Genomic DNA, 72089 nt, shown 5'->3' with positions numbered 1-72089 from the left:
CTCCTCTTCTTGGGCATAAATTTTGCCCATAAAATAATTGCAACACTTAGCCAATTCATATCCTTTATTCTTGAGCTCTTGCTCCCAATTAACGACTTCTTTATTTGTACTTCTAATGGCCTTGTTTTGCGACTCTTTAGCTTGGCATCTTGTTAAAGTCCTCTTTGAGATTCCAAAGCTTTATCGTTATCCTTGAATAGAATTGAGCTTCATAGGAGGCTATCTCTCCACACACACACACATAATATTTCAGATTTTAATATTTTAAATTTTGTGGAGGTAAGATTGAAGTTAATACGGAAAAAAAATTCTCTCATTAAATTGAATAGTATATTTTACCTTCTTATCAATTCTATTGTTCTTCCTCTATGCATGGTCTTTTCATGTTTCTCGCAATTTTTACTTTCTAATTTTAATTCAGATTCTTTAAATTAGTTATTTTTTTTTTGTCATATTTGATTGATACATATATTACAAACTCAGTTCTTTTGTGTCTCATCCTTTTTATTAATGAAACCCCAGCGAAAAATGTTGCAAGGTTCAAAACTTGATGAATAATCGGTTTACTCTTTTATCATTTTTTACTTAATATCATAATTTTGTACATGAGAGATTTCATTACCATGGCGTGCGCCTAATCCACGCGTCATGTGTGCATTCTCCCACAAGATCAAAGTCATGTAGGTTTTTTTGTGTCCCATTATTATATCAATTTATAAAAGAAGTTTAAGGTTCTTTTAATATATTTTGATTTTAGGCTACCAGTTTCGTCTAGACCACTGCCCCACGAACATGTTGTCAAACCAACGTTATTCACATTTGATAACTAAATGACATACTCACTGCCTTTAATGTTCTTGTCGTATTTGTTTTATCTTAATTGAGACTCTATATAATCTGATTGAGAATGTCATGGATGAACCGGTGGCTCAAGGGAGAGTCTAGTAAAACCTTGATTTAGTACCTTGAGATATTGAAGCCCAAAGATTTTTAATAGAGAATTTTATAATTTTATTTTTATTTAGATAATATTAAACTTTGTAGAAAAATAAATAAGCATAGAAAAATTGTAAAAATGACATAAAAAAGATTGTCTATTCTTTAACAGTAAAAATACTTCAGAACTTTGAACTAAACTACTTAAATTTTCATATTAGTAAATACAATTTTTTACAGTAATATCAAAGGAAATATATTATAAATATATGCCTAATATCTTTTTATTTAATTATCCCTTACTAATATAAATAATAGTATTATTATATAAAATTAACATCTTTATGTCATTTAAGAATATTACAATATAAACAACAAGTACGAGAAAAAAAATAACACTTACTTTTTGCATATGTATGTATATCATATACGAATTCTAATATAAAAAAGTATAAGACCTCTTATTAAAATTTGTCTTTAGGCCACTATTTTTATTGAAACGCCTTTGTGAATCGTCTCTTGAGCTGCCTCTTGCTGTGTCGACAAATTTTTGTTTAGGGTTTTGGGAGAACCAATGGTGCAAGTTTAAAAGGCGAAGCGCTAGAATGGTTAAATTATGTTATGCAATAGTACTTTATTCGGAAAAGGGTCTGATTAGTCCCTCTACTATGATAAATTGTTTAAAGTTGTCCCCCATTATACTATTAGGCCATAAAAATTCCTATCATCTTACTATCCTAACAAATCTATCCTTAATTAGACGGAGCTGACATGTGGCACTCATGTATGCCTTTTATACATCTGGTCACACAGTAAACGACCCGCTCCACGAAATCCCCATACCCATAACCCGTAAACCCTTGATTTAAAATACAAAATAAACCCCAACCTTAATTTTTATACTCCTACAACCATTTCCATCAAACCCTCTATGCTCTATGCTCCATCAAGATAGCCAATTGCAACAAATTTCATCATGAAGTTCTTTTTCTATTGGTGGTGGTAAAAATGGGTCAAATGTCGGAGTCTAGTGCTACATCAAAGAGGAGGAGCCATGGTCAAGTGATTGCCAACTGTTGATACCCAATTTTGCCCTCATATTTTTCAAGTAGTATATATCCTTTCAAAACATCAATTTTGCATCATTATTTAATTTACAAAATTTATGCAAGCATTTTTTTACAATTTGTCATAATTTTTAGAGCTTTAAAATTAATTTTATTATATTTAAATATTCATTAATTATTATTTAAATTATTTTGTGATGACTTAGTTGCCTAAAATAATTATTTGCATCTATAGTATTTGTTTCAAATATTTTTGTTCTATTTCTATAATTACATTAGTAATTGTTAGGCTATTTATCTAATTTTGCAATAATGGCCTATATTCATATATAAAATCTCTTTATTCTATATTATTAGCAAATTTATATTGTTATAATACAAATTTATTATTTTAAGTATTTCAGTGTATAAATAACTTTTTTAATAGCATTTTTTATAAATTATTTTAATAAATTTTGGGTATTTAAATAATAGCCTAATTTCTTACTTATTTTAGGACCTAAAACTACCTACACCTCAGCCCAATTACCCCAAACCTTAGCCCAATAACCCCCTATCCAAATCATGCCCAAACCATACCCAACCCAGTCGGACCCCTGTTAAGTAATCCGCCTCACTCCCTCTTTGATCCTGGCTGTTGATTTGAAATGATCAACGATCCATAATAAACCAACCCATCTCCTTATATCTCCATAACCCAAACCCTAACCCATTCCTCCTAAATAGCCATCCCTAAACTCTCTCAGCCTTCCCTTCATTTCCCAAACCTAAACCTTAGCCGACCATGGAGATTTTTACCTATTCCTTCCTTATACGCGTCCATACGCGGATTTACTTGCCTTTTCTTGTTACCATTACTCGTTTTATGGTAACTTTCATTACCACTTCGCTTATGACAAGCCAGATTTGGTTTTGATTCTTGGTTATGGGTACAAGTGTGGTTATACACACTTAATAAGAGAAATTTCTCTTGTATATGGTATATTTCCAATGATTCTGCCGTGATTGAGGCTTGTGGACGATTTACCCTAAATCCGACTCCAATTAGGGTTTGCTTGACTTCTCCTAAAATTGATTCTAAATCAATTTCGCATGCTATTTTTTCCCTTTTTATGATTGATTGACTGTTTTTCCTTGCTTGTGCGTTTAATTTCGCTACTATATAAACCCCTCCCCATTTCCCTTTGAGCCGGACTTTAATCACTAAATTTCCATAAAAAATCTAAAAGATCTTCACTTTGTTGTTCGCTTATTCTCTTGTTCTACTTTGGCTCTTGGCCAGCTGAAAGCCAAGGCCACCGGGATTCCTATGACCTTCCTTGGCTGTGAGCACTACCCTGGGTTCCTCGAAGCCCTTTGGGAACTTGACGCATCTAAAGTCCTGGGTTATACTGCTTTGTTAACGTTCAAAGTGATTATGTTTTTTCTTGTTTGTCTACTTGTCAATCAGTAACTGGTGAATTCTTTAGCCTTTGCAATGTTCATTCTCTCATGCTCCTGATTAGCATATTCATGCCTCTGAAATTGCATAACTTAATGTGTTTCTAGACTATCGTTATGTGTAACTCTGCATATAATATGAACCTCTCTAGCATTTGCTCATGCCTAAATTGTCAGTTCTAAAATGTATTTGTGTTTAACTTGAGCAATTTAGACTGTTTGAAGTTCGTTTAGCTTAATATATCAGTACTTTGAATGTTTACATTGGTTATATGACATCGGTTTGTTTTCTACCTTGTCCTGAATTTCTATAGTGATTGATTTGTATATGTGATACGCTCCAATCCATGTTAAAACCCTCATTCTAGCTATGATTTGCTCCTATGATCACTTTATCACTTAATATGTCCTTACCCTGCCCAACTCTGTACTCCCTAGCAACTAGTTGGAACCTTTTAGAATAGCTTCTTAACTTGTGTTCCCTGTAACATTTGATTCTGTTTGCCTTATTGGTGTGAGTTGCACTGTTCAACCCCTGGTGTTTAGCATAATTTGACCCTTAGGCTTGAACTTGTTAAGTTAATGTTCTGTTGTTTGTCTTATTTGGCATACTGCCTTGCTTATTAATTTCGTAATCCCAGAAGCCATAATCCCCTTGCTTACTTACAAATGTTCTTTGCCTCAATGTGCTAGGTGTGGACTTATGATATTAGCATGTCTGTTGAGTTTGCTTACCCTCTGTGTGGATATGTCCATTGTGTGATCACCTTTGCAATGCCTGTTTCTAAAAATCCAAATGCACTTCTTCAAACTCTTCTAGTTGACTACTATTTTCACTCTCATTGATTACTCACCCTATTCTGAACCTATAATTCTTGGTTGGCTGAAAGCCAAGGCCACTAAAGCTTTCTCTATTAACCTTCCTAGTTTGAGCACTGCTCGAAGTCCATCTTAAGACTCTTGTGAACTCTGACACACTAGGGCCTGAGGTTCTTTGGTCATTTTCCTTACTACTCAATTTTGTCCCTCTTTCTGCGTATTGAATGTACAAATTGACTTGTATAAGTGATTGTTTTCTAGATCCTTTGATAAAACCATGGTTGTTGGGTTTGGTTCGAGTTCTCCTATGGTTTTTGGGTGATGTTGAGAATTGTGTGTACTAAATGGTAGAGAAAGAGCTCAGTTGAAGGCATGGCAGTGCTAAGTATCTTTTGGTCCTGTCTTGGTCCTATTGTTATTTCTTGTACTACTTTGTAATTTATTCATTATTGGGTCTGTAATAATTCTGTAATAACAATTGGGGTGATAGTGAAATTGGGAAGTGGGTATCTTCTAATACTTGTGTGAAAAAGGGTAGAAAGCATGTTTATAGGATTTGTGTGATCTATTTTCTATCCGACCTGTTATATTAGAAATCATGTCATTAGGGAATCACACACTCACATAATTAGTATGTTGTCAATGTATAAGTATTCTATCTATTCTTGTGTCTACCGCTATGTGTTGCTAGATAACATGCCTATAGAAAATAATTGCTAATGACTTCTCCTTAGTCTGCTCAATAGATATCATGCCTATAGGATTTTTAACTAATTAATTCGCTATTGCAATCTCATCGTCCATCTAGAAAGCATGCCTATAGGAGCTAATTGTATGAGAATTAGTTCCAATCGCCAAGCTTTAGAAAGCATGCCTATAGGAGCTAATTGTATGAGAATCAGTTTCAATCACCAAGCTTTAGAAATCATGCCTATAGGACATCACTACTCGCTTTTCAAATGTTGTTTTGTTGTTCATCCACGAGATTATTAGGAAGCGTAATAATTTTGAGCACTTCTAATGAGTTTCACTGTTCCTTATTGTATAAATCACTTAGAGATCGTGCCTATAATTTGTCAACTGGTAATCTGTAATAAGCGGCTTAGCAGCACCTGGAACTTACCAACTGGTAATTTAGAAATCCTAGGTCTAAAAATGGTTGGCGCATATGAATCATATCATCTAGAAACCATGCCTATAGAGTTTAACAACTGCAATCCCTTCAATTTTGAAACTGCCTAATGCCAAATGCAAAATTTGTTTGCGTGCATTTGTTTGCCTAATTGTGGAGGTTAATTTGAGCCTTTAATTGGATTTAATTGTAGTCCTATTTATTTTGAATTGTCGCCTAGTTTTAACATTTCTGAGCAGCCTAAGTCAAGTCTAGAACCACCCAAAAATAGAGGTCCAAATGCCTCCTGGACCATAGGCATGGGACGAGTAGTGCACGCATAAGGCACGATTTAGAATCAACTAGTATGCTTTAGGTAATAACTTAAAGATAGTAATCAGGTAGCATGAGATGATAGTATGTGCCCGCTGAATAATACGAGTAACACCCCATCTTGAAGGAGTTATGAAGTATTATTTATGTTACACGGGGTGATCCTTTAGGCTAAAAAACTTAGGACCCTCCCTCCCTTCCCCCCATTTTATCTTTGAATCAAGTCTTTGTATTTATTCAAAGTCTTTTGATAATCAAACTTCCCAAACTTCTTGTTTCTCTCTATCTTTGTTTATCTAACTAATTCATATAGTTCAAGTTCGGTCGGGACCCACAGTTGTGGACCTCAAAGAGTTCCTAACACCTTCTCTTTGACGTAATTTCGAGCCCTTACCCAATCTTTGGTGATGCAAACTAGTCAAACCTGAGTCATATGCAAATAGGTGCCCTAACACTTCTTAAACCATCAGGTGGCGACTCTCCTCTTTTAATACCTCCTTAAAAGAGTTGTCATATATCGAAGCCCGATTTCGCGAGAAAAAAGGGGCGCTACACCAACCACTTCCAATTAACCACACCTCAAAATTTTAGAAGGAGATTCTATAAATGTGCTAAACCTGAAGTAAGTTGAACTTTTCCATATGTTTAGTTTGTTATTGTTGGAATTGTGCAAGTTAGAAAGGGACAAATTGTTGGAAAAATTGAAGATTTGGAGGTTGCAAAAAATGTTGAAGTGAACAAAGCAAGGAAAATCGAAGATAAAGTGGTTAACAGGAAGATTTTATTTAGATTTCAGTTGCACTTTTTGTTGGATTTGTTGCGGTAATGTGGATAAAGTAAATTCTATAAAAGAAAGATGGCATATGCTCCATATTTCACTTCCTAGTTCTTGTAATACTTAGACGTTTCTAGGCTCTTATCTACTGTCTTTTTAGCTAGTGTAAAACAATGATATCAATTGTTAATGTATGTTCTAAGTACTAGCGTTTTGATGTTCTATCTATTGTCCCTTTTTAATGCTCATATCTATTAACTTGTACTAGTTTCAATTGTTTAATTACTTTGCTAAAGCTGTATATTCTGGTTAGGCTACATATTCTACTTCTCTTTGGCTCTGAAATGTTCATGTGTAAAACGGCCACTGTAAGAGCATCAATAAAACCAGAGTCTTCACCTTAAGGCATATTAGAAGAACTACCAGATGTTAAAGTTGAACCAAAGTCATCACTGAGAGAGCTAAAGGCTAAGTTTCTTCTCTCTTGTTCTATCCTAGTAGTAGCAGACAACTTGCTTTTGATTGGTTTTACATGGTTCTTCAATGTGGGTTCTGTGCAAAATAAAATCCGTGGATACCCTGTACATAAAGAAAAATGGTATCATGAAATTTAGAGTCGGACATCACAAAGCAATGCAATCAGACAGGAAAAAGATTTAGACATTTATACCATTTTGGTTGTCAAGACTTTGATGAGATGTCATCATTCTTATAAACAGTGTGGAAAACAAAGATAACCACAATAACCCCTTGAAACAGAGACACCTGAAGACAAATGTTTACAATATTTAAACTACAACTTAGACTTTAAGACTAACAACTTACAATATTGAACTCCAATATGGAAACTTACAACTTCGAAACAGTTAGATTAATATCGCATCCCATTTCAGTAATTACATCACCAAAAATGTACACTTCTTCACAGTAACCCCAGCAATTACATCGCCAAAAAACATACACCAAAAAACTATAATTACAGTAATTATATCAGAACTAATCATTAATCACAGAATACTAAATGGGAGATAACTGTTTATAAGTTTGCAGTAAATACATCCAACACACAACAAAAAAATTCTAGCTTTGTCTTCATTTTTTTCTCCTTGATTTTAGCTTCCCAATTCTTTCTTGCCCTTGTTTTTCCAACTGATTTGCAGTTACAGTAGCCTTCCCCTTCCACTGTAATGTTGGGGATGAATATGGTAGATCTGTTGGCATACTAACACCACTGTGATCACCAGTGAAGTTGATTGACCTTATTCCAGCTGGTATTTATAACTATTGTCTCATCCTGAGCCTTGTAGTTATTTATGATATAACTCTTGGCCGAAGCACAACATCTTCTTCATGTCTAACTCTTGACCTAAGCATTCTTCCAGGTGTAGGCATGAACCTAAGCCCACTATCCTGACTTGGTTGAGTGGCTTGAGGTGCTGAACAGTTGATATCATTTTCAACTTGAGATGCCGAACAATTGATATCATTTTCAACTTGAGGTGCCGAACTGTCTTGACTTGGTTCAGTTTCATAATCTATCAAACAACTTGGCCTCTTCCTCTACTGCTTTCCTTTTGAATTTTTTGCACCAGGTGCTGAACTAGTGGCAGCCTGCTCAATTGTTGCAGCAGGTGCTTAACTAGTGGCAGCTTGCTCAAATCTTCCACTCTTATTTTGGTTCTTTCCCTGGTAAAGATAGTTAAAAGATAAGTTAGAAAATATTCTTCATGTCTAGTATTAAATACTTTGAAGTTCACGTAAAACAATTATCTAACCACAAGTCCTTGCATTATGAGCAGTTTCCCCATACTTGGTACAAGTCATGATTCTTCCGTTTCTGGACTGTGACCACACTCCTTGTCTTTTAGTTGCCTCATCCTTCTGCCTATCTCTCTTAAAATTAGGTCTTCCAGCCAATTTCACAAACTCTAGTGGCTCCATTGCTTGAGATGGTTCGATCTTCCAAACGTTTCTCCCTTGACAGGCTATATCTTGTGCTTATAAGTCAGGAAAAATACCTCCTTGCTATAACACCAGTTGATTTATGTTATTGGATCACCGGAGTCATGAAGTATAGCTCTAATAGCATGTGACATGGGATTCTTGTAAGGTCCCATGACCTGCAAGTGCATTTCTTCACAGCCAAATTGACACAATGCTTGTCAGATCCTTCTGTAACTTCATAGGCGTTTTGACCATTTGCATTTACTTTACGGGGTGTTTGAGCAATTTGCAGGTACTCATTGTATAAGTCCATATTGGAATGAAATCATGTCTCCAACTCCTAACTGCTTCTTCATGTTCTCTTAATAGGTTCATGATCTTGATTTTGATGTCCTCTAATATCTTGATATAGGCTTATGCCTTGCATCCACAATCCACTTGTTGAAGGATTCTGTCAAGTTATTATCAACCAACTGATTTTTACATACTGTGTCCATATATGATCTACATCAGGCCTGAGGTGGGTACCTCAATAAAGCCTCTGCAACATCTTTGTTCAAGCCCCCTAATTTTTGTAGTTGATCTTTGAGATCTTCTACATATGTGCACCATATACACCACCATAAAAACTTCTTGTTTTCCCCAGTGTTGTACTGTTTGCACTAGTTAGACTCAATATATCTAACACAATACATGTGATGTGCCTAGGGAAGGATTGTTTTGACTGCATCAAGTAGTCCCTGCAATGGTTATCCAAAACATACAAAGATGGTCAGAAACATATATCAAGTAAAAAGCAAATAGAATATTGAATAAAAGTAGATGGAATTGTTCAGAAACTTCACCATTTGCATATCTAATATGAAGGTGATTCCTTCCCCTTCCTAGTCCAAAGAAGATTGAAGAAACTGCAAGAATCAATTCCAAGTATTTTTTGTCTCCTTACCAACAACTGCTGATGCCAAAGGGTAAAAATAATTCTGTGAATCCTGTCCAACTGCCACTAATAGTTGGCCTTTGGCTTTGCCCTTCAAAAAAGTACCATCTAGACCAATAAAAGGTCTCAATCCTAGATTGAAACCCATCTTCAAAGTATGTAAATGCACATACATCCTCAAAAAACTTCTTCTTCCTTCTTCAAGTGTATTCTTTGAAAGTGTAACGATCACATCACTACCGGGGTTACTTTCCCTCAATTCATTGGCATAAGCCTCAAGTTTATTATACTTATCTGAAAAACTACCATCTAGTGACTTCAATACCATCCTCTTTTCCCTCTTGAACTTCCCATGACTAACATTTAGCTCAAAGATTCTCTTCAAATCTAACATCATCTTCCTAACCTTGTACTTAGGATTATCCTGTAACATCTTCTTGAAATATTGTGCAATGGTACTAAAATCAATAGTTTTGTTATCAAATGCAATGCCACAATCATGTTCAACATTTAAAGTCTTGATTTTAACTCCACCAAACTTTTCTTTTGATATCAAACAAACAAAGGGACAACCAACAATATCACAATTATACCTAAGCCTTTCTAGGTCACTCTTATCCAATTTCAATCTTTTCTTGTTAGCTAGAGAACATAACTTCATACACTTTCTAGCTTCTGGTATGTCCTTAAAGGACATACCTTTGTATAACTCTTTGTAGTCACCAAGTTTTTCAGTTATTTCCCTTTTCTTTTGTGCTTTAAGTACTTCTAATTCTTCAGAATTATATCCTTCAGAATCAGTACTAGAATCAGATCCTACATCACTTAAGCTATAATCAGTACCAACATCATCCACACTTTTATTAGATTCTTCTTCATATTGTACAATATTGGGAATAGAGTAAATAGGGAGCTCACATTCATCTACACCAAATAGGTTTACTACATTGAATTCATTGCATATTAACTTTTGTAAATGTCTAATACCATTATCCCCTTCAATCACATAAAATTTACCAGATAGGGCAGCAACTATAAGTTGTTGAACCCCCTAAAATTCCTAGCTAACCTGTCCAAGTCTTCACCAATTTTCCTATGTAGACAATGATAATAGGCTAAATTGTTTAATATAGCCTATGTTTTAGCTCAACTTAAGGATGATTTACTATTGTAAATGTTCAAATAATGCAAAAATTGGCTCTAATCATGACTTTAATGTCTCACAGGAGTTCAATAAACAAATGAGGATTTATGATGGTAATCAAGTGAAAAATGGAGTCAAATGACGAAAAGTTGAGCAGCAACATCTCAACAAGAGAAAACCCCACTAGCGCGGGTTGTGCGCTGGTCATGCGCTCTCGTGCTAGTTCAGTGATTTGGACAGAAAGAAACTCGATATGCGCGAGATGTGTGCTGGTCATGCGCTCCCGCGCTAGTCCTGTCCGGGAAATCAATTATTTGGGGGCAAAATGGAAAATCTGAGAGGATCCACTCAATTTACATAAAGTAAAGCTCCATTATTGAGAGGGGGGATCAGATTTTGAGGGAGAAAAAAGCCATAGAAGAAGGAGGAGCTTCATCTTGGAGCTAAGAAAGGAGAAGAAGAACAACATCTTGGAGCAAGGATTCAAAGATTTCTTCTAAACTTTCTTCTATTTGTTTGTTTATATTATGTTTAAGACTTTTATTGTTGCTTTTTATGTGAATATGAGTAGCTAAAAACTCTAGTATTCTTGGGTCATGGATGTTAGATAATTATGTTATTTGAAGCTTAGATTGAAGATATTGAATTTATTGTTATGGGTTGTTTATTTGATTCTGCTTCTAATTATTTTACTGCGTAGCTAACAGTGAAATATTATTTACGAATCTTGAATTAAACTTGACAAAGAAAATTTTTGGTTGCATGTCGAATCAAAATGAACAAGTTTTGAATCTCGGACATCGGGTGAAGAATTCGCAATTAAGATAGACATATACTTAATTGCCTTGTTTGGTTGAAAAATAGGAGTTGTAAATGCATTCTTGCTAATATTAATACCATAGACATATAGGTATTAGTTTAACTTGAATAGATGCATAAGAACTCGAAAGATTCTTATGAATATTATTAACCCTATAATCAATAACCCGGATAATTCAATAAATCCATTTTAAGCTAAAATAGTAGCATAATTTCTAGCAAGTCCATGACCCGGGAATATATTTATCCAAATTGTTATAAACATATTGTATAAGTGGTGTAGTAATTCTGTGTTGAATTAGTGTGCAATTATTAAGTAAGTTGTAAATTGGTTCTTTAAATATTTTGTAATAATATAGCATAAATTGATAATTGTTTGAGTCTACATCAGTCGATAAGTTGATCACAATTCCTCGTGGGAACAATACTTTACTTACTACTATATTACTTGTCGATCGCGTACACTTGCATGAGTGTTTTGGTCGCAACAAATTTTTGGCACCGTTGCAGGGGAATTAGACGTTAACTATTCTTCTGGGTTAGACTTTTATTATTATATTTACAAGTTTATTTTCTTTTCTTTTTGTAAATATGTTATTTTTATAACTATTTGATTTTTCTCTTAGTATGTTTCTAGTTCTCTCAGGATGACATCTGAGGATGAAATATACAGAGGTAAGGTTAATGATGAAGATGCTTGGTTAATCAAAGATTTTTATGGCCCGTATTTTTTTGTTAGTCATGACCTCACCTCTTGGACATCTGAATTTGAATATGGGAGTAAGGGTTGGTATTGGGACGGATATTCTCGATTAGTGGATTTTGCGAAACGACGTTGTTTACTAACAACGGTGATGAAAGATTGGTCTAAGGAGAGAGATGAACTTGCACAAAAAAGTGATAATTTTGGCTTGGTTGTGCATAACTTGGATTCAGATTTGAGTGCAAAGGTTGATGCGTGTAACGCCCAACAATTTAATGATGAGTTGTATGAATCTGAAAAAAATCTTCTAGACCAAATAGAGGAGCTAAAACAAGAATACCAATCATTAGATCATATTTTTCTTGAGGATGTCCATGTTAAGAAGAGTGCTCTAGAGTCATGTGAGGGAGTAGATAACATTACTTTAGAAGAATTGAGTGTTTGTATAAATGAGAATGTAAATAGTAGTAAAATTCATGAGTTATGGCGCATTAGACCTCATTCCAATCATTTTTCCACATTGTGTTTAGATAGTAAGATAGTAATCGAGCCACCTGACCCTATGGGGAAGTCAAAGAGTGAGGATGAAAGTGTCTATATTCTTGAATTTATTGTGCCAAAAAGCAAAAATTACATTCCTCATCCAAAGGCCGAGAAGTGTCGAGTGAAAAATTTATTACTTGGCCTGGTTATCTTTGTAGCCCCACCAAAGAAGCATAGCGACAGACTTGATGCCTTGTTAGGGGTACAATTCATAAGTTCAAGGTGGAAGCAAAAAGTGGTTCACATTGTATATTGTCTATGTAGGATTTGTATATACGCCTGTGTAGTATATTTTGTATAATAATTTTGAATTTTGTAAAATAGACTAATTTCTTTTTATGTTTATTGTTTATATTTTCAGCTTAGTTTGTAATTTTTATTTTTATGTACAATTGTAGTAAGTATCTCTAATATTAGGTAGACCGATAAACATTATATCATTCTAATTGAAGAACAGGGTAGTCTGAATCCCTGTTATACATACTAAGTGTCAACATGATATTAACAAAAGTGTAGGGTATTTACTCCACCTGCTCTTAAAATGATTTTTTTTAGCTAATATATCATATTGTGCAGATAAAATGTCTAGGCGCCCGAGCAAAAGATCAAACATTGGACTACCTGAGGTTGCATCTAGTAGCCGACAAGGATGGGGATGGGGACAATGTTCCCTCAGAAGACGAGGAATATCTGCGCACATTTGAAGAAGAAGATGCTTAGGCCAATGGCCTCAGGGAGTATTTTTTCTGATCTATTTTGTTTTTATTTTGCATTAGGGACAATGCAAGTTTTTAAGTATGGGGTGGTTTGCCCCTATTATAATGTATTTACTTTGTCAAATTGCTCTTTGTTTGATTGAGTTTAATTATTTTTTTTGATTTTATTTAGTGTGTTAAAGTTGTTTTTAGTTTGTTTTGTTAAATTACAGTATTGATAGATAGTAGTCCTAATTTCGAAATATTGCTACTAGATTTTCTTGATTTAGTCGAAAAAAAAACGAAAAAAAAAATTCAGAATTAATTCGAAAAAAAATAATAACATATTTTTGTTTATTTTATTTTTCAGTTTAATGTACGCTAGTTTTGGTTTAATTTAAATAATTCTCCTTGGTTTTTCTTTATGCCATGGTTCTTTTCCAAGGGTGTATTTGAACCGGGTATAGTAATTTTTTTCTCCTTTATGTCAATTGAATAAAAAGTTCCTAAATTAAAGAGTTAATTCTTCTCAAATGCACATGTTTGAAAAGTGATATATGCCTTATTTGTGATGTTCAAATCTCAATTCTTGATTCTAAAGTAAGTGCCTTAAATTGTATAGTTATGACTATGCTTAACTGCTTTGACTAGAGAGTCGAGAAAGATCCAAACTTGAGTGAATTGTGTGCCAATGTGTGAGTAAGGATTGCTGGAATATTCTGTGTATAATAGTTGATGTCTAGAACTTGCCCCCAAGTGTTTTGCAAAGCGAAATAGTAGCATTATTCAGTTTAGGAGATGATATAGACATTTCTTTGTTGAACCAGTTTGATAATTATTTCCACCTAATTGTATATATCTTAGTCAAACCTTTTGAGCCGTTAATCCTATTTCTTTGGTACCCACGTTATAAACCTTACCAATTTATGTAATATATTAGTTGTTTGCACCTCTATCTCTCACGAGCACTTAATGTTGTTTTAATGTTGAAGAAGTTGAGAAGAGATTGGTTGGTTTATTTGAAAAAAAAATCAAAAAAAAAGAGGGAAGAATAATTCATATATGTATATATGTATATACATAGGGGATGAATTTTCAGTAGTAACATTCCCTAACATAAGGTGCTTGAAGAGAATGGAATTTGTTGTTAGTATGTAAAATCTCAAAAAGGTTGGAGATGGTTTAACATAGGAATGATGCTGAATTTTTGAAATATGTTGTATGTATGGAAGTGTTCAAAGAGGTGTAGTTACTACATTCTATATTTTTCACACCTTTTTTTCTAGCCTACATTACAACCAATAAAAGTCCTACTAGATCCTTGACTGAATAAGTTCAATTAGTAGAGTATTATACTAGGGGCAAACATATGGTATGTCATCTGTTGCACATGAATTTCTATTCTGAAAGTGAGTTAATTCTTCCTATTTTGAGTTCCTGAATATTCTTGATTATTATTTTGAGAGGAACTAGTCTATATTATTTGTGGGAGGGCACATGATTTTTAAAGGCAAGGAGAATTTTTGACCTTTGTGTTAGAGCAAGTAATCAAGTTATGAAAATGCGTGGCACTTGTGAGTCATGTCTTGAGGTTGAATTAGTATGAATTGGTACCTAAGTGTCAACATGTGTTATTACAAGAAATTGTTTATAAAAAGATCGTCCTTATATGAAGTGTATGTTAATTGCTCGAGGACGAGCAATGATTTAAGTGTGGGGTGTTGATAATAGGCTAAATTGTTTAATATAGCCTATGTTTTAGCTCAACTTAAGGATGATTTATTATTGTAAATGTTCAAATAATGCAAAAATTGGCTCTAATCATGACTTTAATGTCTCACAGGAGTTCAATAAACAAATGAGGATTTATGATGGTAATCAAGTGAAAAATGGAGTCAAATGATGAAAAGTTGAGCAGCAACATCTCAACAAGAGAAAACCCCACTAGCGCGGGTTGTGCGTTGGTCATGCGCTCCCGCGCTAGTTCAGTGATTTGGACAGAAAGAAACTCGATATGCGCGGGATGTGCGCAGGTCATGCGCTCCCGCGCTAGTCCTGTCCGGGAAATCAATTATTTGGGGGCAAAATAGAAAATCTGAGAGGATCCACTCAACTTACATAAAGTAAAGCGCCATTATTGAGAGGGGGGATCAGATTTTGAGGGAGAAAAAAGTCATAGAAGAAGGAGGAGCTTCAACTTGGAGCTAAGAAAGGAGAAGAAGAACAACATCTTGGAGCAAGGATTCAAAGAGTTCTTCTAAACTTTCTTCTATTTGTTTGTTTATATTATGTTTAAGACTTTTATTGTTGATTTTTATGTGAATATGAGTAGCTAAAAACTCTAGTATTCTTGGATCATGGATGTTAGATAATTATGTTATTTGAAGCTTAGATTGAAGATATTGAATTTATTGTTATGGGTTGTTTATTTGATTCTGCTTCTAATTATTTTACTGCGTAGCTAACAGTGAAATATTATTTACGAATCTTGAATTAAACTTGACAAAGAAAATTTTTGGTTGCATGTCGAATCAAAATGAACAAGTTTTGAATCTCGGACATCGGGTGAAGAATTCGCAATTAAGATAGACATATACTTAATTGCCTTGTTTGGTTGAAAAATAGGAGTTGTAAATGCATTCTTGCTAATATTAATACCATAGACATATAGGTATTAGTTTAACTTGAATAGATGCATAAGAACTCGAAAGATTCTTATGAATATTATTAACCCTATAATCAATAACCCGGATAATTCAATAAATCCATTTTAAGCTAAAATAGTAGCATAATTTCTAGCAAGTCCATGACCCGGGAATATATTTATCCAAATTGTTATAAACATATTGTATAAGTGGTGTAGTAATTCTGTGTTGAATTAGTGTGCAATTATTAAGTAAGTTGTAAATTGGTTCTTTAAATATTTTGTAATAATATAGCATAAATTGATAATTATTTGAGTCTACATCAGTCGATAAGTTGATCACAATTCCTCGTGGGAACGATACTTTATTTACTACTATATTACTTGTCGATCGCGTACACTTGCGTTAGTGTTTTGGTTGCAATAGACAACTTCAGGCTCAGTAACCCAATCACCATTGTAATTAAATATTAAGTCAACTAGCACCATCTCCAACAACCTATCAAACACAACAAAAAAACATACCACTTAGAATACATAAAGTAAACAATGTAAAAGTCTGTAGTGGGAAAAGAATAATTAACGCCAAAAAGAATAAATATTTACGACAAGAGGCCCCCCCTTAAAGAAGAATCCAAAATACCCGAATATTTTAATCAAATGGCGACACAATTGGGGACCATAGTTGTTAATAAACAATGAAAAAGTGCAGAATCTTCAGACAACACAACTATACTATATTAACAAAGACAAAAAACAAACCCCACATAACCCCACAAAATCTCACAAAACAGAAAACTCCAACAATAAATAAACAAAAAAGGCGTAAACCATACATACAAACACTAGAAACAGACAAGAAATAAGAATATATCATTGAAATTGCAGAAACTTAAGTTGGATGTAGATGAAACCCAAGAAATCGAAACCCTAGAATAAAAACCCTAAAAAATGAAAAAGATGAAATACTAACAGAAATAATATAGTAGAGGCGAACGATTTTAATGGAGGAAGGTATTACCTTTATGGCATTTGTTGTTCAAATCGGCAAAATCAACAGAGAAGAGAGAGGTTAGAGAGTTCAGTGAAAGAGAAAGAAGATAAAATGAATGAAATGGGTTTATTTTGTATTATAAATCACGGGTTACGGGTTATGGGTTTCGTGGAGCGGGTCGTTTAATGTGTGTCCGTATGTAAAAAGGGCATGGATGAGTACCATGTGTCACCTCCGTCTTATTAAGGATAGATTTGTTAGGATAGTAAGACAACGGGAATTTTTATGGCCAATAGTATAACGGGGATAACTTTAAATAATTTATCATAGTAGAAGAACAGATCAGACCCTTTTTCGTACTTTATTTGCACTTTGTGCTTTTCGTATAGTGGAAACTTTTTCCAATTAGATCAGTTTCTTGTGTTATTGAGCCGCGCATGGTGAAAGGTAGAGTTCATACATATTGTTTTGATGAAATTTTTTCTTTTTATTATTTCAAATTAAAGACTCTAATGATTACGTATTAACCAAGGGAATAAGGTCCAAATATAATCTTAAAATTTTGCAATTTGTTTTAGGTTTGTATACTGGTTACTTCTCTTTCCATCAAAGTCAATTATCATTATCTTTCATCATTTATATACTCGTCTTACTAACGTTTTTTACCGTAAAAAGGTTAGTCTAATTCGGTTAATACGATGGAAGCTACATACAAAATCAAATTATTTTTATTATTAAAGGTATATACAGATCATGCAAATGATTCAAATTAGTACCGATTGTATGTGTAAACCAGTTTGATAGTTCTTTTATTTGTTTAAATGGTTTCACGTGTTACACCCCATATTTTCGTAAATGAAAGTACCCCATAAATAAATTGATGAAAGCTCGGAAATGCGATGTTACATCCCGCATTTTTGTACTTTAAAGTTTCGTCGTAAGTTAATTGACGTAAGTTCGGGAATGAGATCATATTGGGATTATAAGAATTATGCTATTTCAATCAAGGGATAAGTAAATTCGTGAATGTGAGAGGGTAAGCAAATCGAAGAAAATGAGTTTCGTCGATGTTTGATTGTCACGACCCTAAACTCGGACCCGGTCATGATGGCGCCTCTCATGAAGACAAGGCCAACCGACACTTTCCCATTCCAGTTTTAAACAATTAAACAATAAGAATTAAGTCTAAAACTTAATAAATAACCCAAAGGTAAGCAGTTAACTGAACAGTTTGCGGAAAATTAACCCAACACAGCATGATACCGGGGTGTCACTAGTCATGAGCATCTATCAATTCTAGTACGAGTCTGAAAGGTCTATGAAACTATTACAAAGTCACTAATAAGGGAAAAGAAATGAGATAAAAGGGGAGAAATACGGGACTGCGGACGCCAAGCAGCTACCTCGTGAACTCCGAAGTCTGTCGGGAGCTCTCAACTCTCGCTAGCAGAATCAGCAATGCCTGAATCTCCACACGGGGTGCAGGGAGTAAAGTGAGTACTCCAACTCAGTGAGTAATAATCATAAATAAAGACTGAAAGCAAGAAATCACGTAAGACACATTACAGGCTATAATGAAGCAGTAAAAGCCAGTAGACAGTGAATCAGTAAAGATATGTAAAAATCATTTTAGTTCAGTTAAACTTCATGCAATGCCTTTTCAACAATTAAGCAGGAAAATGACAGGCAATAAGAAATATAGGCACATAAAGGTTCGCCCTTTGGGTACAATATCAACAAATCCGCCCCTCGGGCAATATCTCAGAACAATACCAGCCCCTCGAGCTATACTCACATCACAATAGGTACTCACGCTCACTGGGGTGTGCAGACTCCTGGAGGGGTCCCTTACGGCCCAAGCACAATATTAAGCCATCTCGTGGCATCATCATTAGGCTCACGTCCTCATATCAACAAGCCACCTCGTGGCGTACAAATCTCAGGCCCTCGGCCTCATAATCATAATCCGTGTTTCATCACAATATAGGCCCTCGGCGTTACTCAGTCAGAATCTCTCAAGCCATTCGGTCAACAGTAAAACATGGTGCTCAGCCCAAAATGTCAGTTAAAATGTCATTTTAAGTGTTAAAGTAGAGTAGACATGACTGAGTTATGAAAATAGTAGAATATAACATGACTGAGTTCAAGTATAAAGTAAAACAGTGAGGAAATATCAGTAAAAATCCCCTAAGGGTTCAAATAATTGGCACAAGGACCAAATATTGCATTCAACCCAAAACATGATGATAGCAAATAGTTTTCAGTCAAATACGCGGTAAAATAGTCATTCGGGATTGACTAAGTCCCAATCCCCAATAGCGCACGACCCCACACTCGTCATCAAGTGTGTGCGTCACCGCAATATAGTAAAACGATGTGCAATCCGGGGTTTCATACCTCAGGACATCATTACTCACCTCAAATAACTCTTCGCGAACGCAACCCCTCTCTCGCGAACGCGATGAACAACTCAACCTCAAACCCAGCTGACCAATTTCCTTTACATGAACGCGGAGCCTCCCCCGCAAATGCGATGCCTAATCACTCAGCCCTTCACGAACAAGGAGCCTTCCTCGCGAACGCGAAGGCTTAAATCCTAGCCTTTACCAACTAACCCTTCGCAAACGCGAGGACCTATTCGCGAACACGAAGGTCTAATTCCTCTGCAACACACAACAATTTTTCTGCAACTCCAAACAACATGAAATGATCCGATTGACCACTTAAAACTCACATGAGTCCCCCGGTACCTCAACCAAATATGCCAACATATCCCATAACCTCATTCAAACTTGTTCCAACTTTCGGAACACTCAAAACAACATCAAAATACCAAATTCGCATCGGATTCAAGCCTAAGAATTCAAAAATCTTCTAAAGTACGCTTTTGATAAAAAAACCCAACCAAACCACGTCCGAATGACCTGAAATTTTGCACACATCCTAAATGACACAATGGAACTATTGCAACTCTCGGAATTCCATTCTAACCCCTATATCGAAATCTTACCTATCAACCGGAAATCGCCAAAAATCCAATTTCGCCAATTCAAGCCTAAATCTACTCCGAACCTCCAAAACTCATTCCGATCACGCTCCTAAGTCCCAAATCACCTCCCAAAGCTATCCAAACCATCGGAACTCACATCCGAGCCCTCTAATACATAAGTCAATATCCGATTAACTTTTCCAACTTAAGCTTCCTCAAAAGAGACTAAGTGTCTCAAACCTTACCAAATCCTTTCTGAACCCAAGCTGACCAACTCGAACATGCATAGAACCGATAGACAAAGATATAAGAAGCAAAAATGGGGAAAATAGAGCGGTAACTCATAAGACGACTGGCCGGGTCATCACATCTTCCCCAATTTGAACAAACGTTCGTCCTCGAACGAGTCAAGAAACATACCTGAAGCCTCAAACAGGTGAGGATATCTGCTCCGCATCTCCCGCTCGGTCTCCTTGGTAGCCTCCTCCACGGGCCGACCTCTCCGCTGCACTTTCACTGAAGCTATATCCTTTGATCTCTACTTTCAAACCTGACGCTCCAAAATAGTTGCTAGCTCCACATCATAAGTCAAATCACCATCCAACTGAACCGTGCTGAAATCCAGAACATGAGACGGATCCCCAATATACTTCCGAAGCATAGAAACATGAAATACCGGATGCACACTCGACAAGCTGGGTGGAAAAGCAAGCTCATAAGCCATCTCCAATCCTCCGAAGCACCTCAAAAAGTCCAATGAACCAAGGACTCAATTTACCTTTCTTCCCAAATCTCATGACACATTTCATGGGCGAAACCTTCAACAAAACCTTCTCTCAAACCATGTAGGACACATCCCACACCTTTCTAAAGCATCCTGTACCAAGTTTGTCCCCAATAGCCTAGCCTCACCCGGCTCGAACCAACCAACTAGAGATCTACATCGCCTTCCATACAAATCCTCATATGGAGCCATCTGAATACTCAACTAGTAGTTGTTGTTATAAGCAAACTCTGCAAGCGGTAGAAATTGATCCCATGACCCTCCGAAATCAATGACACAACCACGCAACATATCCTCCAATATCTGAATAGCGCGCTCGGACTGTCCGTACGTCTGAGGGTGAAAAGTTGTGCTCAACTCAACATGAGTACCCAACTCTCACTGCACAGACCTCCAAAACTGCAAAGTAAACTGAGTGCCCCTATCTGAAATGATGGAAACTGGGACACCATGCAAACGAACAGTCTCCCGGATATAGATCTCTGCCAACCGCATATGTAGTAAACATAGGAATGAAGTGAGCGGACTTGGTCAGCCGATCCACAATCACCCAACTAGCATCGAACTTCTTCAAAGTCTATGGAAGTCCAACTACAAAGTCCATGGTGATCTGCTCCCACTTCCACTCTGGAATATCCATCCACTGAAGCAAGCCACCCGGTCTCTGATGCTCATATTTCACCTGCTAACAATTGAGACACCGAGACACAAATCCCACAATGTCTTTCTTCATTCTTATCCACCAATAATGATGTCTCAGATCCTGATACATCTTCGCGGCACCCAGATGAATGGAATACCGCGAGCTATGGGCCTCTTCCAGAATCAACTCCCGAAGCCCATCCATATTGGGCACACAAATCCAGCCTTGCATCCTCAACACCCTATCATCACTAATGGTCACATCCCTGGCATCATCGTACTGAACTCTGTCCTTAAGGACAAGCAAATGCGGATCATCATACTGGCGCTCTCTAATGCGATCATATAAGGAAGACCGAGAAACCACACAAGCCAATACCCGACTAGACTCCAAAATATCTAATCTTATGAACCGATTGGCCAAGGCCTGAACATCAACTGCAAGAGGTCTCTCCCCAACTGGAATATATTCCAAACTCCCCACACTCACCGCCTTTCAGCTCAAAGCATCGGCCACCACATTGTCCTTTCCCGAATGGTACAATATAGTGATATCATAATCCTTTAGCAATTCCAACCATCTCCACTGCCACAAATTAAGATCCTTCTGCTTGAACAAGTGCTGGAGACTACGATGATTAGTAAACACCTCACAAGACACACCATATAAGTATTGCCTCCAAATCTTTAACGCATGAACTATGGCAACCAACTCCAAATCATGAATGGGGTAGTTCTTCTCATGGGGCTTCAATTGATGAGAAGCATAAGCAATAACTCTACCCTTCTGCATCAATACACAACTAATACCAACCCTCGAAGCATCACATACACGGTATATGAACCTGAAGCTGATGGCAAAACCAATACTTGAGCTGTGGTCAAGGCTGTCTTGAGCTTCTGGAAGCTCTCCTCACACTTATCCGACCATACAAATGAAGCACCCTTCTGAGTCAACTTGTCAAGGGCAATGTGATAGATGAGAATACCTGAATAAACCGGCGATAATAACCTGCCAAACCAAGGAAGCTACGAATCTCTATTGCTGAGGACGATCTGGGCCAACTCTGAATCACCTCTATCTTCTTCGGATCAACCTGAGTACCCTCACTAGACACCACGTGCCCAAAAAAAGCCACTAAACTGATCCAAAACTCACACTTGGAGAATTTTGCATAAAGCTTCTCCTCCCTCAATCTCTGCAACACAAATCTCATATGCTCTGCATGCTCCTCCTGACTACGCGAATACACCAGAATATCATCAATGAAGACTATAACAAACGAGTTGAGATAAGGCCGGAGCGCGCTGTTCATCAAATGCATGAACATTGCTGGGCCATTGGTCAGCCAAAAGACATCACCAAGAACTCATAATTACTATATCGGGTCCTGAAAGCTGTCTTAAGAATATTCGAGTCCATGATCTTCAACTGGTGATAACCTGAACGGAGATCAATCTTGGAGAACACTCTCGCTCCCTAAAGCTGGTCGAATAAATCATCAATGTGAGGCAAATGATACTTGTTCTTAATTGTTACTTTGTTCAATTGCTTATAATCAATACACATCCTCATAGTACCATCCTTCTTCTTCATAAATAGAACCGGCGCACCCCAAGGTGACACACTAGGCCGAATGAACCCCTTATCAAGGAGTTCCTGAAGCTGCTCCTTTAACTCCTTCAACTCCGCTGGTACCATACGATATGACAGAATAGAAATGAGCTGAGTGCCCGGCACCAGGTCAATACCAAAATTAATATCCTTGTCTGGTGGCATGCCCGACAGGTCTGCAGGAAATACATTAGGAAAATCCCTCACAACAGGAACAGAATCAACACTAGGAGTCTCTGCACCGACATCCCTCACAAAGGTTAGATATGAAAGACAACCCTTCTCAACCATACGTTGGGCCTTCAAGAATGAAATCACTCTACTGGGAACATAATCAGTCACACCTTGCCACTCAATCCGTGGCACACCCGGTATAGCCAATGTGACTATCTTAGCATGATAGTCCAGAATAGCACGACACGAAGATAGCCAATCCATGCCTAAAATGACATCGAAATCCACCATACACAATAATAGAAGATCCACTCGGGTCTCCAGACCCCCAATAGTCACCACACATGACCGGTACACATGGTCAACAATAATAGTATTACCCACTGGGGTAGATACATGAACAGGTGAAGTAAGAGACTCACGGGGTGTACACAAATAACGAGCAAAGTATGATGACACATAAGAAAAGGTGGAACAGGGATCAAATAATACAGAGGCATCTTTGTGGCAGACTGAAATACTACCTATAATAACAGCATCAGAAGCAATAACATCAAGCCTAGCTAGAAGTGCATAGAAACGGTCCTGACCGCCACCTGAGCACCTCCCCCTCTAGGGCGACCCCTAGTTGACTGACCTCCACCCCTAGCTGGCTGGGTGGGTGGTGGTGAAGTAACTAGCGTTGAAGCCGATGATTGACCCCTCTGTTGAGATGAACCCGCAAGACGACGAGGACATTGCCTCTACATATGGCTCATCTCTCTACACTCATAGCAACTCCCGGGTGTTGAAGAAGGGGACTGAAGGGAACCCCTAACACCGGAATGACTAGATGATGCACCTGGCATAGAAGAGCCCTGGACTAATAGAGCACGTGACAAACTTTGAGCTGGAAGGGCACTAAGTAATGACTGGCCCTAATGAGAACTGTGAGAACCATGACCCGATGACGCCCTACGATAACCTAGGCGAGCTGGCTGAGCATGCCTGAATGGACGGCCTCTGCCGTGCTAAAACTGACCTCTCGAAGGAGCACCACTATAACTACCAGATCCTTGAGGCCTCTTAGCCTCCCTCTCATCTCGCTCCTAGTGACGAACAGACTTAATCTCACGGGCAATATCCACATCCTCCTCAAAAGTAGCACCAGTCACCCTCTCCCTGGTCATGAGAATACGAAGCTGATAAGTGAGGCCATCAACAAACCTCCTAATCCTCTCTCTATCTGTCGGAACCAACCAAATCTCATAACGAGCTAACTCGGAGAACCTTATCTCATACTGCGTCACAGTCATCTCTCCCTGACGCAACCCTCAAACTCCCAACGTACCTCCTCTCTGTAAGACTGCGGCACATACTTTTCCAGAAAAAGAACAGAGAACTGCTGCCAGGTAAGGGGTGTTACACCAATAGACCTACGTCTCTTAAAAGTCTCCCACCAAGTGAAGGCAGCTCCTAAAAACTGATAAGTAGTGAAAGCGACCCCGCTGGTCTCCAGAATACCCGATGTACGAAGCATCCTCTAACACTTATCTAAGAAACCTTGGGCATCCTCGCCCTCTGCACCACTGAAGGTCGGAGGCTGAAGTCTACCAAACCTCTCCAACCTATGCTGATCATCCTCTAGCATGGCAGGGACTACATAGTCTCGGGCAGCTGCAACCAAATGGGCTGGATATGCCCCCTATGTCTGAAGTCCCTGCACGACCTGCTCATGTGTGCGAGCGGCGGGAGTCTGATTGCCTCCCCCGATCTGAGAAGTAGCTGCGGTTGTAGTGACTGAAACCACCTAAGCTAGGCCCGTGCAAACTGATAAAATCTGAGCCAAGGCCTCTTGAAGACCCGAAATCATAATAGGCACAGCTGGTGCCTGAGCTGGTGCTGTTAGAGCATCCACAACTGGGACTTGATCCTGAACTGGGGTGGTTGGTGGATCTGCAGGTGCTGCCCTAGCTGCTGTGCGGGCCACACCTCTGCCCCTACCACGACCATGACTGCGTCCTCGGCCTCTAGTTGCCATATCTGGTGGTACTGGTGGTTGTCCATCCTGACCGGTAGCGCGTGTCTTAACCATTTGTGAGAGAATAGAATAATAGAAGTTTAGTACTCGGATCAACAGATTCGCATGACAAGAATTTCAAGAATACGAAGTTTTTTTTCCTAAAGATTCTATAGCCTCTCGAGGATAAATACAGACGTCTCCGTACCGATCCGCAAAACTCTACTAAACCTGCTCATGACTCGTGAGACCTATGTAACCTAGGCTCTAATACCAACTTGTCACGACTCTAAATCCGGACTCGATCGTGATGGCGCCTCTCATGAAGACAAGGCCAGCTGACACTTTCCAATTTCAATTTTAAGCAATTAAACAATAAGAATTAAGTCTAAAACGTAATAAATAACCCAAAGGTAACCGAACAGTTTGCGGAAAATAAACCCAACACAGCTCGATACCGGGGTGTCACTAGTTATGAGCATCTATCAATTCTAGTACAAGTCCAAAAAGTCTACGAAACTATTACAAAGTCACTAATAAGGGAAAATAAATGAGATAAAAGGGGGAGAAACACGGGACTGCGGACGCCAAGCAGCTACCTCGTGAACTTCGAAGTCTGCCGGGAGCTCTCAACTCTCGTTAGCAGGATTGGCAACGCCTGAATCTGCACACAGGGTGCGGGGAGTAAAGTGAGTACTCCAACTCAGTGAGTAATAATCATAAATAAAGACTGAAAGCAAGAAATCCCGTAAGGCACATTACAGGTTATAATGAAGCAGTAAAAGCCAGTAGACAGTTAATCAGTAAAGATATGTAAAAATCATTTTAGTTCAGTTAAACTTCATGAAATGCCTTTTCAATAATTAAGCAGGAAAATGACAGGCAATAAGAAAGATAGACACATAAGGTTCGCCCCTCGGGCACAATATCAACAAATCCGCCCCTCGGGCAATATCTCAGAACAATACCTACCCCTCGGGCTATATCTCACATCACAATGGGTACCCGCACTCAATGGGGGTGTGTAGACTCCTGGAGGGACCCCTTACGGCCCAAGCACAATATCAAGCCATCTCGTGGCATCATCACTAGGCTCTTGGCCTCATATCAACAAGCCACCTCGTGGCGTACAAATCTCAGGCCCTCGGCCTCATAATCATAATCAATGTTTCCTCACAACATAGGTCCTCGTCCTTACTCAGTCAGAATCTCTCAAGCCATTCGGGCAACAGTAAAACATGGTGCTCAGCCCAAAATGTCAGTTAAAATATCATTTTAAGTGTTAAAGCAGAGTAGACATGGCTTAGTTATGAAAACAGTAGAATATAGCATGATTGAGTTCAAGTATAAAGTCAAAACAGTGAGAAAATATCAGTAAAAATCCCCTAAGGGTTCAAATAGTTGGCACAAGGCCCAAATATGGCATTCAGTCCAAAACATGATGATAACAAATAGTTTTCAGTCAAATACGCGGTAAAATAGTCATTCGGGATGGAGTAAGTCCCAATCCCCAATAGTGCACGCCCCATGCTCATCATCAAGCGTGTGCGTCACCGCAATATAGCACGACGATGTGCAATCCGGGGTTTCATTCCCTTAGGACGTCATTTACAATCATTACTCACCTCAATCCGGTCCAAACTCTAGCCTGTGACGCCTTTGCCCCTCGAATCGGCCTTCACTTGCGTCGAATCTATCCAAAATAAGAATCACTGCATCAAAATATGCTAAGAGAACGAAGCCCAAGCAAAAGTATTCAATTTACAACACAAATTCAGAAATTACCAAAACCCGACCCCTGGGCCCACATCTCGGATCCCGATAAAATTCACATCAATGGATTCCTTATCACTCCCCGAGTTCATTTATACCAAAAGCATCAAAATCCAACCACAAATGACCCCTCAAATCCCAAATTCTAGGTCTCCAATTTCAAGCCCTAGTTCTTCAATTTTAGGCTTAATTTCCATGATTAATTAGGTAGATTTCACATTAAAATCGAGTATTAAGTCCATGAATCTTACCTCCAAGTGATTCCCCTTGAATACCTCTTCAATCCTCTTCAAAAAGCTCCAAAAACACTAAAAAATAGTGGAAATAAACCCCAAAATCGCGGACAAGACGACTATTTAAACATTCTGCCCAGACCTCATTTCCTTCTTCGCGAACGCGGTCAACGCCTCGCGTTCGCGAAGCATAGATCAACTTTGACCAAAATTTCCTCTTTGTGATCGCGACTTGCCTATCGCGAATGTGATGCTTCCTCAGATAACTCTTCGCGAATGCACCCCTTCTCTCGCGAACGCGATGAACAACTCGACCTCAAACCTAGCTGAGCAATTTCCTCTACGTTAGGCTATGCACGGATTGGATCGGATTTAGCATATTTCGGATTTCGGATTTCGGATTCTGAAAAGGGCAATCCGAATCCGATCCGAATTAACATTGGATTGGATCAGATTTTAAACTTTGGATCGGATAATTTTTCGGATTGTCGGATCGGATTGTCACAAAATTTTTTAACAATTTAAAGTTTATTCGGTGTCTCTATCTCATCTTCCATCTACCAAAACAAACAAAAAAATCAAAATAAAATCAAAAGTTGAAGAATAGAACATGAAATAGACATAAAAAACAGAAGAGAAGAGAGGCAGAAGAAAGAGACATAAAATCAAAGTAAAATCGGAAGTTTGAGTCATTGAGACTCTTTTAGTCTTCACTGAAGAGAAGAGAGGTGCAAGAGAGGCGGAAAAATCTAAGTGAGTAAGGGGGTGTGTGAAAAATGAATAAGCATAACCCTAAAATTTTAGTGTGTATTTATATAGGTACATATAATTTCGGATATCGGATCGGATCAGATTAAAATCATACCAATCCGAATCCAATCCGAAAATCCAAAATTTCATAAAACACAATCCGTATCCAATCCGAAAATCCGAAATTTGAAATCCGAAAATCTGAAATAGAGTGGATCGGATCGGATTTCGGATATCCGATCCAAATGCACAACCCTACTCTACGTGAATGCGGAGCCTCCCTCGCTAACGCGATGCCCAATCACTTAGCCCTTCGCGAACGTGGAGCCTTCCTCACAAATGCGAAGGCTTAAATCCCAGCCTTCACCAACTAACCCTTCGCGAACGCGAGGACCTACTCGCGAACGTGAAGGTCTAATTCCTCTCCAACACACAACAGTTTTTCCGTAACTCCAAACAACATGAAATGGTCCGATTGACCATCCGAAACTCACCCGAGGCCCCCGGGACCTTAATCAAACATGCCAACATATACCATAACCTCATTCAAACTTGTTCCAACCTTCGGAATGCTCAAAACAATATCAAAACACCAAATTCGCATCGGATTCAAGCCTCAGAATTCAAAAATCTTCTAAATTACGCTTTTGATAAAAAAACTAACCAAACCATGTCCGAATGACCTGAAATTTTGCACACACATCCCAAATGACACAACGGAACTACTGCAACTCTAGAAATTCCATTCCAACCCCTATATCAAAATCTCACCTATCAACCAGAAATCACCAAAAATCCAATTTCGCCAATTCAAGCCTAAATCTACTCCGAACCTCCAAAACTCATTCCGATCACGCTTCTAAGTCTCAAATAACCTACCGAAGCTATACAAACCATCGAAACTCACATCCGAGCCCTCTAACACATAAGCCAATATCCGGTTAACTTTTCCAACTTAAGCTTCCTCAAAAGAGATTAAGTGTCTCAAACCTTACCAAATCCTTTCCGAACTCGAGCCGACCAACCCGAACACGCATAAAATCGATAGACAAAGCAACACGAAGAAGAAATGGGGGAAACAGAGTGGTAAATCATGAGATGACTAGCCGGGTCGTCACATCGATAATTTGGGATAAATAGGGTCCTAGCTATAATATCCCATATTTATGGACTAGTGCCATACAAGGTACCACATGACCATAATAGTAAGGTGTATAAAGTTTGTTAAAAATGAGTAATATTTTAAGTAATCTGAAATAATTCCTAATTATGTGGATAATTATGGATTTTTAATGGGAGATTAATTAAGTAATCAAGCTTAAAATGGATAAGACTAAGTGCCCTTAACGTGGAAGCCCAAGGCTGTCTTGATCAAGCCTAGAAATGACTCTTAAGTCATGTAAAAAGGTGGCACATTTTTAGAAGAGTTTTATGGCTTAGTCACACATAAATGGGGCCTACACTCACTAATACAAAAGGCTTCTCTAATAAAGATGGTCATTACTAATGAAGGCTACTCTAATGAAGATGGTCATTTCTTACTAATACTAAGTAACGAATGAAAATGCATCAACAATTCATACAAGCATTTGAATGGTAGTAACCTGATTTTTCTTGAAACAAGATTCATACGAGACTTCTTAGTATAATAGCAACATGATTTTGCGATTCTAAGGGAGTACGGTACAATCTTTCTCCAGAATATCATACGGATGAATATGTGTTATTATGTGTTTTGTCGCAATTAACATGTGTTAGAGGGATTGTCAAGAGAATCGACTCAGGTATGTTAAGGCTATCCCTTCTTTCTTTTTGGCATGATCTATACGATACAAACGAAACGAGAAAATGCACAACTTCCATAAATGACTCTATTCATAGAAATGCTAGAGATGCTTATGTTCTTGATTCCCCATATGTCCTATTATTCTATCATCTGTTCATGGGTCTCAGAAAAATGCGTAATTGATAAAGTTTATTTCATGATATTAATTAGAGACATAATGGTCTTATGATGTTCCAAGAGATTTTATTGACGTACTTCTCATGCATTGCATTAATTTATACATGTACATTGACCAATGACCAAATGACGTTATATACGCGTATATATGTATATACATGTATATGGGATGTGGGAAAAGGTTACGGAGTTATATACGCACCACCACCTGATCAGCTAGTATACGTTGATGATTTTGTCCACAGTGACCGAGATGATATGATGGGATGCCCTTAGAGGCTTGATGATGTTATGAACACATGTACCTATGCACGACATGACATTCTTATGCATATGCATGGAACTATAAGTATTTCATGATTTACAGAGTTATCCAGACTTACTGGTTGAGTCATTTACTCCATGTTTCTTCCATGTCTTTTATATACTTATTTATGTGCCTTGCATACTCGGTACATTATTCGTACTGATGTCTTTTTGTTGAGGACACTGCATTTATGCCTGCAGGTATGAACAATCAGTTTGACGAGCCCTTATAGTAGACGAGGTTAACATTCAGCGAAAGATCGGTAAGACTCCACCTCATTTGGAGTGCAGCCGAGTCCATGAGTTATCATGTTAGTGTTTTGCTACATACTTATGGGTAGGCCAGTACCCTGTCCCATTTGATGTCAAATACTTTTAGAGGCTTTGTAGACAGAGGTTCATTTTATACAGTATGTCAGAGGCCATGTTGGCCCAGTTACCAATGATAGTACGATAAGAAAGATATGTTACTTTGGTACTCAGTTGAGTAAGGCATCGGGTGCCCGTCGTGACCCTTCGGTTTGAGTCGTGACATCACGATGGTGAAAATTTGGTAAATAGTCACTTTTGAGGTCTTCTATTAGAGTTTAGCCATATTTTAAATTGTATTGGCAAAGTAACTACTCATTAGTGCTGAAATACAAGTCTAGATTTAGCACTAGTAAAGGTTCAAAAACCGTGAATTGCTCCTGGATTTTCCCGAATTTTGCAGTAGTAAATATTCATAATTGCAGAAGTACAATGTGTATTAAAAAACCAGGAATTATTCATGGATTTATATCAGTAAAGGTTCAAAAATCAACAAATATTTTAGGATTTTAGATTTTGCACTAGTAAAGATCTAAAATCACTAAATTACATTGTGAATTAAAAAATATTTAAAAGTAGTAAAGATTTTGCTAAGGCAGTTAGGCAAAGGATCAATTTATATTGTACTAGCGGTGATTTAAAAGTGATAGTGGAATCGGACTCTTTGGTGATTGTCAATATGATCAACAAGAAGATGAAACCATCATGGCAAGTCTTTCATTTGGTTGAACAAATCTAGGATATAACAAAAAATGGAGAGTTTACCTTTGTTTATATTTTCAGAAATGGAAATGTCATTGCTGATCAGCTAGAAAATATGGGTGAGAACACCATGATGCAAGCTATCTTCACAGAAGTTGTTTCTCTTTCTAGTAAGGTTGGAGTTAATTTGAAGTTAGACCAAGAGGGTCTTTCAAATTTCAGATTCAGGCCAAGAAAGAAATCACTTCTCTATCAGTGATGCTATTACATAATAGATCAATAGGTGGGGTCATATGTACCTATTTATATTTAGTATCAAACTTTAAGGAAGAGCGTTCCATTCCCAGATTGATCTCTTTTGAACATCTCTACACTAGGTTGGTGCATACCAATATCTACACTATGTTTATGAGGCAAATGTTTATGTCCTCCGTATAATTATTATTTTTGGTATATACAATGAGAGTCATGCCTAACTCCACCATCAGTATGATGGACCTTTGAGAAAAAAATATTCAAAAACATAAACCATTCCTAGATTTTGCACTAGTAAAGATTTAAAAATGGGGAATCGTTTCTGAATTTTGCACAATAAAGGTTAAAAACATTAGGAGTCGTTCGTGGATTTGAAAATCCAACAAATCTTTTAATTATAACATAGTTTGCTGGAGTTATACTTGTCAAAGCTTCAAACTACAATACCGATTGCTGGAATATTTCATATGTTAATTGGGGGAAAAATTATTAATTTAATCGGACCAATGGCTACTTTGCTATTATAATTAAAAATATAAATAAACTCTAATAGCCGACCCAAGAAGCGACTAATAAATTTAATTTTTATTTCATAATTACAAATGTTAGAGCCCGTCTGAACATTCATTAAATAAAGGGGCAAGTATGAGACGAATTTAAAAGTACAGGTGCAAAGTATTTATGAATCAAAAGATAAATATAAGACAAGTCGAATACTTTAGGGGTGAATTTGAACATTTTTCTGCTAATAATTACAACAACTAACGTGGAGATAGTTATGAATTTTTAAAGGAAAATAAAAGCATGAACTATATAAAGGATTCATCTAGTAATATTCCAATTTATTTGGGATTTATGGGTAGCTGACCTTGATTTGCTTAATAAAAATGTAGCTGACATTTTTCATATTAGAAGAGAAAGTCAAATTGAATTTGTTAAATTAGAGGCCTAGAGGAGGTGCCAAGTGATTGATTGGAAAACTATAAGAAAAAGTTCGGCAATTATTTTGATAGCGGCTATACAATGTTATTTTCGCACTACCATATATACACAATGGGTCTCTCCTCCTCCTCTAGGTTAAAATAGCACGGATTAGCCAATTTTCGGACTGGTTATTCAAAAAGAGCCAGCGTTTGCAAAGTTATTGAAAAATAGCCACTATTTTACTGCAACACGAAAAGTTCAGCATAATATACTAGAGACCGGTGCACCTGTGCATGAATTTCTCCAACACGCGGAAAGTTCTAGTATAACATACTGGAGATTGGAGCACCGGTATATTATACTGGAGTATTTTTCCGGATTTTGAACAGTGTTTTCGTTCAGATTTATCTTTACATGAAAAGTGGCTAAATTTCGATTACTTTTGAAATTATAGCTATTTTTAAATGACCACTTGTAAATTTGGCTAGTTTTGAATTTCTCCCTCCTCAAGCTCCCAAAGATCTTCAAAAAGGCCCACAAACATCTAATCTACCTCACTAACCCACTTAAGTTATCTTGGGCCTACAAGATCTCGTTGGCCTGTTTACACTTTATCAGCCCAGCCCATTTGTCACGCTCAGTCTGAGTTCACTCGTCAAGATTCATTCAACAATTCAGTCAGTTGTTGATCCACAGCTAGGGTTGCTTCCAGCTAGACCATAAAGCCAATATGGTACGTTTTTGTTGATCTTTATATCTATTTCCACATTATTTTTTGTTAGCAGTTCACTAATTTCCAATCATTTCTGATTTCCTTATGAAAATTATTAGCTGTTCAAAGTCATTTTTTTATTTTTTTTTGCTTTGTAAAGTATAATCTTGATTCTAACCCTTTTCAGTTTTCCTGGATTTTGGCAATTTCCAGCTAAAATTTGTCTAAAGAACAAAAAAAGAACAAGAAAAAAGGAAAGAAGACATAAGGGGCAAAAAAAAAAAGAAAACGTAAATGATGGCTGGAAATTCTTTAGTCCATGTATCAACAAATTCTACTGTGTTTCCTATCATATCCGGTAGAAGAAATGTGTTGGGGGATCGTTTGTTGTGTGTAAGAACACCAATGAGGCCTAAAAATCAAACCTTTAGTGTCAAGGCAATGTCTGCGAATACGGGTCATAGCCAAGAACAAGAGCAACAACCTGCATCATCTTCCGAGCAAAAAGGTCCGCTTTCTGTGATTTTCGATGTTCCAAGGAATATTTGGAGGCGAACAATGCGGCCATTGAGTGATTTTGGGTTTGGAAGGAGGAGTATCTGGGAAGGTGGGGTCGGGTTGTTTATTGTTTCGGGTACAGTGTTGTTGGCACTCAGCTTGGTTTGGTTGAGAGGGTTTCAGTTGCGGTCTAGGTTCAGGAAGTATTTGGCTGTGCTTCAGTTTGAGCAGGCTTGTGGCATTTGCACTGGCACGCCTGTTAGAATCAGAGGAGTGAATATTGGTAATGTGATTCGAGTCAATCCCTCCTTGAGAAATGTTGAAGCTGTTGTTGAGGTGAGTAACATGTAAATTTGCACTGATGCTTTTGCTGAACCCTTTTACTATCTTTTATTTTTTAAAAGTAATTGTAGTTGTTTCCATAGATGCTTGTGAATGCGTTGATTTAAAAAAATTGATTTGTGTGTTTATAGGTTGAAGATGACAAGATAATAATTCCTCGAAACTCGTTAGTTGAGGTGAACCAATCTGGTCTTATCATGGAAACGATGATTGATATTACACCTCGAGATCCAATCCCAGTACCATCTGTAGGGCCCCTGCATCCGGATTGTGCTAAAGAGGGTCTGATAATTTGCGACAGGCAAAAAATAAAAGGATACCAAGGGGTTAGTTTAGATGCATTAGTTGGAATATTCACACGTCTTGGCCGAGAGGCAGAAGAAATTGGTTTGTCGAACACCTATGCGCTGGCTGAGAGAGTTCTATCTGTTGTTGAGGAGGCTCGGCCATTGCTTACAAAGGTTTGATGCACTTTACATTTAACCTCCACTTTTTTGTGTTTGTGCGAAACTGCGAATGAAATCTTTTTCTTTCTGCTTGCATCTTCTTGGTGCCATTTTATGAAATTCCCTTCATTTTTTTTAATTCTTTCTGCTCTTCTATTTATATTTCACAACTTCTCATCTAATAAGGAATTCATTAAGAACATGTGTTTAAGCTTAGGTTAAATAACACATCCTATGAAAGTGTAGTGTGTGACTTGTGAGTTGCACTTGAATGTTATGAACTTCTGTCCTCTTTGCCAGCATCTGTATAAAGAGCATTGGTGAAATATTTCAGTGTGTGATGAAACTTGCAAGTTGGACAGCATCTTATCTGGAGAACTTTCAATTAGGAGAGCTTGTGAAGTTGATAATGTGTTTCTTGAAGTGCAGAGAGTGGCAATGAGTTCATTAGCTCTGGCAAGCCCATATTAGATTGTGTCCTGAGTATATGACTTGGGCAGAGGAAAAATGTGAATGGATTGTCCGACTAGATCTACTCAATTTGTTTGCAATTTTTTTTATTGAAGGATATGAGTTATTTGCTATGTTTGTATTTGTCAGAGGTGCATGATAAATTGAAGTGAGTTGAATATCCTGGTTTGGATTTTAAAATCTATTTTTGTGTATTATTTTTTTTAAAATTCATTGGATATAGCGGAACCTTTTCAGCAGCAGTTGCCATTTGTTCTCGCATGAAAAGCAATTAAAATTGCTTGAAATACTTACGCAAGCTTGCAATTCAACTCAAGCTAGTGAGTTTTCTTAACTATTTCTGTGCGTCTATGTGTTTTAAATAGCTGCTGACTGAAAAAATTAGAGTTAGAATAGTTCTCTTTCTTGTTTGGCCAAATATAATTTGCCATACTCTAGAATAGTTGTCTTTCTTGTTTGGCCAAATATAATATGCCATACTCTTGTTAATTACTATAGACATTGCACTGAAGTTGTTGGTAGAGTGATTTTGAAAGAGAGACATAATAACTACCTTGAACAAATAGGATAAAAAACAGTCCCATAGGACAATTCCTTTGCTTTGTTGTAATTAATTTGATTATTTAATATCTGAATACTTGGAGTGCAAGTTCAGTGATGGGATGCTTGAAGCAACAACAGAAGTGAAGATTGATTCACAAGTCATCCCCAAAAGGGATAGTTTCAAATATCTTGGGTCTGTAATCCATGTAATCCAAGGAAACAGAGTAATTGACCAGGATATTACTCACCGCATTGGAGCGAGGTGGATGAAATGGAGGCTCGCTTATGGGGTTCTGTGTGATAAGAATGTGCCACCAAGACTTAAAGGCAAGTTCTATGGAGTGGTGGTTAGACCGACTAAGTTGTATGGGGCGGAGTGCTGGCCCGTCAAGAAGTCCTATGTCCAGAAGATGAAGGTAGCTCAAATGAGGATGTTGAGATGGATGTGGGGGCATACCAGGAAAGACAAGATTTGGAACGAAGTTATTAGGGACAAGGTGGGTGTGGCCTCGGTGGAGGACAAACTGTGAGAATCGAGGTTGAGATGGTCCGGACATGTGTAGAGGAGAGCCATAGATGCCCTGGTCAGGAGGTGTGAGAGGTCGACCATGGCGGGTCTAAGGAAGGGAAGGGGTAAGCCTAAGAAGTATTGAGGCGAGGTAATTAGGCAGGATATGTCGTTGCTATAGCTTATCGAGGATATGACCCTCGATAGGGTAAGGCGGAAGTCGAGAATTAAGGTGGAAGGTTGACAATAGTCGTTAGCCTTAGTCTTATTAGTAGTATTAGTACTATTTTTGTGTTTTTTTTCTTCTTATTCTTGGTTCTTTATATTACACGTTGTGCCATTTGTTCCTATTATATTGTTGTTGCTACTGTTTGTTACTTTATTTTCACTATTCCTTGAGCCGAGGGTCTATCGAAAACAGTCTCTCTACCTCCACCAGGTAGGGGGGGGGGTAAGATTTGCGTACACACTACCCTCCCCAGACTCCACATGTGAGATTACACTGGGTTTATTGTTGTTGTTGTATTGGATATAGTGGAACTATTAAAGAAGTGCTCCAGAATATGATTATAAGCTTGTTTGATTATTATTAGCTTTAGTACGTTTATCTGTTAGAGAATTCTGTCGAAAACCCACATTTTGTGCTTCGTGTGCCATTTCTATCTGCGGGAAAAATGCTCAAATTTCGACAATTTTCTATCTAATCCAGTTTGGAGTTGTAGATGTCCATTTAGTACACTAATATGGCATGTAGTGCATATTTTACATATGTGTCAAAAGCAACTGGACAGCTATTATTTGGTTGTCGGATGTCGGGTGGTCAGTGTAAAACTATGAGTAGTCATACTGCTGCAACATGTGTTTGCTATACCGCATTCATCAGTATCAAGCCATAGTTCCATTTGTAGATGGGGACGGGGTGGGGGTGGGGGGTAAACTGAAACAGTTGTCAATGTTGAGCATAGAGTTGCACTTATCCTATTGTGCTGAACAATTTATATGGTGTTCACAGGTATGTAGTATATTCTCATATATGAATATTGTACCTTTGATGTAGTGACATCTCAGATTAATGCCATGGCTGAGGATGTCCAACCTTTGCTAGCTGATGTTCGTGATAGTGGCTTACTGAAGGAAGTTGAGAGTTTGACGAGAAGTTTGACACTAGCTTCTGAGGATATAAGGTGAATCTATAATTTATGTTAGTTCCCTTAACTGGAGATATCCTATTATCAACTGTTTAACCAGCATTTTGAAGATCTCTTTGCAACTTTTCGGTATAACTCAATGAATGCAGATATTACTATAATCAAAGGAAATCTATAAGAAAGGTTGCGTGCCTTGAATTGCTTGATCTCTCACTTTATCTCTCCCTTCCTCAACTTCAACTTCTCTCTATCTCCACCAGTCTCATAGGTTCTTTAATGGAGTTATAGCATTGCTACTCGTGAAAGAATCTAAGAATCTACCATAAAATATCAAGCAATCTGTAGAGTACAAGACCTTTATAAACCCTTTGAAGGCCCCTACACAACCTATATGGGGCAATTATATAACTTGCACACTCCCACACGTGTACCTGATTTCTGTTTTACACGTGTAATTCGAACATGAGTGAGAATGTTCACAGAAAAGATTGGCTTTGATACTATGTAAAAGAATCTAACCAAACCTTACAGAGTTTTCTAAAAAAGACTATGGGAAAGAATCTGAGCATTCAACAAAACCTTCCGACAGTGGTTTGAGTAAGCTAAGACCTTTATAAATCCCTTTGTAAGCACCTAGACAACTCATGTGATACAACTATGCAACTCAACATTACCCTTAATACAGATGTCAAATAAAATTTCTCCAAACTTGGTCATCCCATGCTATTAGACCCTGGTCTGCAGAAACTTTTATGACCTCCTAGGACCTTGAACGATCATCCTTTAAGCCATGTTGGTGTCTCAGCCATTTGAACAAGAATGGAAAGAGGATTCAAAAAGTAATTCATAGGATGTACTTGATACTTGTTACTTTGGTTGAATGGAACTAATCGAACAAATTAAGTTTTGCTCACGTTTCTCACCTGTTAGGCCAAAAAATTCTGTAGCTTAATTTGGAGTAAGCAAGGCCAATGAAAGAAAAAGTTCAATTAAGCAGCTAGCGAGTTTAACGAGAATATGGACTTTACACTACTCACTGCATTGCTTAACAAATACATTTCACAGATATAAAAATAAGGCATTGCATTTGCAGAGGGTAACATAATTAAACACTGAATGCATATGAATAGGTTACATACCAGTTAGCTGTGTCTTATTGCCTTTGTGCTATATGTGGTTTGTACACTTTTTATTTATTTTTAACTTTTTTACATTCAAGAACCACCTAGTTCAAATCTTGGATCTCTAGATGTGATGTCTCTTTCTTTTCCGAGATATATGTGATCTGTGTTAAAACCTGTGTCGATTCATTCAACATTTGGAAGACATAGCTGTCCCTGAAACCTTGAGACCTGTATTTATCGAGCATATTGACCCATATATATATATTACTTCACCCATACTTTCGTTTATGTGTCTTAGTTTTGACTGGGCGCAAAGTTTAAGAATGTAAAAAAGATTTTGAATCTTGTGATCTTTAAATTAAAGGTGTGTATAACATATCAAGGTTTGAACCTTGGTCTCCATTCACTTCATTGACCACTAGGCCATACCGTTGCATGGCTGTACATGTAATATACGAAAGGGTTAAAGGTTTCTAATTTTCTCATTACAAGCAGTGAGTTTCTTCTATTGACAACAGAAACAAAGTTCAGAAGCTTGTAGCTCTTCTAGTTTATGCATAAGTTGTTATGGACACTTTAAGGTTGCCTCTGTTACATTTCGCAAAGCAATGTCACTACATGCTTTTGGTCTTTTATGAACCGAATTGCAGGAGAGTACACTCCACGGTCATGACTCCTGAGAACACTGAATTGGTACGGAAGTCCATATATACGCTGGTCTTCACCTTGAAGAATATTGAGGTAATTTCCTGTGTGGTATAGCCATTCTAATGTGTGGCAGTTGCTTTCATGCTTTGTGATTTGTCATTTGTTGCATTCCGCAGAGCATTAGCTCCGACATTTTGGGATTCACTGGTGATGAACCTACTAGGCGCAACTTGAAAGTGCTTATCAAAACGCTAAGCAGGTTATTGTAAGGTTGGCAGATGTTGAATCAGATAAATGGCTTGCAATATTTGCCTAAGAGGTTCCAAGGGACCACGAAGCTTACTCTGTTTGGCAATGAGAGACCCATGGGGCTATGTGTTACGTCGGGTTTATGGCTTGTTTCTGCTAATCCAGTCGCTAGTTTACAACTTTGATCTGTAGGATTTTTAGGTGTGAAGGCTTCCTTTTCAAATTCCATCTGTGTAATGTCATTGAAGATTCTCTCATTAGTATGAGACTGAAATTTGATTCTTCTGTCACATTGCTTTCAGTTTCCTAATATCATTACTTGTCCAACCGATAACACATTTGTATTATTTTCAGTCTCATGGAAATTCCTATATATGGTTTTTGAAATTTACTAGTCCTTCCTAATCAGCAGTGTCATTGGACATGTGGTGAAGTGGTTCCTATAATTTCCTTTTGCAATTTTCAATTCCGGATTGACATATTTTCATTACAGCATCTGCAGCCATTCCAAACTTTAGCTGACTATTAGCCATAGCCTGCCAAGCTTCTAAAATCAGAAGAAGCTTCAGTTGAGAAGTGTTTTTTCTCTAAATTGTTTTTTCGCAGTTTGTGTTTGGCTATTTAATTAACTTGTGAGCAACAATTAATATTTGACCAAGTTTTTTAAAAGTGCTTTTAATAGCCCGTTTGGCCAAGCTGCAAAAATCAGCTTATTTTGAGAAGTGTTTTTTTTTCAAAAGTGCTTTTCTCAAAAGTACTTTTGGTGAGAAGCAGTTTGTGTTTGGCTAATTAGTTTGAAAAACACTTTTGAGCAGCAATGAGTGTTTGACCAAGCTTTAAAAAACTGCTTCTAAGTGTATTTTTCTCAAAAGTGCTTCTCAAAAAAGTGCTTTTGGAGAGAAGTTACTTTTTTTTGCTTCTCCAAAACTGCTTCTGCTTCTCCTCAAAAGCATTTTTTTCCTTCCAAAAGCTTGGCCAAACACCTCAATTTTTGGCCAAAAGCACTTTTGGCAAAAAAGATGCTTGGCCAAACAGGCTATAAGTGTATTTTCTCAGAAATGTTTTTCAAAAAGGTGCTTCTAAAGAGGAGCTACTTTTCTCTGCTTTTCCAAATCTGCTAGCCTGTTTGGCCAATTTTTTTTTTTGTTTTGGACCAGAAGTGCTTTTATTGAGATGTTTGGCCAAACTTTTAGAAGGAAAAAAAATTCTTTTGAGGAGAAGCAGAAAAATGTAGTTTCTCTCGAAAAGTACTTTTTAGAAATATACACTTAAAAACAATTTTCAAAAGATTGGCCAAACACTAATTATTGCTCAAAAGTGTTTTTTCAAATTAATTAGCCAAACACAAATCGATTCTCACCAAAAGTATTTTTTTGAAAAGCACTTCTCAAAATAAGCATATTTTAGAAACTTGACCAAACAGGCTATGCTTCTGCTTTTACTCAAAAGTACTTTTTCTTTTCTTCTAAAAGCTTGGCCAAACACTTAAACTTTGAAAAAAAAATAGTGCTTTTGGCCATTAAGAAGCATGGCCAAATAGGCTATATTGCATATTTCATGGTCAAATTATTTGCAAGGTCCTGAAGTTGCGAAGTCCTTAATTTTTTATTTTATCTTTTGGGGAAAAAAAGAAAGGAAAAAGTAATATGTCGTATCTCAAATTAAAATAATATTTGTTACTCTTTATCTTATTTAGTGGAGTGTTCTTTACACAATCAACTGTAATTAATAAGTTCTCAAATTGCGAGTCCTCACCATATTTGCAGCTTGGAGTTCTAGGTGTGGTTGGGGAGATCTTCATCTTGTTTCACACAGGAGTATTCATAAGTCAGTTTATTGTATGTATTTACTCACATACATAGAGGAGAAAAACTTACTCCCACTTGACGCATATCCGTAGTTCAATAATAAATCATAACTTAGAAGGTAGTAGAAAACTAGAGGATTCACGTTCCAGCGGCGACAAAAAATATTAGGTAATTTCTTCTTATCTACTTAAGTTTTGATGGGCAGAGCGATTCAGTACTTGTGCTAATGAAAAATAACAGATACTATTAGTTGAGGTGCATGTAAGTTGCTCCCGACACCACTATTATTAATAAAAAGAAGATAGTAGCGAGGATGAATTATAATTAGGTTCCCATTTGTTTTCTAGATTTTCTTATCTTAGAGAAGAACAAAACACCATCTCCTCATATTTAATTCAAATCAATCAAGGAGCCAAGGCTGCTATTGGTCATAGATCAAAGTAAATAGACAATCTGTTCAATCATTATATGAAAAATGTAAGTTAGTCCGACCCTTGAGAGAAATTAATCCAATATAAATATAATTGTTCTTACATAAAATCATAGAGTAGATCCCTATTCCTAGTCATGTAAAAATTTTCGAGCTACTATAGTTTCATGGTTTTCCACAGCTTCACAGGTGCAATGTCCTCCTAGGCATAGTGGAGTGCCTCTACTAATGGGGACTTTACAGTAAGTCACACAGTCCTGGCTGACTTTACATGGAGGGCCCCAAGCATCCACACTTTGAAAACCTATCAACATAGGAATAAAATTTGAGTAACACAGTTCTACTCATACTTTTATTTATGAAACGACATAACAAAAACATTATAAAACACGTCGGTGAAACATCTAATTATAGGAAAGCCTACTGAGTTAGGTTAGTCAATCTACGTGACTCAAGCATCAGTTTCCGAGAAGGGATAATTATATTACTTTTTGATTCGACTCTCGTTCTCTTTCTTATTTACTGTTCGTCTTTCTCTACAAAAAATTTATATAAAATCCTCTCAATCGGCTAAAGGCGCACACATAAAGAAATGTCGTAGATCATGAAATAATAAAATAAAACGGTTTTTAAGAAAATGTGGTGATTATACTCTTCACATTAATTTTGCAATTTTGTTATAAAAGGATTGTAATTTCCAAATGGGATTTCTACATTAGGTGGGTTATATGTGAATATATAAACAAATAAATAACAAGTGTGTGTTTATTAAAGATGTGTGTGTGAGAGAGAGAGACCAATTGAGATAAGAATGACAAACACCAAGGGAAACAAAGTGTATGAAGCTTTCCTCATAGCCATAGAGTTACTTATGTGATCGGTGATTATGAAGAATTAAACTCTATTATGATTTGTAGCTTGTACAAAAACTTGCAACCCCTATTGAGCTATATATAGTGCGGACAATAAGTTGATTTGAGGTAATTGCTATCTCTATGATTTGGGCAAAAATGGAAGAAAATTGAAAGCTCAATATAGTTAATGGCTGTCATCACAATCACTTAAGGCATGTAATTGAATTGTCATAGAACCAATTGCCTAAAGACATAGATGTTTCACTCAATTCCTTCTCTTGTAATCTACAACATATTACTTTCCCAAAAAGTGGGGAACTAGCCTATTAAAATATTTATTCCTTTCTACTCTCAAAAAAGATGAGAGTATTATATATTTTGAATAGATTTACTTGAAAAAAGATCCAAACACAATGTAGTTTTTTTTTAGTGCAATTGCTTTAGGAATGAAGTGATCACGTTCCGAAATAGACAATGTCTTTGGTCGAGAGGAGATGATGGTAGACGCCCGCGCTTCCTCTTGGAACTTATGTACGGTTCAATTGTTAATAAAATAGTTTTGACCTTTGTTTCGACAAAGGAACTCAAGCATGAACTAGGTTTATATATAGTGTACACAGATGTTACATCTCATATTTTCGTACGTGAAAGTACGCCATAAATAAATTGATGAAAGCTTGGAAATGAGATGTTACATCTCGCATTTTTGTACGTTAAAGTTTTATTGTAAGTTAATCGACGTAGGCTCAAGAATGAGATTATTTTGGGATTATAAGTATTATGCTATTTCAAACAAGGGATAAGTAAATTCGTGAAGGTGAGAAGGTAAGCAAATCGAAGAAAATGAGTTTCGTCGAAGTTTGACAATTTTGGATAAAATACGATTCGAGCTATAACACTCGGTATTTATGGACTAGTGCCATACAAGGTACCCCATGACCACGATAGTAGGGTACATAAAGTATGTTAAAAGTGAGTAATATTATATGTAATTTGAGATAATTCTTAATTATGTGGATAATTGAATAATTATTGGTCAATGGAAAATTAACAAGTTAATCAAGAGATTAGTGAATAATTAATGATAATCTTAGATAAGACCAAGGAACTCTTGATGTGGCAGCCAGCAAAGTCACAAAATATAACTCTTAAATCATTCTTCAAGGTAGCAAAATTTGTAAGTTTAGTGGCTTATTAGTCACCATACAAAGTGAGGACCACAACCCATAATGTTAAGAGCCTTTCCTATATTATTATTTGAGATACATAGATTTGGAAAGGGACGGATGGATTCTCAACAAATTGAAGATGCTTACATCAAAATCTCCAAGACATGTGTTATGTTACGCAACGCCTTCCTGATGTTCTTTGGAAGGGCAATGTAAGGCTAAGCAACCGATGTCAGTGCGGTTGCTATCCGCCAATGAGGTCCCCTCCGCACGCTAGACTAGAATGTCAGTGCCGTGCGGGAAAACCAATGTCACGAGCAATTGCAGAAGCTGAGAGAGAATTGGGTTTTGAATGATGATGATTTTATTGATGAATGAAATGCTGATTACAAAAGATGCGGTGTCGAGGGGGAGAGACACCAGTACAGAAAATTGATTGCTGAAAATGTTTGATTGCTTGATCCCCCCTAATAATGCTTAAAAAAAATAAACCAAAGTTGCAAGACTAGTCCTAATAAAGCTATATAAGCACACTGAATGAAAATGATGTAAACTAGCCTATAATTACAATGAAAAGGACTCAGTTTATTACAATGTAGAACTAAGTCCAATGGCAACAACTTTGTCTTGCGGGTCAGGGTCTGCGCGAGCGGTGTTGTGGGCGCGCGCGACACTTGCTGTGTTGGCCTGAGGCTGGGCGCTGGCGAGGCATCAGGATCTGCGTGCGTGGCATTGTCAGGGCGCGCGACGCTGTTGTCATTGGCCATCCACTGGGCGCTGGCGAGAGGCATCGGTAGGGCGACAGAGGCGCATGCGCATTTGTCACTTGGTGCAGCCAAGACCACGGGGCCGACCATGGTGCTAGGCATTGTGAGGCTTGCTAGGCCGCCATGGGCGCGATCAAGGGGTCATGGGGCGTGTCTGGAAAGTAGCCCATGACATTCTCCCCCACCTGAGTTGGCGCCGTCCTCGGAGCCTTATGATGATGATGATGATGATGCTTCTGGTGGTTGTTGGATGGGAGGTCTGCGCCCCTCTGTTCTGTGAGCTTGCTGTTGTAGCGACACAATGATTTCATGCGGCTGACGTGGAAGACTGGATGGATCTTCCACCAGGATGGAGTTTTCACCTAGTATGTGGACTTCCCAATACGTTTTTCGATGGGCAGGGGCCCGATGTAATTTTGTTGCAGGCGAGGGTCATGGGTTCTCTCTGCAAACAAGTATCGCTTTGGGATGCATAACATTACTTTGCCCCCTGTTTGATGTTGAGCAAAGCAAAGCTTTTGTTCGGTGAACCTTTTTGCCCGCTCTTGGGCTTTGACGAGATAGCTCCATACTATCCCCATGTTGCGCTCCCATTCGCTCGAGAAGTTGGCAGCTCGAGGAGATTTCGGCATGGTTAATGCATTCACCATTTGCGGGAGAAGTGGTTGCTGTTCGGTAACAATTTCAAAAGGGCTTTTGTTTGTATGATGACTCTTTTGAGAATTGAAACACAGTTGAGAAACATCCAAGAGCTTCACCCAATGCTTCTGTGATCCGGTTGCAAAGTTGCGGAGATATTCCTCCATCATGTCATCGAGCCGGTCTGTCTGGCCATCCGATGGTAGATGGATGTCTGAGTTGTGACTCAATGTTGACCCAAAACACCTGAAGAGATGGGTCCAAAAGTTGCTAGTGAAGCGTGAGTCGCACCCACTAACAATGTCTTTGGGCAGGCCCCAATGTTTGACAATGTGTGAGAAGAAGAGTTGAGTTGTATCTTCTGCTGATGCGTTTTGCGGGGCTGCTATGAAGGTTGTATAGTTTGAAAACTGATCTATGACAACCATGATAGATGCAAGATTACCGACTTGGGGCAATCCCGTGATGAATCTGAGGGAAACACTTTCCCATGGTCTCTGAGGGATATGTAATGGCTACGAAGGTCCTTTATGTGATGAGTGATCCGACTTGTCCTTGTGGCATAGCTGGCAAGTCTTCACACGCTGAGGAGCGTCACCAGTCTCTTGAGGCCGATGACCTGATGGCTGATTGTTGCTGCGAAGGGTAGCCGGAACCAGGGGTTCATGTCTGTTGACTACCTTCTCCAACTGCATGGCCGAGATGTTTTCAGCAGCCATCTTTATGGGAAAGCATGGTATGGTGCAGGGCTTGGCCCCATTTCCTCCCATCATCAGGAACATGTTGACATATGGTACCGGTATGGTGTTGGTTTGCCTCATGAACTCCAAACCCACTATGATGTCGAAGTCATCTATGATTGCGATGCGCAGGTCGATGCTTCCTTTGTATGGGCCAAGTTTCACTAGGACATTTGTAGCTGTTCCACCCAATGTCTAGGGTGGTGAGTTGATAGCCTTGACGCGGCCTTTGATCTTTTGCACAACAAGACCCAGGCGCTCTACTTGAGTTGACGACAAGTAGTTGTGGGTGGCACCTATATTTATCAATGCGTGAAGGGGCTTGGCGTTCACTTTCAATTCGACAAACATTAGGGTCCTCGCTGTTTAGGAGGTCTCTCGTCCATCTTTTCCTTCCCTTTCTTGGTGATTGGGACTGAGATTTTCTTAGGAGGACATGCACTGGTCCCCGCTAAGGTATGCGGGATAGAGCCAACAATTGCATTGAAGGCCCCTACCTGGTCTTCTTCTGATGTGTCTGATGCGCCGCAATGACGGCATTCTGAGGGAGGCTTTCTCCCCTGATTGTTGTTGATGGATGCAGCACTGTTGCTGTTGGAGGGAGGAGTCTTAGTTTTGGATGCACTCCGATCTCCCCCACTTTTGCTTGGGCCACCATTGCTGGGATGGTTCCCGTTGAATCCCCCTCGGACAGACGGCTGGGGCCTGTCGTTCTGAGTTCCCAAATGATAATCGCCAAGGCATTCTGCAGCTTGAATGGCCTTGGGCAGGGTGTCTACCCGTTGTCTCTGTAGTTCCATACGGGCATGAGGTTTCAAACCTTCTATGAATGCGAAGAGTTTGTCTTTGTCCCCCATGTCGCGTATGTTTAGCATGAGTGCAGAGAATTCACGCACGTACTCTCGCACTGATTTGGAAAGATATTGCATGTGGATGCGGAAGAGTTGAGTCAAAGGAAATCAATTCTGCATGATGCTTATGATGAGTAAATGTAAGGTCTTCAACAGATCATGTATGTACTAAGTGTCACACCTCCTTTTTCCCGAAAGGGGATGTAAGGGATATAAGGAGTTTTTTCAATTTAAGTGACATTAATCGAAATGGAATTATTTATTTAATTTTAGAGCTGCCACTTGGAATAATTTATGGTGCCCAAGTCGAGGAAAATTTGACTTCGTTTAAAGTCTGCGAAACCAGAAAAATTAGGTAAGGAATTTTGATAACCCGAGAGAAGGTGTTAGGCATTTCCGGGTTCCGTAAATTTAGCACGGTCGCTTAATGACTTATACTTGTCTTATTTTATCTAATAACCATTTTTTGGACCTATGTGTATTTTACCCTTTTACCGCTACTACATCCTTGATTACTCGTTATTTAAGACGAGTTATGCGTACCTATACTCGTTTAGTTTTAGTGTATCAAAAATCATGTCACGCGTACGTGTACACAATTCACGACATTTAGTTTTATTTAAGAAAAAGTTTGTTTAAAGTTGTGCGGACGCGTACCTTGAATTTATTTGAAAAAACCGTAATCATGATAGCAATTTAAAAACTGCGCCCAAAGCATTTCTATGAATATTTGATCAAGGCGTTTTATTTACTAATGTTTGACCATAGTCACGCGAACACATACCTTGGTTTATTTTTTTGCATCACAACTATGTCACGCAAGCGTGTACATAATTGTAATAGTTAGTTCGATTAAAATTATACCTAAAGTTATTATTATGTTTCTAAACTAAGTACCCTATGCCATGTAACTAGGTGTAAAGATCCAATACTATGTGAGATATCTATTTGAATCAAATGGGGCAACTTATGTATTATTTGTCAAAAAACAAGCCCAAATTCAAAGTTTGAGACCTGATAAGGACTGAGTCCAAATGAACTCTAACCCAAGATATGTATTATTCGTTATTGATCCTAGCTAATGAATTCAGTTTGAAAGAATTTGGGCCTGCTTGTGTCACGATCCAAAATCTACTAAGGGTCGTGATGGCGTCGGACACCGCTGTCAGGCAAGCCCACCATAAATACTTAATTAAATTCTCGTTTAAATAATTGTGAAAACTATGATTTTCCTTCAATTTGGCTAGCAAAAGATAATCTTTACAAAATAAATAAAAGAATATTTAGAAGTTAATACAGAATACCCCATAATCATCCCAGAACTCGGTGTCACAAGTGCATGAGTAGTTTCTAGGAAATAATGTAATACAACAACTATCCGGAATACAAATTGGACAGAAAAGAAAATACAGTACAATACTCTAAAGGAGACTCTACTGGATGTGGGTCGTCTCGAGAGGTACAACTCACCTAAGTCTCCGTATCAACCATGCCGCTGCACCCAACTGGCCCACTAGACATACATGTGCCCATGCAACAAAAATGCACAGCAAGTGTAGTATGAGTACAAAACAATGTGTACCCAGTAAGTATCCCGTCTAACCTTGAAGAAGTAGAGACGGGAGGTCAACTTCGACACTTACTAGTGGTCCAATAATAATATATTAATAATACGAATAATCATGGATTTATTATAAACGGCATTAAACTCAAGTAAGTCAAGAAACAAGTAAACATTCCCTTTTATATTTAGAAGTCTCCAAATTCACAATCCATTATTTATCAATTTATCTCAGACCAGGGAGGCAATATCAATTTGTAAATCTCAAGCAAGCATTACAAGCATGCACAAATCATGCCGAGATCGTACGGCCTGATCCAACAAATATTTAAACTGTGCACTGCTAGAGGGTCGAATGGCGCGAACCATAGATGCATCTATTACCCCGCTCGCGAATCATACATGAAACAAGATCAAATATAAATAATAGAGTTACCCCGCTCGCGAATCATACGTGTGATGCAGGTACTCATAGATAAACACATTCAAACAGTCAATTAAGAATTTATCAAGAAACATTTATCCAAGGAAAATCAATTCTCTTTTAACGATTTAAGAAAATGAGGTTTAACCCTTTTTAGATTTTTTTTACTAATTCGTTATGATTTAGGCAATTTTAGTTGTCAATAAGATTACAAATATTTCAGGTATAACATGCTTTTGGGTCCTAGACTACCCGGACTTAAACATAATAGTAGCTATACACAGACTCTCATCACCTCGTGCGTACGTAGCCCCCACAGATAGGAGCACATAACCAATTATTTCACTTATGGGGACAATTCCCTCTTACAAGGTTAGAAAGGAGACTTACCTCACTCTGAAGTCCAATAACCGACTTCCAAGCCCCTTCGACGACTCAAACCGATGACCCAATACTCCAAAACTAGCCAAATAACAGGCAAACCAATGAAAATACATCCTAATACTCATAACAATTCAATTTATGTAAAATCCCAACTCCACTCGAAAAGTTGACAAAATCACCCTCAGGCCCACGTGCCCGGATTCTGAAAGTTTTCGATGATAAAGTTTACCCACAACCTCACGATCTAAAATATATAATTGGCTCTCAATTTCATGTCCAAAATCGTGGTCAAAATCCAAAAATACAAATTTCCTAGGTTTCCTTCAAAATCCCAAAATTTCTTGATGGGTTTTCAATATATTTGCCTTATGCTTCTTATGTTTTGATGATCTAACAAACTTATTGTTAAGAACTAGGTAGAGAACCTGACTCACTTGGTACACATCTCAAATGAACAAAGTCCAGTCTGATCTCCAACAAATGAACTACTACAAAGAGGAACACATCAAGGACCTGATCCCTTGGTGTTCTCTGACAGAAGTACAAGTCAACAACAACTGGAACGCAAATGCAAAAAGTGACTATATGCAGAAAGTAACTGTCTGCAACTGTACACGCGACACTGCAGCAATCATTTCTCATTAGGAAGAAGCGTGTACCAAGAATTGACATCACCATTGTGATGTCTTTGGTAGTATAACAACCTGGTGCAAGGCATAAGATATTTACTTGAGCATTTAGTGATATTCTCTCAAGCATTAAAGTGTTCATCTAGCATTGAAGTCACAAGTGTGTCAAGAAAAAGAAGACAACTCCACTAAAGGATTAGTTTCACAATAAGTCTATGTGTATCCGTAGTTGAGTTGTAATCTTGTTATTTGTTCTTCATTGTAACTCCTATCTTGCTTTCTTAGAAGCTGTGTTTTAGGAAACCCAAAACTCACTAACCCTCTAAGTTTGTGTTGTGACTAGAGTTAGTCATAAGTTAAAGTCTTTATAACTAGAGAGTGAAAAAGTGGCTTGTGGTAAGAGTATCACAAGTTAGTTAAGTTGAAGTCTTTGTAATAGAGTCATTACAAAGTAGCTTGTAATAGTGAGATTACAAGTTAGTGAAGTTGAAAGCCTACAAGTGTAGGTCGTGGTTTTTGTCCCATTGAGTGGGATTTTTCCACGTAAAAATCCAGTGTCTTTTTTACTTACTGCTTCATAAGTATTCTCAGTAGAAACTCATATAGGATCAGGGGCTCTATAGTTTGGAGGACTCATATAAGCTATCAATTGGTATCAGAGCAGGTTCTTTCTAAAAGGTTAACACCTAGAAAGGATCTCAATGGATGCTCCACCCAACTTTGAGGAAGGATTATCAACCTACAGACCTCCTAGATTCAATGGTCAGTACTACGGCTGATGGAAAACTTGGATGCATGATTTTATAATGGCCAAATATTTAGAACTATGGGACATCATATATGATTGTCCACATGTTCCTATGAAGAAGCTTGGAGAAACTGGATCAATGGTGCTGAAAGATAGAAAGGAGTACAGTGATATTGACAGAAAAGCTGTAGAAAAGAACTATCGTGCCAAGAAAATCTTGGTATGTGGTATAGGATCTGATGAGTATAACAGAGTCTTAGCTTGTGATTATGCCAAAGAAATATAGGAAGCATTGCAAACCGCACACGAAGGAACTACTCAGGTTAAACAGTCCAAGATTGACATGCTCACCACTGGGTATGAGCTCTTCAGGATGAAGGATGATGAGTCTATACAAGATATGCGCACAAAATTTACATCCATCATAAATGAGTTTCATTCACTTAGAGATGTTATTCTCAGAAACAAGCTTGTAAGAAAAATTCTCAGTGTTCTACCTGATTCTTGGGAGAGTAAGGTAAATGCCATCACTGAAGCTAAAGATCTACAAACTCTAACCATGGATGAGCTGATTGGTAATCTGAAGACATACGAAATGAAAATGAAGAAAGACAGTGAAAGGAGAGAGCCAAAGAAGGAAAAGAATCTGGTACTCAAGGCTGAAAACAGTGACTCAAGTGAAGAAGATAGTGATATGGCCTATCTTACTAAAAGGTTACAAAAGATGGTTTGAAGGAATGGTGGTATACCAAATAGGGGCAGTTCAAGTAAGGCAAGGAACAATGATCTCTGCCAAAGGTGCGGAAAGTCAGGGCATTTCATCAAAGACTGTCCACTTTTGAAACAGGAGCAATACAAACAAAACCCTGACAAAACAATTAAAGGAACTCGATTCCAGACAAACGATTCAATCGAAAAAGTGCAGTTGGCAATATTGTGAAGCAGGCTCTTGCTGCTTGGGGAGACTCCTCCAGTGAATCAGAAAGGGAACCAGATGCAGAAAATAACTCAATTATGGTAGTGGAAATTGATGCAATGAAATATGACTGACTATTCACGCTGATGGCTCAATTTGACGATGATGAAGAGGATGAAAATGATGAGTTAAATTTCAGGGATGTTCAGAGAAATTTGAAATCCTACTCTTCTAAGAAGTTAAGGTCATTAGTGTGATGACCCGACCAGTCTTCTCATGAGTTACCGCTTTGTTTTTCCTATTTCTGCTTCTTTATGCTTTGTTTATCCGTGTTATGTGGTATCGGGTTGGTCGGATTGAGTTCGGAAAGGATTTGGTAAGGTTTGAGATACTTAGTCTCTTTAGAGTGAGTTTAAGTTGGAAAAGTCAACCGAATGTTGACTTATATGTTAGAGGGCTCGAATGTGAGTTTGATGGTTTGGTTAACTTTGGGAGGTAATTTGTGACTTAGGAGTGTGATCGGAATGAGTTTTGGAGGTTCGGAGTAGATTTAGGCTTGAATTGGCGAAGTTGATATTTTGGCGATTTTCGATTGATAGGCGAGATTTTTATATAGGGGTCAGAATGGAATTTTGAGAGTTGCAGTAGTTCCGTTGCGTCATTTGGGATGTGTGCGCAAAAGTTTAGGTAATTCGGACATGGTTTGGTTAAGTTTTTGATCAAAAGCGGAATTCGAAAGATTTTAGAAAGTTTGGCTTGAATCCGATGTGTTTTGGTTGATTTGATGTTGTTTGAGGTATTTTGAAGATTGGTACAAGTTTGAATAAGGTATTAGGATATGTTTGTGTTTTGGTTGAGGTCCTGGAGGTCTCAGGATAATTTCGGATGGTTGACGGGGAGTTTGAGGAATGTTTGCAGCTGCTGAACTTTTGTTGCTTCTGGTATTTCCGCACTTGCGGATTGGGGACCGCAGATGCGACGCCGTACGTTCGGGAGATTGGCCCCAAAAGTGAAAAAGGGCCTGATGGGCAGCGACCACAGAAGCAGTTAGGGTGACTGCATCTACGATGTCGCAAATGTGGAAGGTTGACCGCAGAAGCGGCTTTAGCCGTTAAGTGAGGAACCGCAGAAGTGGTTATTTGGCCGCATATGCGAAAATGACTGGCCAGAAGGTATAAATCGTGGCCTTCGCGAATTTTAGCTATTTCACCATTTCTGACTTCGGCTTTGGAGCTTTTTGGACTATTTGAAAGATGGATTTCAATGGAACTTCATTGAGGTAAGGAATTTGGACCTAAAACTCGTTCATATGCTATTACTACACGGATTAGATCTAGAATCATGAAAATTAAGGATGAAAATTGGGGAAACTAGGGCTTGGAAACTTAGACCTTTGATTGAGGATTTGAAGGACCATCTAAGGTCGGATTTCAGAACTTTTGATATGTATGAACTCGTGGGGAGATAAGGAATCTATTGATGTAAAAATTACCGAATTCTGAGACATGGGCCTGGGGGTCGGATTTTGGTAATTTCGGGATTTATGTTGTAAATTGATTATTTTCGCTTGGGCTTTGTTCCCTTAGCATATTTTGACGTCCTCGTTTTGATTTTGGATAGATTCGACGTGAGTGGAGGCCGATTTGAGGGGCAAAGGCATTGCGAGCTAGAGATTTGACCGGTTCGAGGTGAGTAATGATTGTAAATGATGTTCTGAGGGTTAGAAACACTGGATTGCACATTGTAGTGCTATATTGAGGTGAGACACACGCTTGATGAGGAGCGTGGGGTCGTTCACTATTGGGGATTGTGACTTGGTCCGTCTCGATTGATGATTTTACCACGTATTTGACTAAAATTTATTTGCTATTATCATGATTTGGGTTGAATGCCATATTTGGGCCTTGTGCCAACTATTTGAACCCTTCAGGGATTTTTACTGGTATTTCCTCACTTTTTTGACTTTATACTTGAACTCAGTCATGTTATATTTCATTGTTTTCGTACTCAGCCATGTTTACTCTGTTTTACTTACATGATCTTTTAAATGATATTTTGGGCTGAGAAACATGTTTTACTACTGCCCAAGTGGCTTGTGAAAATTTTTGACTGAGTAAGGCTGAGGGCCTATGTTGTGAGGAAACATTTGATACTGATTATGAGGCCAAAGGCCTGAGATATGTATGCCATGAGGTGGCTTGATTGATATAAGACCGAGGGCCTAGTGATGATGCCACGAGGTGGATTGATATTGCGCTTGGGTCGTAAGGGGCCCCTCTAGGAGTCTGTACACCCCTAGTGAGCGCGGGTACCTATTGTGATGTGAGATTGATCCCGAGGGACTAGTATTATTCTATGTGATTGCCCGAGGGGCTGGTATTGTTCTGAGATATTTCCCGAGGGGCGGATTTGTTGATACTGTGACCGAAGGTCGAACGTTTATGTGTTTACTTTTCATAATTGACTGTAAATTTCCTGCTTAATTGTTGAAAAAGGCTTTTCATGAAATAAATTTTGAGTTAAGCGATTTTACCTATCTTTCACTGATTCTCGGATTTTTAAACGGGTTTACTGCTTCATTATAGAATGCTTTGTGCTTCACGTGATATCTTGCTTTCGGTCTTTATTTAAACTTGTTATTCACTGAGTTGGAGTACTCACTTTACTCCCTGCATCCCGTGTGCAGATTCAGGCATCGCGGATCCCGCCAGTGTGAGTTGAGAGCTCCCAATAGATATACTGACTTCGACACCAATTACTTCTTAAAATATAACACCTCCATTCTCCAGGCGGGCTCCTAACTTCAATTACTTCTTTAAAATGTAACACCTCCATTCTCTAGCGGGCTCCTGACTTAAACAACTTTCTTAAAATGTAACACCTCCATTCTCCAGGCGGGCTCCTGACTTCAACTGCTTCTTAAGATATAACACCTCCATTCTCCAGGCGAGCTCCTGACTTCAACTGCTTCTTAAGATATAACACCTCCATTCTCCAGGCGGGCTCCTGACTTTAACAACTTTCTTACAATATAACACCTCCATTCTCCAGGCGGGCTCCTGACTTCATCAGCAACTTTGAAAAATAAATCGCCATTCCCTTCTTCAGGGGGGCTCCTGACCTCAACAACAACTTCAAAAAATAAATCGCCATTACGTTCTTCAGGGGGGGCTCTTGACCTTAACAACAACTTTGAAAAATAAATCGCCATTCCGTTCTTCAGGCGGGCGAGACTTCAACAACAACTTCGAAAAATAAATCGCCATTCCGTTCTTCAGGGGGGGCTCCTAACCTCAACAACAACTTTGAAAAATAAATCGCCATTCCGTTCTTCAGGGGGGCTCCTGACCTCAACAACAACTTCGTAAAATAAATCGCCATTCCTTTCTTCAGGCGGGTGAGACTTCAACAACAACTTCGAAAAATAAATCGCCATTCCGTTCTTCAGGGGGGCTCCTGACCTCAACAACAACTTCGAAAAATAAATCGCCATTCTGTTCTTCAGGGAGGGCTCCTGACCTCAACAACAACTTCGAAAAATAAATTGCCATTCCGTTTTTCAGGGGGGCTCCTGACCTCAACAACAACTTCGAAAATAAAGCACCATTCCGTTCTTCAGGGGGGTTCCTAACTTCAACAACTGGTGTCTCATTTCTATGCGAACTGCTGGGGATAACACTTTTTCAAAGATATGTTATCTTACTCCTTCAAAGACTACTTCCCTTAAGACTGATGTTTCATTCCTCTGCAAACCGTTTCCTTTTGCAAAACTGGTCTTCCTCTTTTCCTTTCCTCAAAACTGCAAAACTGGCGTTCCATTCTCTCTTCAAAAACATGCATTCCTTCAAAGACTTCTTTTTTTTTCCTTCGAAGATTACCTCTCTTAAACTCGCGTTATTTTCCTCCTGAAACTGCTGGGGATACCGCTTTGCACCAAACTTGTCTTAGACTTCCCGAAAATTTTCGAAATGAACGAAAATTTTCTGCCCCAGTTCGACAATCTTTCTTGTGGCGCATCTTTCCGTCATCAGTAACATTCCCTGCCCCTGCTTCAAATCAAAGAAAATTTGGTCAGTTTAAAATGTGGTGGTTGGTTGTGATACTCCTGCTGGGAATGCTATCAACCATTTTCCCATCTATGCGTTATCTGACCATCTTGAAGCTTGGTTGATACCTTCCGACCTTCTTGACGATTCCTTATTCACAAACCTCTTAACAATTTTTCCAGTCTCCTTATCTGACCTCATGTATTTTCGTGACTGTTGATTTTACTTGAAGATCTTGCATGTTCATTGATTAACCACTTCCTCCATCGTTTGTGTTACTGAAACACATTTTCTCGGTGCAGACCCAATATCTTCTTTTGTGGTACTGTCCGTGAACTGGCATTTCCCCAACCTTTGAGCCTCCTATGAATTCCCAATTATGTCTATTGCTTTCCGCGTTGTTCTTTCTTGATTTTCCGCTGGCCTTGGCCTTATAACTCTCGATTTCTGCTGGGGATATCCTTCTTGATACTGGTCCATCCTTCTATCAATCTCTTCATCGAATATACCCTCGGTTCAATTCCCCTGGGCCTCTTTTTGTTGCACTGTCCCTGAATTGATATGGACCAATCTTGGGTATTTTGCATGAACCTCAAAGCACGTTGACTATTACCAGCTAATTGCGCTTGTTCTTTCCTGACTTATACCACTTTGATGTACTAGTCAGATCTCGTCTTGCATAATTGGAAAGCTGATGGCAAATTTTGAAATCATTTCTTGCTTGTTCTGACCAAAGAGACTCAAGAAGAGGAAATTACAAAGGTAAAAGGAACAGAGTAAAAGGCAAAAGAAAGAGATGACTCCTAGCAAGAAAACTACAAAGTAAAACCTATCAGATGTGGATACCAACTCTACTGGCTATGACATGCACACGCGGTCTATCCTCCGTCGTTAATCGCCTTTCACAATCTTCGTCTGGTGCTTTCCTGTATGATCCTCAATCTTTATTTGACTTGTACTGCCCGAAGGGTTTTCACTATCAAGCCTCTCTCATTTTGATTTTTCTCTCAACTTATAGCAGCCTCAAGGTGCCCGTGAAGGTTTTCACCGATAAGACTCTCTCATTTTATTACTTTTATGTCGGGGATCAGAGTGTTATTCTCGACTTCCATTTACATGACTTCGCATCTTTCGAAGACTGGTCAAAAGGTCTTTCTTTGGACTGTAACGTGAGGTTTTGGATAGGGCTAGAAATAAAGGGTATTAACAGCTCAAACGAATCAATTTGGGTTCAAAATTTACAACCTTCGAAACTAGATTTCTTTACATCAAATACAACTTCTGCCCTAGTTTCTTGCTTGGGGATTTTTGAACTTTTGTTACACTATAATACACTGTGTTACCCTATGACCGAGCCGTGAGGCGCCTACGTATACTTCTTTTAGGAATCAGGTCAAACGTAGTTTCCAATTCCTCTTTTTGTTTTCCTTTTCCCTTATTTATTATTTTCTTTTCTTTTCTTTCTGTTTCTCTCATTTATCCTTTCTCCTTTCTCTTTTGTTATTTTGTTGTTTCTGTTGTTTTTTTCCTATTTATTTTTCTTTTTCTTTATCTTCCATGCTTGTGTTTTCTAATCTTTGCTACTGATTTCGAACAAGGGGTATAAAAGAAAACCAATAAGGCTCAGAGGGTTAACGAAGGATAAAGTGTTTAGATAGAAGAATAAAATGCCTTCGTCATTCCAATCTTCAAAACATGCCAAGCACAAACAACATAATTAAACATTCGCCACATCTTCTGATTGTGCCGAACTTGATAACCATATCCACACATTCGCCTTTTCATTTGTTATTTTTAAAGCACCGTTGGGCAATACTCTCACTTTCGTTACCATGAACGACCCCCTTGACAATATGGCTAACTTGCTTTTATGGTTTTTCTTTATGTTTTACTTGCCCCAGTTTCACATGGCTCGGGCTTCAAATGATCTCAAGTTGTTCCTATTTATATTAAGTGTCCCGATCATCTCCCAATGGATTTATAATTAACTCTTAAGATTAGGCCCAAACTGTGCGCGCATGTCATGTCACTAGAATCGGCGTTGAATAAAGACAAAACAAAAGGATAAAAAGAACTAAACAAAGAAGATGACTGGAGGTAACAAAAGACCGGAATTTGCATTAGACAAGCGTGAAACGGTTCGCATAACGAAACAAGCAAAACAACTGGGGTACAACCTTGGAACAAACCTAAAACAATCCTAGACAACACTAAACAAACCACTATGACAAAATGGAAGGATAAAAGGGTTTGACACAAGACAATGTCTGGATTGCAACCCTGCAAATAACCCGAACAACAGAAATGATAACAAAATGAACCACCAAAACTCCTCCCTGACCAACCAAGAAAAGAGCGTCTTTCCATTTGCCAAGCTCGGCATCTTAGCCACTGAATTCGGCATCAACATTACTGGGACCTCCACCAACTTCCATCTCATTGTTCTTAACAAACTGCTTTTGGGTTCCCTTTGCGGGCTCGTTCTTAAGAGCAACCTCTGATAGCACTGAAAACTCTGCAACACGCGGACCTCCAAGGATCTCAGAAGACTTCTCATATTCCTTTTCAAAACAAGTCATATTCAAAATATGCATCTCATTACGAATAGGCGACGGACTTTGGCTAGTGTCTGTTGCATCTGGATTTTGCATGACAATGTCACCTGCATCAATAAGCTTCTGAATTACTTTCTTCAGCTTCCAACACTTCTCTGTGTCATGCCCCGGGGCATCTGAGCAATATGCGCACCTTCGAGAAAAATCAAACTTCTTTGACAGAGGGTTTGGCATTTTTATATGAATCGGCTTCAACATGTCCAATTGCTTCCACTTTTGGAACAAATCGGCATATGATCCTCCAATAGGGGTGAAAGCCTTTTCTTTTTTCAGCAACCTCTCATTCTTAAATGCTTGATTGGGCCGGAAACCTGATCCAGAGGGCTTTCGGTAGGCTTGTGAGGGTGGATAGGCATTTTGTGGAGCTGGGTACTGGGAAAGTGAAGCATGTTTTTGGGGGTCCCGTGGAGAGAAGTAGCATTTGGGAGGGGAGTAGCGTTGGGAGAATATAGTTGGATGACGAGTGATGGAGCTACTCGGGTGGCTGGGAAAGCTATCATAAGTGGGCAGATATGGAGAGTACGGGGGATCATCCGTTATTGTGTTAGGTGTTTGGGTAAGGATAGAGTTCAAGCAGCTAGGCGGTGGCGGCGGTGGTGCTTTCCCAGTCCTCCATGCCCGATACATGTCTGCCACATGCTGTCTCAATATTCTTACCTCTTCTACCAACCCGTAGTCCTGTTCAACCCACTACTTTCGGGCATCAGTATCAACCCGCTCAGTTCTGTTGTTCTCTGCCATTGTCTTTTGCCTTTGTGTTGCAGGGAAGCGTTACTTTAGAATCACAACCAACCACCTTTCTGATTATTGAAAGAGGACAAAATGGAAGCAACCTGTTAGCGTTAGGGCTTTCAACAGATAAGAAAACACACATTAAGGATGCAATGCAACTAGGCAATTAACCCTTTCTATCATGCATTTGCTTCAGTTACGTGCGTCATTCCGGCTTCTTGTAATTGTGCTCCCTTTTTCTTTTTTTTTTCTTTTTCTTTTTAATGGTGGTCGAATCTTACGTTGATTGCCTACGTATCACGTCCCCGCATGAATCAGACCGTGCGTAGTTCTGACCACAAGTGCGAGAAAACAAAGACACCATTTTTTGGATTTTCAATCTTTATTAGCAAAACGATCTATTACAAGGTGAAACACTTTTTTAGAAGGAAACTGACAGACTTGACACAGACTACAGACTTTATGCAAAAGGGAAATTACAAACTCCAACGGACAACAGACTCTGAAGACAAAGAAAATACAGACTTCAAACTGTGAATGTCTTAGAGTTTTTAATTTTGGCATACGCGGGGCGTCGTTCGGCCTCGCCGCGGGTTTTGGTGCACGGCCCCTCTGCAGATCTTTTAAATCTTCCATAACCTGGTGGACATGAATCATTTTTGAAGCAAAGAAGGTGGTACGGGACATATCCTCACAAGCTAGGCACTTTATGGTGATGTAGTGCCTGATATCATCGATTCTTCCCTTGATTCTGTCCCTTTCCATAAGCAATCACTCTATTTGTTGATTTCATATCCCCAGCACTTTGAGCGTTGTAAAAGAGTTGATCCTGAAACCCATTCATCTGTTTCTCCATCCGGGCCATCGGATCATAGCAGCGCTTCCTATCTGTTCTGGCCTCTTGGGCTTATCTAAAGATCCGCTCTTTGAGAGTGGACATTGTTTTGCTCAATATAGTGATGTTCCCTTCGGAGTCCCTCTTTATTCGTCGCGTATGCGCTTAATGTACCCCTCGAAGAAATCGGCCTCGGCTTTACAAGCTGTGAGAGCTCGGTATATCTCGGATATCATCATAGGGGCCAGTGTGCTTTTATTGTTGGCAATTAGGGTTTTGACGACTTCCGCTACCTTTAAATCAATATTTTTGTCTTTCCGTGGAAATGCCACAATGCCCCAGAATGCTACTATGAAGGCGAACCGCCTATGTTTATCCTATTTTGTCCGATTCCCTTTGCTACAAACCCCGCTTTTTGGATCATCGAACACCTCCTATATGTCCAGGAACTGTAGAGTAGAGAAACTTTATCCGACTCAGAGTACGGGACTCCCTTGCTTATCTTTAGTTGATCCATGACCTGGTGCGTATCGACGACTCTTGGAACAATCAGGTATTTGTGCCTTAGCCCTTCAGTAATGTCCCTATAACCTGCTACCACTTTTGGGGTGAGTTCGAAATCTGAGAAGTGGACTACATTGTGGGCTGTGTCCCCAAAAATGTAACCAAAGCTTTTATGATATTCCCCTAGGATTAGTCTTCAGCAACCCAGTGAGGTCTCCCAGGTATAGCTTGACCGTGTCGCGCTCTGATCCGCCTAAATCATCCCACCACATGTGCAACTCCAAAGGGATCTTGTTCACTATTGTTACGTACAAATTCTAACTTGTGCTCATTCTGCACATTTATTAGGGTGTTGAAATTTAAGACTTATTTGACTCAAAAATAAAATTAACACATATTTTTTCAAAAATAAAATAAAAACCCGATTTCGCAAATACGGTCTTTCAGCACTTTGAGAATGAAGATTTTAAGGCTGTGTGAGTCGACCGGTCAAAAAATCCAAAAATGACTAAAAGTGGCCGTTTACGCAAAGTCAGCCTTCCGGCATCCCTTTCGGGAACAATCGGCTATTTTTGACAAGAACGACATCACCCGACTTATTTATGACGAAAATTAAAATTTTGACATTTTTGGCTATTTCTGCAAAAAAAGGGAGGTTGGACCCGATGAGGGATGCCTACGTAACTCACATTCGGTGAGAATCAAACCGGCTTAGTTCGGGCCACGACAATAAACTAATTCTGACAACAAGACTTGTTTAAACAAATTACACTAAAAATATTTTTTTTCATTTTCACAAAATTTTGGCAGAGTTCGCTGGTAACTCAGAATTATCTCTCTACACTGCTACTTTTTTTCTTCAATATTCCAGTATTTTCAGAAGCCGGTCAGCATGCAAGTCTGCAGCAAATAAATGTGTAAAACAAACAGGATGCAGCAGGATGGTCTTTTTCATTTCAGGTCGCTTGTCCTAGACAGACCCAACCCCTGTGTTGAGTCCCCTAAGTCAAGTGCACATGATGCAAATAAGCGTTCCTACTACGGATTCGGCATGAGGTTTTGTTATACTAGGTTTATCCTGGGTGTTTGTTCTAGACTAGGCTTACCCGAGCGGACAACTCGAGCCGAGGATGGGAACTGCGTACCGGTAACCAAAAGATCATCCGGTTTTGCAACTCCTACGAATCCTCGTTCTATTTTGGGATATGACACTAATAGAAAGAAGTCACGACCAGCATGCACTCCTCAAGAGAGAAAAGAGAGGGATTTTGTTGCAGTTTATATATACAGTTCAGATAATATCAAAGCGGTAAGAGCAACATTTTGCACATTTAGGTTAAAACATGTAATAAAATCAGATAATAAATAAAGCCAAATAATAACAATTATTCTAAGCTCGAATTCTTGAACCCTGAACCAGAAATTCTGGGTTCGATCCCCAGCAGAGTCGCCAGAGCTGTCACACCTCCTTTTTCAGCTACACCCCCTTCTAAGGGACGTAAAGGGAGTTTTTCCAATTAAAGGACAATCGAAACAGGATTTATTTATTTATTTCAGAGTCGCCACTTGGGAGATTTATGGTGTCCCAAGTCACCGGTTTTAATCCCGAATCGAGGAAAAGAATGACTCTATTTAACAGTCTGCGCACCAGAAATCCGGATAAGGAATTCTGTTAACCCGGGAGAAGTGTTAGGCATTCCCGAGTTCCGTGGTTCTAGCACGGTCGCTCAACTGTCATATTCAGCTTAATTATCTGATTTTTATACAATTATGAACCTATGTGCAAATTTTAACTTAAACCGTTTTTATTATTATCATTATTAGAAGAATTGCAACGCCGTGAGAATGCATCTCGAATTGCGCCACATAAATGTACCCGCAATTTTCGATACGTTCCAACTTTGTTGAGATTTGGATTTGGGTCACATAAATGTGCACCCGGGTTTAGGAAGATAAAATTATTAAATATGCGCCTAAAGATACTAACGCATTGTTATTTTGAGAAAAAGCCGTAAAGTTTGCTATGCGGCCTGTCTCGAAATCTAAGCATTTAAAATAACTGTCCGTCGAGGACCCCGCAATTTGTGTGTTTTGTTTTGAGAGGCTCGTCTCATTTTATTAATTACAGGACGAACCTAAAGCAACTACGATTTTCTATATTTTTGTTCCTAAGAATAAAGAAAAAGAGGCCCTAAATAACTGGAGTTACTTAAACAAAACATATTAATAAGGACCCTTTAGCAATGCTGGGCTCAAGTAATTGGTCCAATCCATGCTGAATTGAAACCAACCAGTGAGTTGGGCCTTGAGAACATGCTGCCCAGTCTGAGTTCCCATTGTAGAGCGTGAGCCATACCTTGTGCTCAGCTGGGCCCATTAGCAACATGAGGCAAGATCAACACCAGCATTATTGTATCCGTGTTATAATTCAGGGTCTAATTTTGTGTTAACATACACGTGATGCACTTAACATGCTGAGTTTGAAATTCTACATTAACTCTATGCTAATAATGTTCAGCCCAGTTTTGCTTCAGTTTCTAGTTAATAATACTTCCTAACTCATGTTGTAATTAACCTTAACTAATTATCCACAATCATTCAAATATCCAATTATCAACTAAAATGTAAGTCCAGAATCAATTTTCAAAATTATGTCTTTTAACAGAGTTAATCAACAAACTATTCTAGGCTAATTAGTGATAAACAAATCCATCAGTCAAATTACACGTCCAGCTCTACACTAACTCACAATTACCATTACTAAATACAAAACAATGTGACTCCAGGATTATGCTGCCATTTATTAAGACGAGTAAGGAATGTGAATCATAAGATCGCTTTATGCTTTGAATGACTTCTAATTTTTCAAAACTTAATTACACTAAATGAAATTAAACTACCACATGTCTAACAAACGATCAAATGTCCCGAACAGTCCATGAGTTTAACAGTTCAAACCAATCTAAATCATTGTAACACAATTTTAATTACAGTCCAAACTACTACAATCAACTATAATACAAACTATCAGGCACGATCTCAAGGCTTCCAATGAAGTACACTTCCATTTCATTTCTTTCCAACTGGACAACTACATGATTTGAGATTCAAGACATGTACCTGGTATAGACAATACAAGAAGAGGAAGAAGAAGGGTCAGCATCAGCAGTAGTAACCAACAACAGTGTAACAAAAAAATAACCAGCAACTACAAACTGTCCCAAGCATAGAGCAGAAGCAAAAAGAAGAAGTGTGCTAGTTATTTCATGTTCTAAGTGATACAATGAAAACAATGGCTATTCTTTTTCAACTTTTCAACTTTCTGAATTCAATTTTTTTTCTCTTTCAGTCTTTCTTTCTTTTCTGAATCCCCTTCTTTCAGTCCTCAATCTGCCCTCTTATACAGCCCTCTCTCCCCTTTTTATACTTACTGCCTTACCCCCTTCCCTTTCACTAAAATCTGAATTATTCCACTTTAAATCCCACTAAGGAAAACTTTTCCTTATTTTTCAGCCCCCTATTCCCTTTTATTCCCCATTAGTGTATTAATTTAAAGATACTAATATCCCACTAACAACAACACTAACATTAAAATATTATCCTAACTATTTTATTCCCAAATTACCCCTGAAACCCCTTAATATTACTGCCCCTAATACAATTATTCAATTGTATTAAAACTTTTAATTCTGAAATCTATTCCAGCTAACAAAGATTTGAAACTAAATCTGATTAAACAACTATAACCAATTCACAATCCTATTCAGACACAATGATTTAAGGTAGAAGAACAGAAGAAAATCGAAATGGTATTAATCAGGGCAATGAGATAAACTATGAAGAACTGAACGAGTAATCTGGTTAAAATAAACAAGACTGAAAACAACAGGTTCAATTCATTACACATTTAACACAGAAGACAAAAAGAAATGGTAAACCTACTGGAAAACAACCAGGAACTACTATCATGTTTTCTCTAATTTTTCAAGCAAATTAATTGACGATACTTGATTAATCGATTATACAGGCCATAATGTACAACAATTATCGACAACCAATCAGAAAAAATCCATATGTGATTCGAGTAGCATTTGACAGAAACAGTGAGTTGTAATACAACCAACTAATTGACGAAACTAATCACATAGATTATACAGTTTACAACATATACTTAATCAATGAACAGAAGAATTCGACCAAATAAAAGGTCATTGAAGATGGATAGAATCAATCGACGAAAATTAAAAAATCATTGAAACTTAAACTAAACAAATAAACAGATATAAACACAAAAATAGAACAAAATAAGGGAAAAATACCTCAGTGACAAAGATCAGAAACAGACGACCTTGGGACCAACTTGGACTTGGATCAAACGGACCTTAATCGAGTGTTCTCAACTGAGAAAACTGGACTAAGGTCAGTTAGAAACTCCAAATCCCTCTTAATTTCGGACGAAGCCCGTGTTTTGGTTTTCTAGGGTTCTTACGTTCGATTTGGGGCTCGAACGTTTCTAGGCAGATTCGAACGGGACCAAAGTTATTTATGGTATGAGGGAGGTCTGGGGGTTGCCTGGTATGAATTTGGGGTTGGTTGGTGTAGGTTTCCGTTTGCCTCGAATCTTCAAATGAAGATTCGAGAAGATGGGGGAAGATTCGAACCAAACGAGTAACATATTTGGAACGGGGGTGGTCAGATTGTCTTATGGTGTTAAGGTGGTGGCCGGCGGCATTGATGCCGCCGGGTTTCAGGCGACGGGGTAAGGTGGCGGCTAGGGTTAGCCCTAGTTCGTCTCTGAGTTGAGAGACGATGAACAGGGAAGAAAAGGGGGGGGGGTGTTTGGTTTGGGGGGCTGGGGTAGGTATTAGGATTATATAGTGGAGGGGGAATTGATCTTGGCCGTTGGATCAAGCACGATCAACGGCCTGGATCAACTCACTTAACTGAACGGTGTCATTCGGTTTAAGTTGGGGAATGGGTTGGCCCGGGGGTGAAGTGGATCGGGTCGTGGTGAGGACTTGAGGCCGTTGGATCAAAGAAAATTGATGGCTCGGATTAAACACTTGAAACGGTGTCGTTTCAAACCAAGCCAGGGCTGCACTGGACCGTTTGATCTGTTCGATCAGCGGCTCAGATTGAAGACGCCTAAACGGCGTCGTTTAGGCTATCTGAGAGATCAGGCATAATGGACTGGGTCATTGCATTGTATTTTGGGCCTGATTTTGGCCTGGCCCAGTCCGACTCACCTAATTATTTTAACTCTTTTCTTTTCCTTCTTTTAATTAACAATTAACAACAACTCTAGAAATAAATTGTAAAATAAAATTGATCTACAAATATATTAATTAACCCTTAACAACAAACAACACACAAGTTAAAATATTTAATTAAAAATAAAATCACACAATGGCACATTTAAATGACAAACTTACAACAATTACATATTTTTTGTGATTTTCCTTCTTTTAAAACCAAATTATGGTTTAATTAATTCTTAATTGTAGAAATAAAAATCCTAAGTGCACATGCCACTTATTTTTTATTATTTCAATTAATTATAACAGGATAAACATTCACAGACAAAAACACAAATAATTATCCAAAAATGCCGCGCAAATCTTAAATTGTACACCAAGAAAATTTTGTTTTATTTTTTAATTTCTTTTGGAGTAATTTTCGTGAAGCAAAAATCACGCTCCCATTTTCTGATGGTGTGACTCTTCTATGTGACAACACCGGTGCACTCAATTTGGTTAAGAATCCAGTTCAAAAAACAAGCACATTGATGTGAGGCATCATTTTCTGAGGGACAATGTGGAGAAAGTGTTGATCGGTATAAAGTTCTACAGCATAGAAGACAAAATTTCAGATATCTTCACCAAAGCCTTGTGTAGGGAACATTTTGAAAGAAATAGGTGAAGCTGGGGTTATTAAAGTCTAATAGAGAACCTGATTCTCCATTAGTTGGCTACAAAAATCACATTCAGGTAAAATTAGCAAAAGTGCTTTCTAGCAAAGCCTAACTTACATTGATACCGTTGCAGGTAAACACGCTTGATGACCATAGAAGCTAAAAGTACAATTATGAACTGCGAAAGAAGAGCTGCTAAAATGTTTTTCAAAAAAAAAAAAACTGTTAGGGCATCAAGTTCCTCTACCACAGGTTAGTAGTAATGTATTGTTTTGCATGCTTTCTCAAAAAAGGTTAACAAAATTAATTCAACTGCCACATCATTCGACTTTTCAAAGTCTGCATGTCATGTCTTGTCTTTCAAATCCTTTCATCCCCTCTGTACGATAACGTTTTCCCACAAACCAACTGCCGTTTTCAGGACTGTTCAGAATCCATTTCTCTCTCTTCTCATCATTAGCCCTTCTTCAGATAAAACTCTTTTTCTCCCTCATAGCAAGTCATGAACCTTCATCTCTTCTGTATCTCTATGATTTTCTCTTCACTTCTCTCTCACTCTATTTACCCACCAAATACTCCTATAATGGCAATCGAACGATCGCTTCCCTCTCCCACTATTAACATCACTCCCACTTCCCTATCATCCTTAAAGTCATCTCCAGAAATTCACTATTCCACTCTTTCCAATGTCACTGTACCCACACCTGTTTCCTCCTCACTTCCTATAGTTTTTCCTTTTCTGTTAAACCCTGTTTCCCTTTTATGTATTGAAAACCCCATGTTTCCTTATCCCTCTGACCTCGTTAAAGAACACTCAGGAGGTGTTACCTCTCAGGTGTTAGAGGTCTCTGAGGATGATCCTGATTAGTATCTGAATTCCTCCATTTTGGACTCAATGGCTCTTACAGAGTCACCAAAAAGGAAGCAGCGCATAACATCATGGCTATCATTGCTGAGAGTCTGATGAATGAAGGAGCATATCTCTTGTCTGAGTATCAGGGGGAAGAAACTCCATCCTAGTTGATGAAAGACCTATAGTGCTCTTCGAGTCTTTAACCAATGAAATTGTCCCAAGAAAACCTGCTGGAGAACCTGATTCGTTTCTAGGTAAACCCACTCCTGAACCTCTTGATTATCCTAAGCCCTTAGAATCCTCTTCCAAGTCACCCACTATCAGGTTGCAGCAGAAAAAGGGCTATGAGTATACCTTGTAGAAAAGTAAGAGGAGTGTCAAGACAAGGAAGAAGAGGGTAATGAAACAAGGGGAATTTGTGACTGACAGAAGTATTCCAGTGGATGAGGTTGACAAAGATGCTCTAAAGGAACTCAGTTCCTTAGTAGAATGACCTATAAAAATCCACAGGTCTGTGGATGGAGATTCCGATGAAGTTATTGAAAACAAAGTGGAATATCCGTGATGGGTAGCAGTAAGTCTAAGAAGAGTATAGTTGAGCAAGCTATGTCTGAAGGAGATACTGTAGGGCTTGCAAGTTGGAAAGGGAAGTCTATTGAAGGATCTAGAAAATAAAAATGGGAAACTGTAGGGGAACCCGGTTCTCTGGAGACCATACCTAGTGACAACGATCTTTGACAGGAGAGATTGAGAACTCAGAAAGTCTTGTAGGGGCGTACGTTTGATCCGGCAATTTCAAAGATGGCTGGTATAAGGCAAATTTTGGAGATAGTGGAATTTTAGCAATGTGAGCACTTGTTTCAGGAGAACATGCCTATGGTGTACGAAGATGTGGTACATAATTTCTATGCATCTCTCTTCACTGTTGAGGGGGATCAAATTTATGCGCTAGAAATGGAGTAGACATTATACTTGACGCTTCAGTATTGGGGAAAGTTTCTTCAAATTCCATGTGAAGGAATGTCCTCAGACAAAGGTATCTGTGGTTCCAACTTTAGGAGAACTATCATGAAAAAGCAAGCTATTCAGTAGGGGGAATAGGTGCATAAGAAGGTACTACTTCTTGAGTATCAACTTCTCTTTGATCTAGTTAACAAGGTGATTTTACCTCGTTCTGAGAGGTGGTCTATTGCTACAAAGTCTGATCTGGTCTTAGTGGAGGCACTCCCAATCAATTTGCCAGCAATCATGATAGATCATATGCCAAAGGTGGCAAACTTTAAAGGTGGGAATCATGGGCTACCATATGGCTTTCTCCTCACTCAAGTGTTTAAATTTTACAAGGTCTTTTTGGGCAATCCCAGAGTAGGCACACACAAGCAAACCATCTCTAAAACCACTCTAGAAAAATGTGAGTGCGTAGAAAGGGTTGGTGGAAAAGTCTCAACCATTCCTCAGCTGATCAATGCTAAAAATGCTACTTCTAAAGAGATCAGAAGGTTGAGGGCTCAGAATGCCATACTAGAAACTCAGCTCAGTCAAGCGGTTAGAGGATCCGATTTCGTTAATGAAGAAGTTGCCCGCCTGACAAGGAAAATGATAAGCTTCGCGCAAAGCTGCTTGAAGAGCAGCTGTCTGCAAATGCCTGACTGGACCTGGTTCTCAAAACCCTTGCAACTTCCCTCTCATAGTCTTTCTCTTCTAGTGCCTCTTAGATACTCCCTAGTGACCAATGTCTTCTGTTATGATGTTTTATGGCTGCTGTTTCCATTTTTGTTTATATCTTTGCTTATGGCATGCTGGATTTCACAATTACTGCTCTTGTTTTGCTCAATCCATTGTTAATATCAATGCAACAACTCCTCTTTTTGCCTATACAATGCTGTTTTCCTTTGGCTTCTCTTTTCTGTCATGTTGTGTGTACATATGTGGCATGAGTTGGATGTGTTAGACTTCTTTATGCTGTTTGCCTGCTTGTGTATTTTTTTAATGATGCCAAAAGGGGGAAAGATAGATAGTAGATAGTAGTGCATTAATTGTGAGTAGTGTATGCACTATGATGGTAGGTGTATGTATTGTCAATGGTGATCAAAACCAAAAGGTCAGGGGGAACATGCGAAAAATTGATTCAAAAATAGGGGATCTGATTAAGGGGGAATCAAAAGTAGAAGGTAATAGGGAACTTGTGAAGTTCCTGGTACCTCATCTGGTTATTTCTACTCTAAACAAATACTTTCAAAGCCTAAGTTTGTCATCATAAAAAATGGGAACATTTATAGGTTTTAATGTCTTTTCCTTATGTTTCTTATGTTTTGATGATCTAACAAACTTATTGTTAAGAACCATATAGAGACCTGACTCACTATGTACACATCTCAAATGAACAAAGTCTAGTCTGATCTCCAGCAAATGAACTACTACAAAAAGGAACACAACAGGAACCTGATCCCTTGGTGTTCTCTGATAGAAGTACAAGTTAACAATAGTTGGAACACAAATGCAGAAAGTGACTGTATACAAAAAGTTACTGTTTACAACTATACAAGCGACATTGCAGCAGATAGTGCGACAGTCACTTCTTATTGGGAAAAATCGTGTACCAAGAATTGACATCACCATTGTAATGTCTTTGGTGGTATAACAACCTGGTGCAAGGCACAAGATATTTACTTGAGCATTTAGTGATATTCTCTCAAGCAATAAAGTGTTCATCAAGCATTAAAGTCACAAGTGTGTCAAGAACAAGAAGACAACTCCACTAAAGGATTAATTTCATAATGAGTCTATGTGTATCCATAGTTGAGTTGTAATCTTGTTATTTGTTCTTCATTGCAACTCCTATCTTGCTTTCTTAGAAGCTATATTTTAGGAAACCCAAAAATCACAAACCCTCTAAGTTTGTGTTATGACTAGTGTTAGTCATAAGTTAAAGTCTTTGTAACTAGAGAGTGAGAAAGTGGCTTGTGGTAAGAGTTTCACAAGTTAGTTATGTTGAAGTCTTTATAATAGAGTCATTATAAAGTAACTTATAATAGTGAGATTACAAGTTAGTGAAGTTGAAAACCTACAAGTGTAGGTCGTGGTTTTTGTCCCCTTGAGTGGGATTTTTCCACGTAAAAATCTTTTGTCTCTTTTACTTACTACTTCATAAGTATTCTCAGTAGAAACTCATAGAGGATCAAGTGCTCTATAGTTTGGTGGATTTATATAAGCTATCAATTGGTATGAGAGCAGGTTCTTTCTAAAAGGATAACACCTAGAAAAGATCTCAATCGCTGCTCCACGCAACTTTGAGGAAGGACAATCAACCTATAGATCTCCTAGATTCAATGGCCAGTACTACGGCTGGTGGAAGACTTGTATGCATGATTTTATAATGGTCGAAGATACAGAAATATGTGACATCATCTGTGATGGTCCACATGTTCCTATGAAGAAGCTTGGATAAACTGGACCAATGGTGCCGAAAGACAGAAAGAAGTACAGTGATATTGACAGAAAAGCCATAGAAAAGAACTATCGCGCCAAGAAAATCTTAGTATGTAGTATAAGACCTGATGAGTATAACAGAGTCTCAGCTTGTGATTCTGCCAAAGAAATATGGGAAGCATTGAAAACTGTACACGAATGAACTACTCAAGTTAAACAGTCCAATATTGACATGCTCACCACTGAGTATGAGCTCTTCAGAATGAAGGATGATTAGTCTATACAGGATATGCGCACAAGATTCACATCTATCATAAATGAGCTTTATTCACTTGGAGATGTTATTCCTAGAAACAAGCTTGTAAGGAAAATTTTCAGTGTTCTACTTGGTTCTTGGGAGAGTAAGGTAAATGCCATCACTAAAGCTAAAGATCTACAAACTCTAACCATGGATGAGGCTAATCTGAAGACATACGAAATGAAATGGAAGAAAGATAGTGAAAGGAGAGACTCAAAGACGGAAAAGAACCTGGTACTCAAGGATGAAAACAATGACTCAAGTGAAGAAGAAAGTTATATGGTCTATCTTACTAAAAGGTTTCAAAAGATGGTTCGAAGGAATGGTGGTATACCAAAGAGGGGCAGTTCAAGTAAAGCAAGGAACAATGATCTCTGTCACAGGTGCGGAAAGTCAGGGCATTTCATCAAAGACTGTTCACTTTTGAAATAGGAGTAAAACAAACAAAACCCTGACAAAACAGCAAAAAGGAACTCGGTTCCAGACAAACGATTCAGTCAAAAAAGTGCAACTGACAATATTGTGAAGCAGGCTCTTGCTGCTTGGGTAGACTCCTCTAGTGAATCTTAAAAGGAACCAAATACAGAAAATAGCTCCATGATGGAAGTGGAAACTAAATTAACGAAATATGACTCACTGTTCACGCTGACGGCTCAGTTTGACGTTGATGAAGAGGATGAAAATGATGAGGTAAATTTCAGGGATGTTCAGAGAAATCTGAAGTCCTAATATTCTAAGAAGTTAAGGTCATTAGAAAATGTTCTAATTGATGCATATTATAGCCTTGATAATGATAAGGAGATCCTAACCATAGAACTAGGAGAAATTGAATAATCTAGAGATGATCTGGTGGTCTGTGTAGTGTATCTAAATGAGACCATAACTAATCTTGAAAAAGAAAAGAATGTTTTGAATGAAAAAATAAATAGTGTAGAAGATGAGAGAGATGACCTGATGGTAGTGGTTGTTTATTTGAAGGAAACCATAGAAGGTCTTAGCAATGAGAAACACATTCTAGAAGAGAAAATTGCAGCTAGTGAGCAAGAGAGGGATGGCCTTTTGAGGATAATCACTAACCTAGAAGAAACCATTGAGGGAATCAATTCAGAACATAGGACTGTGAGTTTTGGGAAAAGTAAGGAAGTAGATAGTAAGACACACATCAAGCTTGAGAAGGAATTAAATGATGTGAAAACTAGTCTATGTGGTGAACTTGAGAAAAATAGGCAACTTCAAGCTGAATTAGAGAAATTAAAAATTGATCTCGGGAAATCTCTGAAAAGGACTTGGTCCTCAGATGCTGTCACTGCCATGTACTTTAACAATAGTGGAAACATGCAGGGAATCAGGTTCCATAAGGAGAAAACTCCCTACATCCCTCACCGCAAGTACGTCACTGTTCCTGATAACTGGCTGTGTACCCACTGTGGGGACAATGGGCACTTCGAAGAAAACTGCCAGGCCAGGGTTCAATTTGTTCAGAAAAACAAAGTGTTTATTGAAAAAGTGACTACTAAAGAGGGACCAGTTATCGCTCGCAAGAAACGAATATTGCCTGCATGGACTAGAAAAGTCCTCATCCATCCCTGCTCTCATAACAAGGTACCCAAACTAGTTTGGGTTCCTAAATCTAACTCATGATTTATATGTGCAGGGAACAGTGAGAAGAAGTGGACTGAAATAGTTCATGAACAATGGATGCTAAAAACACATGACTGGAAACACCGCAGACTTTCTCTCACTAAAAGCCCTGCAGAAAAGGAAATGTATCCTGTATATATATTAAAAAAATGTAAGGGGGGGGGGTTACATTCTCAGTGTTGAAAAGATAGAAAATCTGTGTCACACTTAATTGAGAACGTGTTCCATGTGAGCTGCCTGAAGCACAGTCTCTTGGGTGTGTCTCAAATCTGTGTTAAAGGGAGAAAAGTTGAG

General features: G+C 38.4%; 2 protein-coding genes across 3 annotated transcripts; one reads left to right on the top strand and one right to left on the bottom strand.

The window, feature by feature from the left end:
- Positions 1-9342: 9342 nt before the first annotated feature.
- On the bottom strand, positions 9343-10352 carry LOC142176728 (uncharacterized). Its single transcript, XM_075244941.1, has 2 exons — positions 10331-10352; positions 9343-10286 (listed from the first exon to the last, which is right to left on the bottom strand). The coding sequence occupies exons 1-2, from the start codon at positions 10350-10352 to the stop codon at positions 9343-9345; spliced, it is 966 nt and encodes a 321-aa protein (XP_075101042.1).
- Positions 10353-32931: 22579 nt separating this feature from the next.
- Positions 32932-39403, top strand: LOC107810932 (protein TRIGALACTOSYLDIACYLGLYCEROL 2, chloroplastic). Of its 2 annotated transcripts, XM_016635767.2 has the most exons (6): positions 32932-33055; positions 33248-33868; positions 34006-34335; positions 36911-37026; positions 38765-38855; positions 38939-39403. In XM_016635767.2, exons 2-6 carry the CDS (start codon positions 33329-33331, stop codon positions 39029-39031), a joined length of 1170 nt encoding a protein of 389 aa, XP_016491253.1. In that variant the 5' UTR covers positions 32932-33055; positions 33248-33328; the 3' UTR covers positions 39032-39403. The 2 variants fall into 2 exon arrangements, with proteins under 2 accessions (XP_016491253.1, XP_075105774.1); XM_075249673.1 differs by lacking the exon at positions 32932-33055 and having other exon boundaries at positions 33076-33868.
- The last annotated feature ends 32686 nt before the right edge of the window (positions 39404-72089 follow it).

Source organism: Nicotiana tabacum, chromosome 3, assembly GCF_000715075.1.
Source record: "Nicotiana tabacum cultivar K326 chromosome 3, ASM71507v2, whole genome shotgun sequence".
Lineage (NCBI taxonomy): Eukaryota > Viridiplantae > Streptophyta > Magnoliopsida > Solanales > Solanaceae > Nicotiana > Nicotiana tabacum.
Note: the sequence above shows the minus strand (reverse complement) of the source record. Positions and strands in the feature narration are given on the sequence as shown.

Bases quoted from the DNA above. Each gene is read 5' to 3' on its own strand.
- LOC142176728 (XM_075244941.1), bottom strand. From the start codon at position 10,352: ATGGTATTAGACATTTACAAAA. The intron at 10,287-10,330 runs GTTAATATGCAA...TATTTGGTGTAG, and splicing joins GGTATTAGACATTTACAAAA to ATGAATGTGAGCTCCCTATT.
- LOC107810932 (XM_016635767.2), top strand. From the start codon at position 33,329: ATGATGGCTGGAAATTCTTTAGTCCATGTATCAACAAATTCTACTGTG. The intron at 33,869-34,005 runs GTGAGTAACATG...GTGTGTTTATAG, and splicing joins ATGTTGAAGCTGTTGTTGAG to GTTGAAGATGACAAGATAAT. The intron at 34,336-36,910 runs GTTTGATGCACT...GTGACATCTCAG, and splicing joins CTCGGCCATTGCTTACAAAG to ATTAATGCCATGGCTGAGGA.